This window comes from Scomber japonicus, chromosome 17, assembly GCF_027409825.1.
Source record: "Scomber japonicus isolate fScoJap1 chromosome 17, fScoJap1.pri, whole genome shotgun sequence".
Lineage (NCBI taxonomy): Eukaryota > Metazoa > Chordata > Actinopteri > Scombriformes > Scombridae > Scomber > Scomber japonicus.
In genome coordinates, this window is record NC_070594.1 from 28,440,314 (window position 1) to 28,512,402 (window position 72,089).

At 39.0% G+C, this 72,089-nt stretch overlaps 1 protein-coding gene across 1 annotated transcript; it reads right to left on the reverse strand.

Annotated features, from left to right (window-relative positions):
- Positions 1 to 19,527: 19,527 nt before the first annotated feature.
- On the reverse strand, positions 19,528 to 58,545 carry kcnk10a (potassium channel, subfamily K, member 10a). Its single transcript, XM_053336748.1, has 7 exons — positions 58,491 to 58,545; positions 52,466 to 52,851; positions 25,385 to 25,502; positions 24,930 to 25,090; positions 23,538 to 23,730; positions 21,366 to 21,508; positions 19,528 to 20,205 (listed from the first exon to the last, which is right to left on the reverse strand). Exons 1-7 carry the CDS (start codon positions 58,543 to 58,545, stop codon positions 19,528 to 19,530), a joined length of 1,734 nt encoding a protein of 577 aa, XP_053192723.1.
- Positions 58,546 to 72,089: the final 13,544 nt, after the last annotated feature.

Below are 72,089 nucleotides of genomic sequence, written 5' to 3' on the forward strand. Positions count from 1 at the left end.
AGGGTCATCATAAAACACATTACAAGCAGCATTTATACAGGGTATTTAAAGGTAAAAGGTAAAAAATATATATTCAAAATGTAACCAATAATGTACATCAAAGATGGGTTGAGAGATATGGTGTCACCATGTAATTTATTGGATACCCCCGTTGCCTTTCTGCCTGTGTGGGACAATGATATGCCTGAAGTTTCATGACAATGTACCCAACCCACATTGGTCAAGATACAGCGTAGTTAAACAGTTACAATAAAATAAAACAAGGTCTGATATAAGGCTTTTGAACAACTGTATTGTTGGTCTGATTTTAAGACCTTTTGCAGATTATTTCATGTGTAAGGTGCATTATAAGAGAAAGACATTTTCCCCATTTCGGTTCTGACTAATGGAATATAGAGCAACAACCAATTCCAACCTATTAATAAAGTTCTCCTATACTACAAGTGTTGCTGGAGCTTTGACTTTCTGCAAGTTGGGCAGTGTAGCCCATCTTGGCTGATACGTCTCAGCAGTGTAGCTGTGTTGAAATTGGATATCTGCCTCCTTGCACAGAGGAGTATTACTGCACAAACTGTGAGGTAAGCTGGCCTACAGAATGTTCCAGAGCAGCCTAAAACAACTTGACTCCTCAGATAAGACAAAACAAAATTCACTTCAGTCACTATCTCTGAATACTTCATACCATCTTGTTTCATAAGTTATAAAACCATTCAGAAAAACAGCTAATCAGTATACATGTTGTTGTTACACATGTTCTGATGTGTAGACTTCCTTTCTCAGACATTCTCTCTACATTGAAATAAAAGTTTGAATACTGTAGTGAAATGAAATAAAGTTAAGCAATGGTTATGTGATTAGTTATGTTATTTATTCATAACATAAAAAACATTCTATATAACTATTATTTCATAATAAAAAAGTTAAACCTAAAATTGTTCACATATTATAATTTTACATTTGTATTACTTCAGAAACTTCATTCATTCAATATAACTACTTATCTAATTTAACTATTCAAATATGATTGTCAATTGTTAATGGATCAAAGGTAAAATATTGTTGTATCACTAGAGGGCAGTAGTGTCACATTACCAAACTGTAGATACTGTAAAACATTCTAAAATGAATATCTGATTACCAATCAATCACATGACTACTAAAGTTATACCATGATTCCTGTATTTACATGACAGATAAAATTACATAACTTGCATAATGATTAGACATTCAATCTACTGTATGTGGAATTCAGGTTTGACTCAGATTTGCAGGGGAAGCTCCAGAAATGTGAGTTTAAAATGCATGGGTTGGTACGATCAGATAAGAGTACAGGGAGTTTTCTGATCATATGTTGAGAGATCAGTTTTTTTTTCCTGGTTCAAATAACCCCAGAGGTCATTTATGCTATTAGCTCAGGCCATAATTTTGTTATTGGCCAGAAATGGTTTGTCCATAGGTCTGTTCAATCTCATTAAGTCTCAGTGTTTATTCTGCTAGTAGACATCCACATTGCACAGAGGTCAGTTGGGGGTCCAGTTCACTGATGAATTCACTCACACCACTCAATTAGATTGATAGAGACTAAAGAAAGGCTGTTTTATCTATGGAATTAAAGACAAGTCTGTAGCGTCCTATAAAACATTGACAATTCAACAGAAATTTGCTGGTATGTGTATGTCTATTGTCTGTTGGTCCACAGACACATGATCTGTACGTCTATGTATTGATTCTGGTGACATCCCTAATTTTATCCACTTTGTAATGTGGTTATCGAGTTGTTTAGAAGAATGGTTTCCAAACTGGGATCTGAAGACCACTAGGGCTCCTGAAGTGGTCTGCAAGGGGTTCCCAGAAAAAGGAAAAATATATTAATTTCACTAACTTCCAGAGATCTTCCTAGAGAGGATTATTTCAAACAAAAAACAGACATCAGATTATGTTATGTTGAATGTTGAAGCTGAAGGTGAAGCCCTCAAATTACCAGACACTCTACGTTCCAATCTATGTAACATTGTGGATACAAGCGGCCGAAATTAGTTTAGATAGATATAGGGTCAGGAGTTCAGAATCCGGGGGAGGCTAGAAGTAGAGCCACTACTCCTTCACATGGAAAGGAGCCAGCTGAGGTGGTTTGGGCACCTGGTCAAGATGCCTCCTGGATGCCTCCCTTTAGAGGTGTTCCGGGCACGTCCAACTGGGAGGTAGACCCAGAACACGCTGGACTGATTACATATCTCTCCTGGCCTGGGAACATCTTGGGATCTACCAGGAGGAGCTGGAGGGCATTGCTGGGCAAGATGTTTTCCTGGTGTCATTAAGGTATTTGATAATATGTTAATTGCCTTCAATCCAAAATGCTGCTGCACACTGATACTGCAATGGAATAACCAGTTAGCTTTCACTTCTTCTCAATATTTGTTCCTTTTTTTTTCAAAGTTCTTTGGAGAAACAGAGCTACAGAGGATTGATGACTCTACACACACCTCCCTCAGCTGTTGGTAGATCAGGAGGAGAACTTGGGAGACATGAATGAATTAGACCTCAGCAGCCACATTATTTAAAAATGAAAACAAAGTTGTTGCTCACTGGTATGCAAATACACAATTTTTCCTATCTCTCTCCATATTGCTCTGTTAGCTACTGCAGCCCCACAAATAGTGACGTGTGGTTTGATATGACTATATAATTACTTAAAAATTACTTACTTATTACTTAAATGACTTTTGACATATATTAGTGATAAATGAGTAATACAATCACAGGAATACAATATTAAAACTTCAGTGGGTTAAATGATATAAAATCACACTATATTGTACATTATACATGCAGGTGACCAGTGGGAATTGAAACTTTCAAAAACAACACAAAAAGAAAAACACCCATCAGTTCAATTGAAGAAAATGTACCCAACACATACAATAAAGCACAAGTTAAAGAAAAGGCAAGTACATGCATAGTTTAAGTTGTAGCACTGTAAAACAAAATGCATTGCCTCTTTAAAGCTCACTAACATCACATTTTGTTCACTGCAGTATGATGCTCAGGAGCTGACAGCTGCATTTCAGTTTTTCCAGCCTGCCTGATGAATTTCAAAGAATGATGCATTTCGGCCACTGCAGTTCATCAACCACCAGAGGGCAGTGTGTCACCATGTTATGCGTGTAGCTCCCTCGCATGAAAAACTAGTTTATAATGTGCAGATGCGTTTGCTTATTTGGGACCCTGTAATATTAATATTATAGCATGAGTCATGAACAGAGTACAGATAATAAGGATATATTATCTTTAGAGAATAAGAATGTGGCAGCAGATTATTTTGTTATGCTATAAACACAAGACTATCTCTATTACAATGTGACAGTTACTAGCTAACTGATGGATATGCACAGCAAGTATAAAAACCTTTACAAGCATTTGTACTAAATAATCACGGAACCATGGATAACCACACAGGTTATCATTTTACTTACCGACTATTGAGTGCTTTCATTGTAAATGATGGAGATGATGGAGGTCAAAACCCACAGTGTCCACACAGTCATTTAAAAGTAGATGATCAGCTTCTATTCAGCTTCAGCAGTGTGACTTAGTCATATCAAGTGATAGCTGACACATTTACTGTCTTTTTAGCATCACGTCACATCTCCCTCTCATGTGTTTCCTTGGATAGTATTTCCCTGTTGAGCTGTGGTTGAAGTATAGTAACATACCGAGGGAATTTGGCCCAAAAAAACTATAACACTGAAACATAGAAGATTTGATTTTACTCAATTTTTGGAGTAATCATATTAGCGTCAGATAAACTTTTTACACAGAAGGAGGACTGTGGATTTAGTTCTCCATCACTTCCATTATAAGTGCATTATGAAGAGATCTTCTAATGGCCAGTATGAACAGGAGGAATGATTACAGTAAGAAAAAAAGCATTGAAATGTTCATTACAATGAACTGAAATACTGAGAGGAAGTCAATGCAGACTATTAGTGAATAATAACACTGAATCATTGCTCTGCTCTCATCATACAAATAATGTAAAAAAACAAACAAAAATAAATAACACCACCAAAATATGCTCTAAAATATGTATGTTTCTAATATACTAAGTGCATCTAAACAATGAAGACAGACTCTGACCCTTCAGGTACTTGTTGCAGTGTGAGGAGAAACTGCCCTCTTGTGGTTAACTGTATTTAGACCCCCATCTCTACATTGTCTTACTCTTGCTAATGATAGACAGGCTATAAATGACACTATAATATAACGTCAAAACATTCTACAACTTAATCACTTTGGTCGTGAATGTTATGTGCTCTTATACTTATTCTATGCATGTTATTTTCTGATGTCCTTCTGTATAATATAAAGCATGGTGATTTATTGCTCACCTTTCTTACTGTTAATGCAACCATTTAATTCTGATATACTCTCAGAAGACAATCTGTATAAAATGAAGGTTAATAGGTAATCCACAGCATCTCATTCTATGATGCAGCCAAATCAAAGGCTGCTGTTGCCGTGGTGACAATACGCCAAAGTCTGGTGAATCTCTGTATGCAACTGTGAGCTGCAGACAGCTTTCAGACATGAGTTTCCCTTTGATTTTAACATGTATATCTCCCATCAGAGTGATATATTCCCCCTTTCCAGCATCTTTTCTAGAAGCTTTCTTACAGCCTGATCCACACTGTGTATGACAAAGTGTGACATCAGCTCCTCCCTGCAATGTCTCAGCCGCCTCAAGGCTAAAACCATCTTTAAACTGCCTCCTCCACTCTGTCTACAGAGCCTGTTAATCACTGAAGTGTAGAGAGAAGCTCAAAGTGCTACAGTGTTAAGAAGAGCACACAATATATATGTAGAATGTACACAATATGATTTCTACTTGATTAACCTAACCTCGCTATATAATGAGAAGAGTAGACTGTCTCATGTCAACTCTGAAGGCTCTCCCATGGTAAACACAGTGGAGCATGATACTCAAATAGAGAAACAGAGTGAGTTGCACTTTTACTTTATTATGGAGGAGCAGTATTGAAAGAAGATGACAATATACTGCTGACATTTTCAATCATGTCATTTAAAGAGCAGTCACAACTGTAAGGCTCAAGTGATCTCATAAAATTAGAGAACCATCTAGGAATCTCGTTTGAATCAGAAATTCCCTTTTTAGTCTTGATGAAGGTTAATTTGGCATCAAAAATACACAGTAATGATCAGAGATAGATGATTCAAGTACTGAAACACTATTAATGTTTAACCCTGTTGTTATTACTAAATCTAGAGTGTTACAATGTTGATAAGTGGCTTCATTTACATGTTGGGTAACTCTAAAGTTATCAAGTAAATTTACAAGCTCTATAGCTTTGGAGTCATGTGAAGTGATACCAAGATCAGCTCTGAGAATTCCTGTAGAAATAGTGGTGAATACTCTGGTGGACAAAAATAATGTCAATTCAAGTCAATGTCATCACATACACACTGTAAACACTTCTTTCTCCTCCTCTCCTGTTTTATCTGAGTGACTGATAGAAATTAGAGTTTGGTGTGTTGCTACACCAGTAGTGCTGTTTAGTCAGGTTTCAACTAAAAATATACACACTAACAACATACTTTTCCATTTAACAAGTCATTAACCAAAAAAAAGTATTTGAGAGTCAATGATTTGACATAAAAAAGGCTAATTTCAGCTGTTGGGATTCAGTGACAGGAAAGGAGACTGCTTCCAGCTAAACACTAACAAACCTCAGATGATTGTGACATGGAAACAGATGGTCTGTCATTGGTATACTGTGTTTGACCATGACACCAGCTGTTTAAGATCATTGGTACGTTTAAGGAAATGGCATGGGGTCTGTCTTATCTCTGGTAGATACCTGAGTGATGACGTGGTTATTGTTGTTTAATAGTTCATCACTTTAACCAAGCTTCAGTGTGGCACCTTTTGTGTGGTGAGTGTGGAAGAATGCCTTGGGTGATATGGAGCAGAGAGTCAGGTGAGAAGGGAGTGATACAGGCCTGGGCATGCTGTCCTTCACACTAGTATGGCATCCCAAGGGTTTACTATGATGAATAACTCTAAATACTGTAGTATGGTACTCAACAGCCTCTGTGACTGTTTTAAGTAACGACCAGACCTGCAAATCAGAGCTGTATTATATTCACAATACTTAAAGCTGGGAACAAAACACTATGTCAAATAGCAAATATGTTTCAACATATCCATAGTCTCCAATGAATGATCCTTAATGGATTTGTTGACCTTGGAGTCTTTCTGCTAACTTTTACATCAGGGCCTAAAATATTACATCAGGTGTTACTGTGTCCTATTCTTACCTCAGATCACATTTTTGTATAGTATTATATACAGTAGTTAAGTAGTTTTATTCCCTGAACATTATTATATAGTTAAGTAATATATAGTGTAAGTTGGAGGAGAATGAGTGCATTAGCCATTGTGTGGTTCAACAAATTTCAACCTCACACACCAGAAGTCCAGGATGAGCTGTGAGCTGAGCTGTTGCCAATGTTTGATCAGCTTGTTTCCCTGATAACTTAAGATCCAGATGTTCAGCAGGGTTTTACCAGGAGCCAAGTTATCTGTAGAGGTCTTCTCCTCTCGAAAACAAATGTATACATATAACTGGTAAACACACTGAATAAAGCAGTGTCATATAGAAAAGCAGTATTACTCTGAACTGAGGTGCCCTGGACATTGGCTCAGCTTGTTTCTCTGATAACTTAAGATTGTGTTAAAAGATATACTTAAAAATGACCAGGATCTGAAAGGTGTATTATACAAAATGTGGCTCAAAACTTAATAAAAGTCAATTTATGACAGAGGGGAAAGATGATAATGATTTTGTGTGTGTAACTCTTTGGTAGAGGGCATATGACAGACCGTTGACAGGCAACCAAATGAAACCGTTACCTGATTAAAATTACAGATTTCTCTGGGTTTGAAAGTTGTTGGTAACATTATCAAACAGCACCAGGTAAAAATGCAACAATTCCTGTAGTCTGTTAACTCAGGTCTCTTGTCCTCATTGCCTCTCATCCACAACATATGCTGCAGTCTCCTTCATTAAAACACAACAGCCTCACAGCAGGCAACACACTGGGGAACAGACTATGATTGGGTTATTAATATGGATGGGTTTGTCTGGGTTGTTTCGTTTTTGGTGTTTTTATTCCCACAGTGATGTGAGTCATGAGAGCTCATCCTCACCTCAGGTGGGGGAAGCAGCTGGCAGTGCATGAAGATGGGCTCTCATCCAGATACAATGCAGGAAGCCTGACACTGGAGCCACAAGATGACAGGACATCATAACCAATAGACACCAAGGCTGTCTCCCTTCTCTGCAGTGAGTCAGGTGGGTAATATTTATCAGGAGCAGCTCAAACTTAGATGTAGAGCAACAGGTGGGGTGACTCAGTCTCCTGCTGTTGTTTGCATTCAGTGCAGCTTATATTGTATTATATCAAAAATCAAGGTAGCACAGGGAATCTAGCAATGAATCCTATTTTGTACTGGTGTACTGGTGGATTGTCAGAAGTCTAGATCGGGGCAAGATGATATGCCTGGACTCTTCACCAACACTTTACTGAAACACAACTGAAATCAGTAATTGAAGTCTCAAAGTTACTCAATAGAAGTCACTGGAGAAGATCAGAGTTCAATGTAAAAAGAGCCTTACTCTCAAACAGGTACAAAGCCTGAGTGAGACTGAGGAAACCTTTTCACGCTCCAGATGTTTTATCCCTATATTAGTGGGTATCCCATCATAGCCCCATAATGATGGTGTCAAACTTTCCAAAGGTGATAATGCTGCCTCCCTTGACAGTCCTTATGCCCAGTTTTACTGATGCCAGCATTTTCCTTGCCAAGGCCAGGTAGCAAGACATCTTCCAGATAACACATTTAGCTGCTTAGATCTACTAGAGACTCACAAGGGAGTCATGGCCAGGTGGACAAGCAGTATGTCAACATCAAACTACAAGGGACACTCCACCAATTAGCGTGACTCTAAAAGAATGCTACATGGGGCTCTCCACCAATTAGTGTGACTCTACTAGAGAGCTACAGTACAAGGGGGTAAAGGCTAATGCTGCAGACTGCTGTCTTTTTTTTTTTTTTTTTACTTTACTTTCAGCCTACACTTCACCCAAAGGCTGCTTACACGGAATCATAGTAACAGGCCAAGAAACTAATTATAATATTGTTTGTGTACATAATTGATATTCTAAGTTTACCACAACAGTGCAAAACGTGAAGCACAGTGGCAAGCTGCTACTTTTTTTTGGAGATAATTTCCTTCATTGTGCCATTTTGATGATTTGGTGACTCCTGTTCACTACAGTAGGAGGACTGGTGTAGTAGAGGGTCTTTCCAGAAACACACTGCAATCTTGGACAGGGAGAGCAGTTGTGGAATGTGTCAGGATGTTTAGAAATGGGTGGTGTTTCTTTGTGTTTTGCTTGGCTTTTTTTTCTTGTAATGGTATAAATTCTTGTGAGAATTAATGATTCTTACTAGCATCTGTCATCCAGAGCAGCCAGCATCCTATACAGACAGCCTTCACCTTGGCAGGTATCTGCTCCATCTGTCGTGTGTATGGGAATGATGTTATGCATTGTGAAAGTACGCACACCACATTAAATTTCATCAGTCTGCTGCTTGTTGCAGCAGATTGAACTGAAGGTCCTGTGAAGCTTTTAAGAATGTTATAATAAGTATCAAGGCCATTCACAGACAAGCAGAAGAATTGGAAGAGGCAGCAGAAAGCAGCAAAGAAAAGAAAGAAAATTCATGCGTACAAGAGGCCAATGGTGTGATTTAAGGACTGATAGAATATGTTCTCTTTTCTTTTCAGTCCTCATTGCCTCATTCTGCTGAGGCAGACCAGAGAGAAAGCAGTGGTCAAAGTCTCTCTCGGTCTGGTTTTAATACACAGTAGAAAAAGTTAAAAAGTCTGGCAGCACAGTATGCTAAATGTTTACTGTAAGTTTGAAAGAATATAAAAGATCATAACCTGAAATACAGTCGAGTTACAAGTTTCTCAAGGTCTAGTGTTCATAAATAGCCTAGGTTTTCCCCTGGTATTTCAAGTTATAAACCAACTGAATTTGAAACAGTGTTGATGTGAAGTATCAAAGACACTGAGAGAGTTCTAACTTCATGTTGAGTTGGAATCAAGATTAGATCATAATGTTCCTGTCTGTTCATCTCACTTTCAACAGCTGTCACCTCTGTTTAGTCTTCAAGAGTACACAACATTATAACTCATCCGCTGGTATACTGAGACTGTATTTCCAAGAAAAACGTTTCTGCAGGTGTCCGAAAATGAGTATTAACATTTAAGAAGCCCTCCAGTGTCTGTAGTAATTATGATGAGAGCAACAGAAAGAAATGAGGTGATGTTATAATAGAGTCCCCTAACTTTAATAAAGTACTTATTTTAATCCAAACCATGATCATCTCGTAACCCTAACCCAGTGTTGATTATATTATTATGAAGCATAATTATTCAACCATGACTTATAAGGGTTTTAGAAGGCACAAGTGCTGCTCGTGTGGGAATGCTGGGTCTCTTTAAATTAAATCAAAGAATTCGTTCCAGACCTGCTCTATGTGTAAAGTGCCTTGAGATGACTTTTGTTGTGATTTGGTGCTATAAATAAAGATTGATTGATTTATTGATTGATTGATGATGTAGCTGATGATGACCCACAGGAGGTCCATGTAGCACTGCAACCCAAAACTGTCCATCCAATGAGCTGCCTGTCAGTCAATGTGACTGAAGTCTTAGTTCATTTGTAATAATTGAGAGCACGAAGGACTAAAAGTCATCAGTGGAGTTTCTTTGGTTGAATGAACCAAAAATCTTACAAGATCATTTTTCAAAACTATACCATACAAATAATCAGTTAACACTGCTTATGTTTATATATGAGTTTGGACTTACATTGCTTCAGAGAATTGGTATTACAAGTGCTGAATTGAAATTTCATTCAGTGATGTTTATGATATGTTTTATGTTAAGTCACGTGTTATGTTCCATTAGGTTGCGTTGCGTTCGGTTGCATTCGGTTGCATTGCATTGCTCCCTGTTGCGTTGTGTTATATGTCATGTCATGTCATGTCATGTCATGACACTTAGAGGAAAACTGAGAGGAGGAAAGACTGAGAGGAAGAAACACTGAGATGATGAAACACTATCAAGGAATCATTGCATTACGTTGCGTAACGTTACTTTACCTTACATTACCTTACGTTGTGTTACCTTACGTTGCGTTACCTTACGTTGCGTTACCTTACCTTACGTTATGTTATTCTTCTCTTTGCTGGTCTCTTATGGTCTCTTTGCTTGTCTCTCCATATCACTGTTAATGGCCAGTGGTTATTGAGTCATCCTAAACCTTCCCTCATCCCACCACGCCTGCATGCCTTTGAAAGTTTTTTAATGTCAATTGTCTGACAGCTCAAAAGCTTATAACTGAGAGGCCTCTGTTTATCCCCAGACCAGAATGAACTCTCTTCACTCCATTCATCACTATGCATGGAAAGTAAGTCACATGCTTCCACTTCATTCTGCAGTTTCCCAGATCAAAGGGTTGCTGTATATTTTAGATCTATATTTGCATCTTTTGTTGGGTTATTTGAGGGTATAAAGATGCTCTGTATGCAGATTGTTTACATGTGGGGCATAGAGGGGGCCACTGGAAACATTATACTGCTCAAGATGTCAGTTGATAAATTAGTTAATACAGTTAAAAGAACATTATGTATGGTTAGATACTATATGTCTTTCGTGGTGTAAAGTAGCTGTGTCAACTTTACATTTATGTGGTTACAGTGAGTGGAGCAGTTATCACAAGACATACAAAGCATCCAAAAATATCCGTAGAAATGTATGAAACTACAGTACCTGTCAGAGTTTGGACAAATCCAATGATTGTTCTTTATTTTTTAATATTTTTTTGCATAGTATAAAAAATGCTGAAAACATAAAAACATGCTACTATACTATAACGCACATGTAATAATATGATGGTTTGAAGAAAAAGTGGTATTAACTGACATCAATGCCATGATCCAGATGACCTTTTTCTTTACAATCCAGGCAGTTAGAAGAGTTTGTGATTCTTTGGAAATGTCTTTGGAATCAGTGTTAGTGTTGTGATACCTCCTCTTTGAATTGTCACCTCATGTACTATTTGGGAAAAGGCTGTGCTTAGCTCTGTGACTCCAATGTAATTTAACACAAGGGATAAACAAACTGGGGGATAACTCCAGTCTTCACAGTTACATTTTACAATGTTCAGGGGGGGGGGGGTCCTGGATTCATGCAAACCCAGCATGGACTGACACTCAGCGGATCCAATTGGCTGAGATTAACATGAGATATTACAGGGATAAATGTTTCCATGGAAACAACACAGTGCCTCATATCATGCGATTTGCTGCATCTTCTTAAAGGCTTGTTTGTGTGTCTGAATGTGCATGAATGTGAGTGTGTGTCAACAGGTTCCCTCATCACTTATGAACTGTAAGGATATTATATGTGAAATATGGCATGTTCTTTGTTTAATACTAGAAAAATAGGATGCTTTAAAGGCAATAAACCTTTTAAATACATCTTTTCTTCTTGTTTTAATTGGAGCTACAAGTTCCTCATCTGGCTCTGGCTCCCTGGGTCTAGTGCTGTAAACATGATGAATCATAGGTCCCTGTAAAAACCTGAAGCGTCAGTGGAATCCGAGTCCTGTGGTGACCATATGGCCGAGTAGCCAATCATAGTTGGTCATCAGTCTCGCTGGACGGCTCCAGTCAGTGAGGCGGATATAGGGAGCATGGGGCTGAAGGAAAAAGCCAAGGTTGGCCCCAACTCTTCATCTAACTGCAGCAGATCACACTGACAGTCTGTGATTTCCTCTTTCGTCGCAGCACAGCGGAACAGTCTGGGTGTTTCATCACATCTGATGTTGTTAATTATGAGGCACACTGAACAACCTTACAGGTACCTGTCAAAACTGAAACTAATCTGTTAATTTTATTCCCCTGCTTTTACCCTTACAAGGCTTCTCTTGTCAAACTTCAATCAAATTACAAATATTTGACATCTGTAATACACCTGTAATACATGGATACGCATTTATACTATTTGATGTTAAATTCAAGAGGAATCACGCCTTCTATTTCTGCCACACATGGTGCTATATGTGGTGTGATGACTTAGAGGGTTTGGAGACACTGGCTCAGTGGTTATATTACGTGGGCACCTGTGTTGTAGCCAGGTGAGTGTCAGAGGCTCTTGTGGTGTGTGTTTTGTTTTACTTCTACACAGGGGCACCGTCAGGGATTTCGTGCCCCAGGAAAAGATATCACATTGGGCCCCATCACTACACATATGCCACACCAACCATGCACAATTGCTGCAATCTAACCTCTACCTGTGAAGGTTTGCAACTCTCTTGTAGTCCAATACTAACTGTACAATATTTACTGACATTGAGCCGTGAAAATAGGAGACAGAACTGAACCATTGCATGTAAATTAACTGGGTTTATGGGCAATACAGAGGCTTTGGATGGTTAATTTTTAGGTTAAGTCTTAGTGTAAAGAGTACGTTTTAAATAAAATTAGTTATCAATGTCTATCAATCAATGACAAATAGAAGTTAATTAAAAAAAACAAGGCCCCTTATCAATCCCATTATAGAGTTCCTGCTTCCATATACAGTTTTCACCAGGTGTCTTTGTATGACTTAACAGCTATCAGCTCCATTTTCCCAAATTTGCAGTATGCAATTTGCAACATGAGCTCATTCTCTGTTGCTGATGTTAGAGCCATGTATAAGCACACAAGAGCTCTACTGGACTCGCAATTTTTCTGCAATTTGCAATCATAGCAATCATTTGTGAAATGTGATGCTCAGGCAGTATTCATTGAATGTTGAGTGATGATAAGAGCTGGGCTGTCCACAGTGGCTGCTGCTGATCCATTCTGTGTTCTTCATGTCATGCAGTGCTTGAATTCATGCACATATTAAGCATATTTTTGCATCTGACAGCTCCCTTCCTTTTTTCCAAGAATTGACCCATCATATGCAGATTGCTTTTATGAAACTGGTCCTAGGCTATTACCAGTCAGGCAAACTAAATGACCTTATAAGTAATTGTCCTCCTCATCAATCTGCTTTAACACAGAGCATATCTTTTGTTTTCTTTAATGTTTTAGCTAAGTAACATCATGTAGTACTCAGAAGCATCCCAAAATGAACTCCTGCTTCTTTCATTCCTTGGTTGGAACACTGACCCAGATTTTGTTGAAGGGAACATTTCTAAAAAGCGCTGCTAACTCAGCGGCTAGCTCGGTGGCTAACTCAGCTAACTGGCTAACTGTAGTAGTAGTGTGCACGGAATATATTTGTACCTCTACAGCAGCAGGGGCGGGTTTATGCTAATTACCGCGGTCAGACCCGCCCACTAAATCCTGAATACAGAAATCTTGAAACACAGTTTGTGAAGCCTAGCTCCACAATTCAAATCTAAATGGTTGAAATGCTTTTTACACCTTTTTTAGAAATACATTTATGACCTATTTAATGTGTTTAGAAGAAAATGGTACTTTTTTCCTAAATATACATATGAACTAGAACATTTCTGATTAACCATTTTAGTAGGCAGTCTTAAAGCTTGTAGGCTATATGTGTAACTTTTTGACATTTCTCTTAACAAAAGAAGTAGTTCATTAATCCTGTTCTAAATCGGCTTCATTCAAGCAGTAAATTCTCTTCCTATTCTCCTGAGGAGAGATAATGCACTCTAATCTTGATCTATATCTCATTCAGTTTTAATAGAGTGCAGTAGTTGTATGCTTCACACAGTTCAATAACTAAAGCTGCTGCCAGCACAGATATTTGTTGTGGCCATGTCACTGCATTGAAGACACCTGTCCCAATGACAACTGATAAGTGACATTTAATGACGATCAAACATTGGCTCCACGCCTCTTTAATTAACTTGAGACTGTTGTGCATCAGATGTGGTGTCAATACACTGCTCTGCTAAACACTGGCAGCAAAGACCATCCAATAGATTCAACAGTTTTATAGCAGTTTTATCTTTTCTGCTTTTATTCACAGTGAGACAGTCAGCTATTGCTCTGTTCTCAGCTGAGCTATGGTTTAAAGTTTAAGCTTGGTTTAAACCCTCTTTCGTCTGGAACAAAATCACATGACCTCTGAAATCAGAGTGCTGTTATGTCTAAGTCATGCCATAGACTTCTTTATAAAGCTTAGGTTATTTAACCTTCCTGTTGGGAGATGAGGTATAATCTCATTTAAATGAAGCCTATTAACCATAATTGACCCAAGAAGATGATTGCATGGTTGACAGGAAGACAACAGGAAGGTTAATTCAGTTTTTAATTGTTTAAATATTTCAACATGCATGATCTTTAGAATAACTTTAACTATGTTTAAGAGGGACTCAGTTCTCTTTTCAACTAATGTTATACTGTATTTTATGCTTTATAAGGTAACTTCATGCATTTAGTTCAGCTGCAGTTCAGCTCATCCTGTGCTCATTTTGAGTAGCAGTAAGGATTGATTGATTGATTTGAGCTGTGTTTAAAAGCTCTAAAAATTACAGTTCAGTTAAAGTCATTCTAAACTAGAGCCAGTGAAGAAATAGAGTTGGAATGTGTTCTTTTAGTTTCTAATTGCACTCTGCTGTCTGTAGAGTGTACAGTAGGAGCAAATGCTGGTTTTGGCTCTCAAAAGAAAAATGGCTAAAATCAAACACATAGCTTTCTTATTATTTCTATCACATGTGGATATTTGTTTCATAGTAAAGCACCTGTTATTATTTATTAAGCTCTCTGCTCTGCTCTGCTATTTGTGTCAAATCTTTTTATATCCATGCTGTAAGCTGGAGGCAGTGGTAGTATAATGGTGTAAAATGTGGGTGTGAATAATCTATTGCCAGCTTCCTTTTAAGAGACAATCTGTGATAAGAGTCAAAATGATAGCCGTAACAAAAAATGTAGAACACAAAACAGCAGCTATCACTCCCATATAATCTGACTCACACCAGACAACAACTACATCTATATTAACACTATTTCCTGATGATCTTAATGGCTTACATTATTTTTCTTTAGTAGCTTAACATTTGCAAAAACTGCTGCTTCTTAGAAATAGTACATCTTTATTGAGCCCCAAAGTTCATTGTCGGCCTCGAAAGCAGCAGTTTAAAAACAATCTCACCTCAGGCTTAGCAGCTGTTCTGGAACTTCCAACTTTTAACTTTAATCTACTACTTTAGTGAGTCACCAAGGTAATATTCAATCAAAGTTCAAAGTTCAAGCTGAATTCTGATACAATTTGGTTTCATAACTTTTCTCATCTAAACTCAAGTGTAGAACTGCTCCAAACATAGAGGTTTCTTAATCTGACACCATCAGGAAGTGCATCTGAAGGTGATTCAGTTCTCCAACTTTTATCCCAGTTTTCAAAGGCAGAAACATGAAAGAAAACCCAAAAATCTGGAGATTATTTCACTGTTGGAGAGGTCACAGGCAGTCGCTGTGAAACTGATCCATCCTGTCTCCTTCCTGATAGCAGCAGCTGATAATAGGGGTAAATGAGACTGAAAACCACCCAGAGGACCTTGGAATGCAATGCAACACACTCAGAAATAGCACTTCATTCAGTGATATTTATTTCTAAAAGGCAATCACTACATTTAATGTAATGGTTGCACAAGAGATACTGTGAGCAACGTCCAAGTACAGAGCACGGCTTGTGCCTCTTAACACAAGCTGTTAAAAAAAAAAAAAAAAAAAAAAAAAAAAAAAAGCCATGATAAGCATCATCCTCTTGAAGCATGTGGTGGTATACAATCAACACCATATACTGTACATCTTAATATAATTTTGCAATATAGCATGCCTTTTTTGTCTTGTCTTGGTTTTCTTTGTAAGCTTTGACATTTTTGTATTTCTTAGAAGCGTTTTTAAAACACATGTAGGCCTTTGCTTTGCTGCATTCACACTAGCCTAGAGCTTCACTTAGTTATGTGAACAGTAAAATCAGACCAATAGTGTGCATACACAGTAGGTGAGTGTGTTCAAATAAGGCTGGGGAGTGTGTGTGAAAAAGACAATGTGAGCGTCATAACATTACTGTAGTACAGTCAGTGGCACAGTTCACATTTTGTATACATGTGGTGTCATTGCTCTCAATGGTGCAACAGCGAGTGTGAAAATTAACATAATAATGTAGACTCAAGTGGCCACCACTACGACTGACAGCTGCTGCAGGCGATGCGTGATGTTTTTAAATGCAGTTCCACTAATGGCCACTACATGGCTCTTGCAAAATATATCCAACTGAATTCCATAGAAGTCTCCACTTCTCTGTAGAAAAGCAGTTCTTTTCACATGGAGTTTGGTTTTCCATAGCTAAATTCACTTCCTGTCACTTTACATCATTGGGTTTGAGTTTGAGAATCCATCATGGTATTAATGTTTTGGAGCATGTTTGCTTGACTGACAGCTGTCTCAGCCTACCAAGCATGTCAGCCGTGGTGGTCGCCGCTTCCTTGTCCCAACTCAGCTCCATTTAGCATCCTTTGTTTAAATTTGAATTTTCCAAGCTGTAGCTGCGACCTAGTAAGTAAGCCCAAATCCAAGCTTCAATATGTCCAGTCAGTTAACTGATGGGTGAGATCATGAACCAGTCTGTGGATATGCTTGAGTCAAATACCACAAAAAGAACACAATGCACTCTCATGGTAAAAAGCAGTGCACTTTAGAACCTCAACCCCGCCCAATCACTTCCCAGTGCTCTGTGTACATTATGAGTCAGTCCCCTCCTCTTGCAGTATGGCTTTATCTTCCATTCTGGTGTCATTCATTTTCAAAGAGCACAGGTGCAGTCAATGTCCCTCATCTTTTCCAAAGTGTGAATGCAGCACATGTCAGACAATGTCAACAACAAACATTAGGACAACAAGCCCTGAGATAGTGTTCAAAGAGGTCATGATTTAGGTAGCATTTTTGAACATTGTACTGAGACAACAGCTTAGCTCGGGGACCATGCACAGACAACATGTGGCATGTTCTGAATCGTTTCCATTCACATTTAAATGCACATTTTTCATTATTTAGTTTCAATAGGCAACATGAAAAACAGCATGACAACAAACACGTAGTGTAGTGTTACATGTAAATCAAGCTTCTCTGATGTGTTGTCCACAGAAGCTTTTTTGGCTGATTTTTTTTTTTTCATCATTGTTATTTTTGTGTATTCAGTGTTCTAACTTGAGCCACAAAATTGAGTCACAGCACCTTGCTGGAGGTCCATGTGTACATGTCAGACCTCATTAAAACACTTCAAATCATCTTAAAGCTGACACATTAGGGAGTAGGATTTGATGCCATATCTGCAGCGTCACCATCTGATTTCAATTAACTTTTTTAAATGGCTTTGCACATTTATTGTATGCAGCATTGTCTGCTATATTCAAGCCCTAAACCTCACACCAGTGTAAATCTAGCTGATAGCTATACAGTTAAATCATCTGATTTAGACTTGAACGTAGGGCCCGACTGATAGTGTATTTTTGGGGCAGATGTAAATACTGATATTAGGGAGTAAAAACATTCTGATATTGATATATATTGGCCGATGATACCTCCATTACATATCTTTGTGTAACCATATCGTTTGAAAACCATATTTGGGGGATCATTGCAAAAAATTAGATTTTTATGTATATATCCTGTATTTAAAGTAAACACACATTATTTTGTAATGATCCCTCAAATGTGGTTTTAAAATGCTCGAGACAAAGATATGTAAAGAAGGCCATGATATTTTACAGTTTAACACATTTTAACAAACAAAAACTAAATTTAAACAATCAGAACAAAAAACATGTTCATATATTAAACTTGAAATTAAAAAAGGGTCACATTTACATAAAACATGCCTATAAAAGTAAAAATATCTGTCATTAGGTCAATATCAGCTGATTATATCGACTGACCAATATATTGGTCGGGCTCTACTTGAATGTGACCATCCACTTTCTTTCCCATGTTTAAAGGATAATTGTGTTATGATTACAAGTCGGGTCTTTATCGTCATAGTCATCATTCCTGTTAGTAATCGCAACATTGTACTCACCAAGTTCATTTGTGAGATCTTAAAACACAGTGATATTGCTACAAAAGCAGGCCAGCTTGACATCTTTTTAAGACAGTGTGACATCATCTGAAAGAAACCTGTTGCCTCGTCGCTTGGTCATGCTCCTGTTTGCATCCCAAAGTGCAAATATTTTGTCTGTAAGTTCAGCAAAACTGCTAATATGAACAAGTTACTCATCTGGCAGTTGTCAAACAGCTTCAGGTGCATTACCACCACCATTCTGAGATGCATATATGTGGCCAAGTATTAAAAAAAAGTGTATTAAGAATTGTATTCTGATAGAAATGTATACCTGAAATGATGGTGTAAATGGGGCCTTGAACATGAACAGCAGACAAACATGCAGCTCTGCTGATACTACATTGTTCGTAAATGTTCATCAGCACGCATCAGCATTTTGGGCTACATTTAAGCAGTACCCGCAGACTCTCACAGATGGTGTTACATGATTTTAGGTCATGCAGATTCTACTGGCAATGCTGACCTGGAGAGTATATGTGCTAAAATTAAGAATAGCAGTCACATTGGCAGGTTGATCGAGTAATACATGGGTGACTCACTGGGTAGTGTGATTCAAGCAGACACTCTCTTACTTGTGAATCACAGGTAAGTTCATGGGGTGCAGAGAATACAGAGCTGACCCAAAACTTTAGAGAGGGTTCGTGAGCCACCCACAACTGTTATGTTCTTGGTACCTTGACATGTATGCTAATATGAAGCAAGAGGTGTTCAGTCAATGCTACACATCCAGTATGGTTCAGGACTGGTGTTACTGAGTACTGAGTGAATACTGAATATTAAATATTGAAGCAATAAAGTGGCTTTCAGCAGTTGGAGAGATCTATTTATGTGCCTGCTCGATTACACTTTATTTAGGGGGACAAATATACATGTTTTTGTATATTTGGCGAGAAATAACTAGTGTAGATTATGTGTTGCAAGTGCTTTGGTTGAGTACAATGTTATCATAACTCATAGAAACAATGGCTAACGCTACAAAAACAGACCCATGCTGTCATCCTTTAACCACTTATTAGAAGACAACTTTATTTTAATGTGACTATCATTTGGCATAGCAGAATCACACCCTAACCCTAACAGGTCTTGCATCCATACAGTGGACAATGATGAAGCCAACACAATGTGAGCCCATCAGATCCATAGGGCACAGTGAATACTATATGTGATCATTACAGTATATAGCACAGAGGGACAGGTGTTGCCCCAGCTTAAGCACACACAGGAAAAAGGGAGACCTAAGGCACTAATGGTGGTTTTTAAAAGCTCCTGCTTTAGGAGCATGGTCTGTCTATGGGCCCATCTCGGTTTGCTGCTCTTTTGTTTCATGTGTTTTCTCGCTCTCATTCTCTTTGGTTTTCTCTGGAATGAACCCATTTTGTTGCTTGCAAGCTTCTACGAACAATGGAAAATCAGACAAGCTAGTGTTGCATTCCTTGTCCTCATTCTCATTCTCTCCATCATCCTTACTCTTCCCTTCATCCATAATGGGTATGCTACAGTCAAAAGGGGGTGTGCTGCAGCCGTAGGCTTCACTGTGAGGCCGCCGAGCCTCATCCGGGATATTCTTCTTCAGGTCCCGATTCCTGTTGCGCTTGGCCAGCTTGGTGACTGAGCCTAGGCGGTTGAAAATGTTGTCCTCGGACGTGGTTTGATGGTTTGAGCGACGCTCACACTGTTCGGCCCCCCGCACTCGAAGGTTGTTCAGCTTTGTGTCGATGCTCTCCTGGGAGGAGGTTTTGTAGCTGTTGGTGTCCAGGCTGTTGAACATGGCACGGCGTTCTGGGGAAAGCATATCTAGGGACACAGCACGCTGATCCAGGCCCAGCTGGCGTCTTTCCATGCTGCGGATGGTGGCAGCTCGCTGCAGCTTGTCATGGACCTCCACACTCATACGCCGACGCGTCTCTCGGAATTCTGCTCGTACGTTAGCTTTCCACTCTGCAGCATGGGCCTTGATCTCTCCAACCTTCGCAAAACACAGTTATTACTTTAGTACACATCAGTGTGTGTAAAATACTGCTTCAGCACAAAGATATGGTCCATTTCAAGATATGATGGAGGAACACTGAGTCATCTATAAAGTTTTCATTAACCAACAGTCACTGTACAACTGATATTAAATTCAAATTTATAAAAAAAAAGGTGGCTTTCATAATAGTAAAGTGCCTTACACAGTTAATAGTGCTGAGACTATCTACATATACAAAGACATGTTGTTACTACTTGGATTATTAAGCCACTGGTTAGAACAGGAGAGCATTTCTAAATCAACACACAGCATTTCTGTATCCTAACTGGTTGTGTATCTACTTTACATTATTTCAGTATCAACCCAGGAAGTATGTCTTCAGCCCAGTTCATAAGGACACATTAATGTTCTCTTAGACCCCATCTCCATTAACATTCAATCTGTATTGAGTTGTGTTATCTGGATAAACATATCTGATTCTACACCTTTGCATTAACACCTACAATTAATACACATTGTCATTATTATCACTCTACCTGCATTATAATTGGCAGACTGGTCAACAAACATGGCACATCTCGAAGCGATGTGCCATGCGTCAACTCCCGGTGTGAGTTGACGCTGGGCAGAGGACGGAGCTAAACCGTAGCACAGCCGTTCCGCGCTGCTGACGGACCCAGTGGAAATCCCCAGTTACTGACATCTCTGTAAATAGAGTGCTCTCCCTGTCTAGCCAATGGAATCCAGATGTAAGAAAATCTAAAGAGTTGATGAATAAAATTATACATCGTAGTTGCCTTCAATTATTACCATGTGCCCTCAGAGAGAAATTTAACAAGCAGCAGCAAGTCCACAGCTAACATTAGGCTGATTATCTGTTACCAAGGTAACAGCAGGTCATGTGTACTGCTGTAAAAACACCTTTGCTGCTTCCACCATTGCGATTTAATGTTGAGAACCTACAGACAGATTTGCTCATTCAAGGTATCAAAACTTTGTACTAAATGATGAGATGTTTTTTGATACTCAACAATGTCAAAGCATTTCGGTCGTGTGACATAAAAGTATCGAGGTTTGATACCAAGTAGGCTACATCAAATTATTCATGATCACTATTTAATGAGAATTCACCCTGCTCTATGCATATAGGAGCATACCTCTTCTTTGGTCTTTTTCGACAGAACCCTCAACCAGTCGCCAATCATGTTCAGCACTGCAGCAAAGTATGCCAGACCACCCAGGATCCAGAACCACACAAGTGGTCTGTACCACTGACGGTACTCAATCCTCCGATCTCCCCCTGATTGGATAACAAGACACAAATGAATAAATGACAGAAATGTACATAACTTGTATTGCTGCTGGCATCTCCGCCTCATTTAAAAGAATGAAGTTGGAGAGATTACACTGCGAGATGAGAGATTGTTTGTTGCTCTGAAGTCACAATCAGAAATCATCTTCAATGTGAAGATGCTGTCAGAAAGTTATGGGATAAACAAAGAGTGCTTTACACATTAACTGACTGTCACAGCACTATCATCTATCACACATAAACCTGTCCTCCATGGAGACATCATCTAATGAGAATGAAAGAGAATACACACCAGGCCTGAGATCAGCTGGTTTACATAATATAAGCATTGCTATTATGTTGTTATCTAAGCATGAGCTTTGGAACAAACTTGAGCCAAATCTACAAAAGAATTGGGGCTTTTGCAGCCATTAAAATAAGAAAAAAAAACAGTGTGTAATTCACAAAGCGTCCGCGAAGAGTGAAATTCAACCTGCACTGCTAAGTAATTAGTGTCATGGTGCGCCTCTGCCATTTCCATGTATGTAAATGAGATCAAATTGGCCACTTTCTATGCAAATGAGCATTGTTGCAAAGACCAGCACTAACTGCTACATGCAGTAAGGGTGGTGCACTCACTCACTCACTCTCTCTAGTTCATATCTCTATCTATATCATAGCTTGTGAGGCTTGAATGTTATTGAATTGATGTTTGATGATATCAAGGGCAAAATCTTAAAACAGACATTGGGGCTGGGAGAGGAGGGTGAGATTATCTTGGACTTTCTATTGAATTTGCAACATATGTTCATAGACATCTGAGGATGAATCTTAAGGCTTTAGTTTGTTTCAGGTAGACATGCTCACTCATCAGTCACACCCATTGAAGCTCGATATGAGTGGGCAACATGGGCAAAATCCTCAATTCATTAAATGTCATCTTACATCATCATTTTTATAACTTTTAAGAATAAAGTCTTCACACTCATACAATGTGCTGGACAGCCTTTATAAACTGCTTTCATTGTTACTCTGCTGGTCCCTTACACCCACTCCATCCTTTCAGCTAACCCTATCGCACCACAACTTAATCACCCCAGGACTTTAGCCCCAGCTAAATTCTTCAGCACTGCCCATTAAAAATAGTTGCCGTTGGCAACTTGGTGACGCATCATCTACTTGGACTCTTATTTAGTGTTTGTATTATTCATTCTTATCTCATTGCTGCAGACCATGTCTCTTTAATGCCATGGTTTATACTCAGGCAGAATAGGGTTACAGTATATAAAGCTGGATGGGGTAAAGGCTAATATGAGAGATTTTTGGTCACACTTTAAACTCACGTATCTAGTATCTAGCTTAAAAGTAAACATATAGAAACATTTAATAAACATTATTTGGTTCCTTTTTTATATGGACTATTCTAAAAGTGTATTATAATCAACAACTGCAACTTCTATGACACAGTGTTTTAGTAAATTGTGGCGGCTGTGGCTCAGGTGTTAGAGCAGTCGTCCACCAATTGGAAGATTGGCAGTTCGATTCACGGCTCATCCAGTCCACATGTCCATATGTCTTTGGGCAAGATAACCCAAAATTGTTCCTGTTGCTGTGCCAATTGTGTACGAATGTGTGTGAATGGTTAGTTTCGTCCTGATGAGGAGGTTGGTACCCTGCGTGCTATCTGCGTGGTAGCCCCATCTTCTACTACATTATAAATCCAATTAAAAAGTGTTTTTGTATTCCCTTAATTAGCAGCACTTTACGGCTTATAATGGGTTCACCAAAAGTTCACCAAACTTCATCTCTGCTGGTGAATTAAGCCACTGATCATAATTCCATTAAAACTGAACTGAACACTTAATAACTCATTCAGTCCAACACTTTCATATTATTGGGAAAAAAAGGTTTTTATGTATAATCTTTGACTTTTTGTTTTTTATGCTTTATTAATTAGTCAATTATGCGTTAGAAACCAGTCTGATCAGTCATTTCTGTTTATTGTTGAATAGTTTTACTATGGGAGATAAGTTCTCACCTGCCACATAGTCGCCTATTCCAACAGTTGTCAGAGTAATGACGACAAAATACGTTGACTCCAAAGCCGTCCAGCCTTCAATGTGTTTGAAGATCACAGCTGGGATGGTGACAAACAAGATGCAGCCAGCCAGGATGAAGAGGAGGGTGGAGGCCACACGGATTTTAGTTTGACTGATCTGGTTGTGTTTATTCTGTGAGAGCACACACACACACACACACACACACACACACACACACACACAAACACACACACACACACACACACACACACAGTGTTAGCTGTGATTCCTGGTGGTTTGAACAGAATGCTGATTGTGTTTGGGGTTGTTGGCAGCACCCCACAGAGTGTGAGAGGAGTTTGATGACTCAGTCATAGAGGGTTTATTATCCCATCAGCATGACCACTAATTGTGATGAGCACAGAATAATCTTTTCACTATATGTGGCCATAAAGAGAGAGTAAAGTTGACCTGGAAGTTCATTAGTTCAACAGGGTGCAGCCCCCCCTGCAGTGTGCTTCCTTCTGTTGGTACCCCAGAGGAAAATATACTGTGTTCTCTGTTCAGATTGTAGTTTGTGTTGTGAAATATAATAACAATAGCTACTGATTTGGCACTAGTATCAAAATGGATTTATTGGTGGCAGGTGTGAAATGGATTGTCACAGTAGTGTACATTTTTTGTGTCCATGTGGTTTAAAGGGGTTGAGAATAAACATTTGAATAATTGCACACATTCTTTTTTTGTGGACCCAGCATTACATGTTTTACTTTTAATCCATTTTGAGAGAATATATAAGAGGATTATGGCAAAAATGTCTAAGTGGTGTAACCATAAAAACGTTAAATAACGTTACATTTACATTATAACTTTTTATATTAAATAAAGGTAATGGAATACAATTGTTCTAAGTATTAAAATTAATCTTTACATTTTTAAATGAAGTAATTATTTTAATAAGTCCACTTAAATACACTGTGGATGGATAAAATATTTAATATTCATAATTTTTTGTGGTTATACCATTTGACATTTTCAGGTATGAAAAATGGTGCAAATTCACTTCAAATGACATAAAACCAACAAAAATACAAAATGTATATTTTTAACAAACCTGATTTCTGTAAGATATTTTGAATTGCTCATTTTGCCAACCTTTATTTGTCTCTGAACGTGAACAACTGAACTGCAGGAGCTCTGCAGGATCACCTACAGTAAATAATACACAGTTTGCCTATTGTGTCAGTTTGTTGAATATTAAAGGGGAATCGGATCTTGTTGTCTATTACTGTCCCTGTTTTTTAACATTATTTCCAAAAACAATGATTCATAGAGATACTATAATATTAACTGGAAAATTAAATTTAAAAAATCATAACTTTATGACTCACCCGAAACATCTTCTCCACCTTGGCAATGCTTTTGACAAAAATGGTACCAAGCTGGTCCCCAACACCTGCTAAGAGGAATCCAAACAGCGGGATGCCAAATATTGCATACAGGATGCAGAAAATCTTCCCTCCCTCAGTGCTCGGGGCGATGTTGCCGTATCCTGGAAGAGATAAAAAGAGACAAAAAGGATATTTAAAAGGCAGATTTAGTTATGCAATGTAATGGGTAAAGAAAATACATATCAGACATTGTTTTTCATTCTGAGCAATGAAATGTCTGTTCCTCCATCAAATCTCATAAGATAACATGCTGTGATGTTATCTTGCTCTTATTTTGAAGTGTGTTTTCTTAACATGTGGCATAACTTGTTTGTTTTTTTCAGTAACAGATCAATATGCACTCTTTTAAATGTTATTTACCTGTTTGGTGTTCACTCATGAAATAATCACAGTACCTATGGTTGTGATGACAGTTCCAGCAAAGAAGAAGGCACTTCCCAGATCCCAGTGGCTGGAGTTATAGGAGGTATCACCAACGGGATTCACACCAGCATTCACAGCCTCCACAGAGTGCTGGGCAGAGAAAAAGAGAGAAAGAGGAATGTGAGAAAAAAAAAAGATCTCCAGTATCCAATCACCAACTCTCCCTGCAGTGTCTCTTACAACTCGAGGAGCTAGTTTATTCTCTTATCTGCCATCAAGTGCCATCTTTTTGCTGATGATGATGTGATGTTCATAGCGCTGTAGCTGTTATGCCTGCCACCTTGGTGTGGGTGTGCACAGACAGTGTTAACTACTATGCACATGATCTGTGATCACACGTATGATGCCAGGCTGTAGACTGTATATAAAGATTGAGAGTGTGGTCACCTGTTGGTTTGCATTAGGCCCATAATTGCAATTTATCAGTCAGTGCCATCTTTTCCATTTAGAGCCAGGGCCTTCCAAATAAGGAGTACATGGTGTTGCATTGCATTTTAGAAACATACCCCACTACCTTGAACCCAAGGTAACGAAAGGTACTTTAGCTACATTTTGCTAACAGGGCAGGTGTCATAATCATGTGACATCAAATTTAGTGGAATATTGCGATTGATTGATTGATTGATAGATATTTATTTTCGAACATGTGTAAATATATATATATATATGTATATATATGTAAAAAAAAAAAAAAAAAAAAATATATATATATATATATATATATATATATATATATATATATGTAACAATTTGTACATACAACAGAAAGAAGAAAAAAAAAGAATCATATAGGTTCATAGGTTCGGTTCCTCTTTTTCGTCGGAAGCTCAGCAGGGCCATAAGCCGGTCACACTCACACTTCGAAGAACACTTCGGAGGCTTCCTGAAAAGCAACTTTAAAACAGCACACTTGTACATTCTTATAGAAAAGATTAGTTGCAATATAAAAGGTAAATATGAGATAACTTATGTACAATTATTCCAACACTTAGATTTAATGATAATTTATTTTTGTCAAACCATAGTTTTAGTTTATTTACTGCTGCAAATTCTCACCGGAACAAAAAATATTAGTGTTGTCTGCAAACAAAACAAATTTCAGTACCTGCGAAACTCTACATATGTCGATAATAGCCTATTAAGGCCCATTTATGCTCAATGTTAAATATGGATCTGGATACTGACGGAGCCTTCTGTCCATGCTCTCCATCATTTCGTCCGTATTTCTGCACATTTCCATAAAGCTTACGGATACGGACCAAACGGAGCAGTACCACCGGAAACCGTGGGTGGCAGTGTTACTGTCACTACCCGATACGTAGCTCTAGTGAGACACGAAGAAGAAATAACAATGGTGGAACTTTTTGAGGAAGGTTGTGTGAGTTGGTTAGAAACTTTAAACATTTTGTTTTTGTCTTTTATGCAAGAGAAATATTATCAATATCTCCTCCACAGTCACCATGTTTGTTTTTAAGTTTGTTGTTGTCATAAACTTTTGACTCGGTGCTGCCCCCTGGTGGATGTATTGGTTAACATCCATGCCAACGTAAAGGACGCATGGAATGTGAGCAGTGATGGTAACATCGTTTGAAAAGGACGGATACATTTTCATACGTACGTTGAGCATAAATGGGCCTCTAGTGGGAGTTCCGGTGCCAGGGAGAACAACAGGTGAACCAAATGTCAATCAACATCCCAAAATGATCACCAGCACACTTATTGGTGAGACCAAACTTAAAGATTGAGACTTTAATAACTGATATTAGATCTTCTACGATATAGAAGTTGAGTTTTTTGGAATGGGAGTCATCTGGAGCACCTCACAGTTGTTGCTGGCACTTTAAGGTGCTCCCTCATATGATTCAGCCTCAAGTCATGGTTGTCGCTGCTTGTGCCAGACACATTAGTCACTGCAGCTACACATGGGGGTCAAAACACAACCTCTCATACAGTTTAGCTCAAAGATGTCTAGTCACTGACCTAGTTGCTCTTTTTATCTAAGGTGCGTGCTTCTGACTGTCTTCAACACAGTTGTATATTCCATCTGTTGGGAATACACAGCTGTTTGTAACAGGATTGTTTCTGTAGCTTTTGCAGTCTTGTGTATATAACAGCTGAGCAGATAATGGTATTTGGCATCGAATAATTAGTAAGTACAAAAGCAATAAAAAACAATAATATATAAAAAATAGTAAAAAAGTAACAGTACAAGAGTAATAAGTAAGTTACGTCATGTTGCTTTGAACACTTGAAGCTGCTTATTGCAACCTTCATGTTCAACCACTACCTTAAATGTCACGCTAGACTTTACATGAAGTCACTCAGAAGTTACTCAGAATGAAATGAAATGTGTGGTCGTCAGACATGCAACTGTTCAATAATGCATGTAATGGCTTTGAACAGTTTCTACACTCACCGTGACTCACAGTTCCTCATTCTGTAGATAAACAACCAGCAACCTCAAAGCACCTTCAAGCTAAAATAATCCTGTACTCTTATTATAGCACCTCTCCGCTGTGCAATAAAAATAAACGTGCAAATATATTGATTGTTGCACTGTGTAAGAGGGGTCTAATAACATTTTGGTTCTATTCTGTGTCAGACTGTATGATACTATGGGGCATATGATATCTATGACATCTAAAATGTTGTCAGTTTGAATCAGTCATCAGTCATGTGCACCGTTCTTGTGTTTTGACAATGCTGGTACTTCTGTGCAATGAAAAGAATGCAATGAAAAGAAGCACAGAAGCCGCCTGAATGTGCACTTACACCTTCAGGATGGAGGTATGCATGCTCAGGATGTGGACCAGAAGAGGCATCACATCCTTTGTTCCATGCAACATTCAGCTGCTTAACAAGCTTTGATCTCACGGTCTGAGTTTGGCCCTTTCTTGAACTTGCACTTCTTTCATCAATTTCCCCAAACTATGCTTTATGTGATGGTTTTACGATATTTTTATGTAGTATTATGTGCTGAGATCTATTATTGTTGGTTATTTTTTGATATTCTTTCATGCTCTGTGCAAAGTTAATTTCCCTAGGGACAATAAAGGTTTCATTCATTCATGAGTAAGAAAGCGGTATGGCCCCGGGAAACCTGGGAACTACATGAAATGCCGATTCTGCAAAGTGACTCTTGAGGTCAAATGTTTTACAGCAGGAACATTATGCTAAATCAGGGTTTTTTTAAAGTCTGAGACTGTGGAGCCTCCCCTAAGACAACTTGTTTCACTCAATTCTTGGATGCCTATGTTATCATGATTATGTTATTTGATCCCATAGACTCTCAACAATTGATCTAAGACTGATATTGTTGTTTGATCTAACTTAAGACTAGAACAAATAAATACAAGGTCTATCTGAAGGAATTATTAGTTTCTGACTCTAGGGAAAAATCCCCCAAAACTACTGTATCTCTGAACTATCTCTAACCAAATCACACATATTCAGGCTATTCTATGTGATCTCCTTCTGATAACTTCATCGAGCTACCCCTCCAACTGTTTGGAGCCCCCCTGAGGAGGCCTGCCTCTGTGCTTAATCATTATTCTGCATCATTTCATGTTATGTGTGACTGGTTGATTTATAGACGTGACACTTGTCTCAGTATGTTCTATCTATACCAAAGATTTCAGCATCTCTAGATTCTCGATTTTCCTCTGCGAGAGACCCACTGTTCAGGGTCTTAAAGATCAGCTTACCCAAAAGATTGCTGCAGGTCCACCTGTATGAATTTATCTCTATCATATCTTCCTAGTGACACAAACACATGTACCAATATTTCACTCTGAATGAAATACTAGTATTATCTGCGCCAGGCATGAACCTGCAGGGGATCATGTGTTTGGTTATGTGTGTGAGGAGTAGTAGGAGGTGGACTCAAATGTAGGCCAAAACCAGCCAATATAATCTGAAAAATATCTGTTTAATAAAGTCAGGTGTGCAGGCACAGCAAAATGGAACAAACAACCAAACAAGACTGAACAAACAGAACAGAGAGGTTCCAACAAAACTCCACTGAAATCAGTGACGTGCGGTGAGGTTCATGTCTGGTGAGGCACTGACTTCATCACAATCAGATTTACAAACATATGAACCCTACAGAGTGGCTTATTCACCATTTGATTGGCAGCAGTTAACAGGTTATGTTTAACCTGTAGTTGTAGCTTACTGTCACTTATTCTGCAGCTAATGAGTCGTAATAAGAATCACTGGGATCAGGAGCGCCCCCTGCCATGAGGCCGGAGAACTGCGTGCCTCACTTAGTGACTTTTTGCAGCCGTTTTATGCTGCTCAGCACACGAAACACGCTACAAACACTGTACATTATATCATCAGCTAAACTATGGAAATTTAGTTCATATAGTAAAATTGTTTGAACATGTTAATAGCGACATACAGAGAGACAGCTGTACAGCTGTACTGTCTCACTGCATAGCATGCCAGCGCAGTAAGCCGAGTCATTGCGCAATCCATGGTGAGGCTCGTCTCGCTGCTGCCTCACTGCGCGTCTCTTTTCAGTGTTTGATCAGTACATGTGAAAATTCAGCGATTTTGAATTAAAAATAATCAGAAACTGGTAAAGTTAGATAGAAAATAACGTTATAGTGCAAATCACTGGACAAATATAACCATTTATTATTTTTTTCATTTTTAAGTCTTTTTCCATGATAACAGGTGAGGCACGGCCTCACTTGCCTCCCCTGACCGCACGTCACTGACTGAAATCCAGGACTGAAACCGGATAAGGTGCAGGTGGAACAAGAGAACACAAAACATTTATGACTGTATACTCAAGGACTTCTTGTGGTTGTGATGATTAAAGATGTTACTGTCTACAACTGATCCAAAACGCTGCTGCCCGGTTATTAGCCAGGTCCAAGAAACGAGACCGCATCGCCCCCATCCTTGCGTCCTTACATTGGCTTCCTGTTCATTACAGGATAGCATTCAGAATTCTCCTGATTGTCTATAAATCCCTCTATAGTCTCACCCCCACATATATTTCAGAACTTCTCAGACCCCTCATATCCAGCATGTTGGCAGCACCCTGTTCATGGAATAAAAAGGCTGGGGGGCTTTTCTAAGGTGGACCCTTGGCTCTGTGTTTAATCTGGTTTATGTGTTATCTGATATCCTTGGGTTTTTAATTTGGTGCTTAAATTTTGTTCTATTTCATGCCTGCCTTTGGGAAGCACTTTGGTACAAAATCTGTTTTAAAAGTGTTTTATAAATAAAATAAACTTGGAACTTTAGACTTTGGTCTTTTCAGCAGTCCTCGCCATTTTACAATATGGAAAATGGTAAATGGACTGTACTTATATAGAGTTTTTCTAGTCTTCTTGACCACTCAATGCACTTTTACACATTCACCCGTTCTCACACATTCATACACTGATGGCAGGGGGTTCCACACAGGGTGCCAACCTGCTCATCAGGAGGGAAACTAACCATTCACACATATTCACACACCATTGGCACATCCATAGAGAGAAATTTGGAGTTAAGTATCTTGCCCAAGTACACACTGACATGTCGACTGGAGGAGCCAGGGATTGAACCACTAATCTTCCAATTGGTGGACAACCACTGCACCTCCTGAGCCACAGCCACCCATGTGATATGCGTTTTGATATAACAAAAGGCATTTCCAGAAATTAGCAAAGCCAGAAACAAGGATTAATAGTCTGTTAGCTTATTTGACTCAAAAGCCGATACACATAGTAAAGTTTGGTCTCATCTTGAACCAGAGCGTCTGCTGAATAATTTTATATGCAATATGTTTTGATCTATAAGATAAATAAATTCCTGTTTCTGTTATCTTCGCCACCATCTTGACTGTACCAGTGTTTCCCTTATATCCATTCTGCGGTGGTGCTGCTGCAGTATTATGAGTGTTGGTGCTAAAATTTCACACAATCAATATCAATAAGCTTCTAATGATGACTATATGCACTATAGCAGCATGTGTTATAATGTTAAGTAGTGCATCAAACCCCTAAAATCCTTCTCCTCATTCTTCAAAGGCCATCCATATGAAAGGTACTATTCTAAAGGTAGTGTAGCTCCTTCAGGCTGCACGTAATGTGTGTGTAGTGAGTGTGTGCTTGAGCTAGTGGATAGCGTGAGTGGCAGAAGAAAAAGAAAAAGATGAAAGAGGTTAGAAACAAGTTGTCAATCTGGCAGTAGAATAACTCCCCCCCCGCCCCCCATCTAGACCTGGCAGAGATCTGCACTCCTCTAGTTGCATATGTGATTAGGAAATCTGAATACACTGCAGATTAGCTAAACAGCTGTGTCATCATCACTTTGCCAGGTCTGTAACACACTCTCACTTCTCAAAGACTAAATACCTCAGACTTCTGTAATCTATCACCCTGTGTTTTCTGTTACATAACACTGTGGCCGATCCTCTGCAGTGTGTGCCTCCTTACAGCAGATGAGTTTGGCTGAGGTGCAGGGTAAGGGCATGGAGACCAGGCAGGCATCACACTCAGCGCCAGTCTGCCCTGCAAGAGCCTATCCTGGCAGATGGAGTCTGAGTGTAATAAGCCACACACTCGGGGTGTGACAGATAGCTGTGTGGACGGCTGAAGGGCAAAGACACAAGGACTGATCCGCTCTCATCCACAGAGAGTACAACTCCAATGGAAAGTTAAAGTTTGTCACATACTTCAGTCAGTAATGTGAAACTTTTTCAGAGTAAATATCTTAAAATAGCAGATAGTTAAGCTTGATTTATACTTCTGCGTTACGTCGATGGCATAGCTATGTGTAAGCCCTCTGTGTCGACGCAGACCCCTACACCGTAGCCTGACGTGCACCTCCAAAAAATCCTAACTATGCGTCACGGCAACTCGGACCGCAAGGGCTGATTGGTCCGCTCAAAATGTCAGTTCCTCTAGCAGTTGCTTTTTCCATTTTTTTCTACAGACCACCTCCACAAACTTCTTTTCTGTGGACTGCGCCTCAACATTTGCAATAAAATAATAATAATATCGATGAGCTCCAACTCCAAACACACCCGCTCTACCTCGGTTGCCATTGTCTACTGTGACCGGAAGATAAACAAGGACACGGATGCTACACACACACACACACAGTCACACCCCCTAGTGGCATGGTGGTGAAAAGCAACGCGTTCCCTCGAAGCAGAACTTCGAAAGCTCAACAAGCATAAATCAGGCTTTAGAAATGATCTGTTTTTGGTACATTTCACTGCTGGAACAGTAAATTATGACATGTCAAACAAACTTCCTCTTGACTGCATAGAAAGTAACAATGAAAGTTACTATAGCAACCTCTGTTACAAACTGAGAGTGCAGAGATTGTAAAATGCAGGTGTTAACCACACTATGATGGTCTATATATATATATGATACTAATGTGTTGCATCATAAAAAATCCTAATTCATTAAATACAGCAGTTTGGTCAGTGGTCCAACACTTCAAACTACTGTATGAGAAAAATAGACAAGAGAGAGGTAGAATAATATCAAAATGAAATATACATTTTGAAATCTATTTATAGAATGAAATAGTAAAGTTTTGAAATGTGATATAAAACTTGAAATGAAATATTAACTGTACAAAGGAATTGTGGACTGTGCTATGGACACAGAAATAAAGTGTAGGAACATATGAAGGTGACACGAGCAACAATTAGGGATTCGATTCAGGGATTTAATGAGGGGTGTAAAATGTAAAGTCTAGTTTGATAGCCCCATTCATCCTGTTTATATGGCCATGGTGCATGGCAGAGTAAAAGTCTTCTCTTCTGCTTCACAACAGCAACATTCAGCCAGTCTTGCTTCTATCTTTCAGTGAACTTCTCCTCAAGCTTCAAGAGACATGAACTTCCTCAGGAAACAAAACAAGTCTTTCTGAATGAAATATTATATCAGCTGATGACATTAGTTCCTTCTGTGTTGGACAGTCATACGTATTCATGTAGTTTTGACATGAATGAACATCTGTGTAACCACCATTACCAAACAACTGTACATCACTGACATTTGGTATGGACCAATACAGTGAAAAGTGCATTTTAATGCTTTTAAACTTTTAAACTAACCCTTAACATGGTTTGTAAGGTAATGTCTGTTATGCACAAACAGCAGGAACTATCATTACTCACTGCTCTGTATCTGTAGCAATCTGTCTGGGCTTGATGACCCAGCTGTTTGTTGGCTTTCCCTCAAGTCAAACTCACTCAACCTTTTTTTTTATTCTTAGCTGTGCAAGTAATGTGTTATTGGATGGATTGTCATGAAATTGCACATAAACATTCATATTCCCAACAGGATGACTTGTAAAAACTTTGATGATCCCCTGATGTTTCATCTAGCGCCATCATCAGGTTGAATCTTTTGTATGTCCAATACCATTTGTTTATATGTTTCTGACCACATACCTGCAAAACCCCATCAACCTCTGCTATACTTTGTGTCAATGCCAATTTATTAATTAGTTAAGATGTCACCATATGCTAAGAATATAAACTATGAGGTTCTTGATACTAAATATTATTCCTTCTACATATTAGCATGTTATCATTATGAGCACAACGACTACCACACCACAGTTTGGTATTTTCCTGATCTTGAAACTGGCTCAGCTCGTCTCTGTGTTATTTTAGTGCAAAGTGGAGTGGAGTGCATTTTTAGCATAAGTGGTGTTTATTGCTTCTAATGCATTATGGCAAAAATGCTGCAGTGTCACTTCAGTTATGATATGATGTGACTGATTACAGTATGACAACATGATTTCCGTCTTCATTTGTTGAGCCGTTCAGTACTACGAGACAAATGATGTGACTGGTTAAGAGAGTATTTAACAATCGCTACCATCCTCTGATCAATATTCACCTTCACCCAGCCCTTGTGCTCTTTGCACTGCAGTACATACATGGCAGTTATTCCATTAGCACCCCTTGAAAACCCTCAAATGGGACAAACTGCACCAAAACATATGTTACCGTTTCCCCATGAGCTGTGCAGATCAAGAGAGTGATTTGGAGGCACAGAGTTTGGCGTGTCCTCTCTTCTTCCAAATAGATCAAAGGAAAGGAAGGAGTGGAAATATCACCAGATGAAGCTGTCACCTGCTTCCTCCAGGAACAGACAGAGAGGCCTTAGGTGATGCTCATCTGGTGGTGGAACTTTGAATGTGGCAGCGGCCTACCTGTCTTATGGCTAAACCTCTGGGCTGAGATGATGGAGCAGCTGGCACTTTTCAGAGCTGTGCTTATCAGCTACCCCACCCCCACCCCCCCACCCCCCCCCCACCGCTAAATCACTTTCATGTTCCATCTGAGCACGATTCTGCAGTTCTCTGGGTAAAAAGGTAGCAAGTCCATAGCTCAGGCTCCTTCAGTGTGGGATGCTGCTAGTAACATCTGCATAGAAGCTGCAGATATTACATATTTACATGTTTGTGTACTGTATGTGTATATAGTGTGACATTTCCTGCCAAAAAAAAATATATTTTGAAAATATTTAGATTATATGATACTAAACTCATTAAAACAAACAATCATGATTCCTTTTGGGTTAAGAACCCTAACCCTAACCCCTAATCCTTTATGACATATGTCCACTATAGAGCCCGACCAATATATCAGTCAGCAAATATTGGCCTATCACAGTCACAGGTATCGGCGTATATGTTGTCCAATATGTGTTGATGTTTTTTAAAGTTATACAGCTTCCCTTTTTCTTAATTCAATTGAAATACATATCCACATAAGGTTTTTGTTTTGCTATTTAGTTAGTTTTAGTTATTTATCATTATTAAATTACTGTACCAGTGTAGTTTGCTGTGTCATAGCACTAATGTAATTTTATACAATTAGTTTTATTCTCAACCTGTAAAATGTCATGCCTTCATTACATATCTTTGTCACAAGTGTACATTTAAGGGATCAATGCAAACAATTTATGTTTATGTATATATTCTTTATGTTTAAACTCATCATGTGACATATCAATATCAAATGTTTTTACTGCTCAAAAACTCCAGTATCGGTCGGACAATAACATTACTGAACAAAAAAATTGTAATGCACAAAAGTCAGTGTTTATATACATAAATGTATTCATCAAAATTAGCAGGTTCTACATATTGTGGTCATTGTACCTTTTAAAGTTATTTTTTCCATTAAGAAAGCAGATATTTTAACACTTTTTTTTCTAAAAGTTTTGATTGTAGATGGTTTTGTCAAATATGTTTCAGAGGAAATGTAATTCCTGCCTGGATGTGTTCACTAGCCACAATTCCACTCTATCAGAAAGTCCATACAGAAGTTGTAGCAAGATGTTCATGGTGGATGGTGGATTACAAAGAGCTTCCTTCCTGCCCACTGCAATGCAGTCTGAGCAGCTTCAGTCTCCAGCCTGGGATTCATATTATTAGTTATATCATAGTATGCAGACTCCATATTTTTGGTTTCTTACAGTACAGGTGGACTCTTTCCTAAACTAATCCCCTGAACTCTCACTCATCCCTCACAACCAAAACTCACTGTGTATGAAGTTACAAGTGCAGCTGTGTGTGGTGTTAATGAAGGTGTAGATCAGTGGTCTGCAACCCTGGTCCTAGAGAGCTATGCCCTGCATGTTTTAGAATAGCTCCCCACTCTAACACACCTAATTCTAATAATTAATTCCTTATTAAGCCTTTTGACAAGCTTCAGCTGCTTGATAACGAGTTCATTAGAGTGGGGAGATACCTGTAGGGTAGTAGCTCTCCAGAAGCAGGATTGGAGATCACTGCTGTAGATTAACTGCTACATTAATGAGACACTCAACACTTTATACCTCGAGAAGGAAACCGTGCTGTAAATATCAACTGTGTTGTGTGTTAGGTATATTTAAAGTTGAGTTGAGGAAATCATGTTGTCTGGATGAAGCTTACTACAATGAACTTCAGAGGTGGACGAAATACTGAGATCTTAAATATTTAACAGCAACATCCTAGGTGCTTAGGTGTCATTATGGCCTGGTTTCTTCCCTTAATGACAGAAAAAGTTTCCAAAGTAAAAGTACTCATTATGCATAACACCACAGCTCCCAGTACCTCCCACTGACTACAACTCGGATTAAGCCTCAAATCACACACCACTCACTCACTGTTAAAAAAGACTGATGCTGCACATGAACAACAGTATGCATGAGTGTATACTATACTATGATTTACTACACATGTCTCTCTTTATTTTCATCTGTATGAGGTTATATTCTGTATGTATATCTCAGGAACATTCACATGTATATAATCTCAGGAACTTCTGCACATTCCACATTTATGTATTGCAGATTATTAACACAAAGATCCAGTGTACTCTATATAGTATTTATACTATAATTTATTGTATCCTATTTTGTCTGACTTATTGCTGATTCTATTGATGCTGCTACATTTTTTTAACTATATTGTTGTTTCAATTTGAGTTTCTTGCCAGGAGGATCAATAAATCCAAATCTTATCTTATATACCTTATATGCATGGTTCCATTAAGTTTTACATTCATCTTATTGTTGGAATATTAACACTACTTCATTGATGTCTGCTATCTACATTGTTGCCTTGTACTCCATGCACCAAAAGAAAGGGCAATGCTAGCAGATCTGCTACTGACAGGTTTTCTGACACACCAGGAATAGACCCAAACACATGACTCACAGATCGTTCAGTGCTTCGAAAAGTCAGTCTTGAAAATCTGAGTAGGCAGGTTCGGTACACAGACAGTCAGGGGAAGCAAACAGAACATAAAGGGCAAGGCAAAGGTTGAATCAAAAATCAGACAAGGAGGCTATCACTGAGAATACAAAGGCTAGAACGCTTGTAACAAAAGGCTAAGATGAAGTGACACAGGGGGCAGAGAGCACACTAAGAAAGTGACACTCATTAGGGGATAATGACAGTGACAGCAACGGAAAAGACAAGAGCAGAAAGTGGATCTGAAATGAGACGCCAAAGTAAAACAGGAAATGCTGAACTAAATAATGGGTAAAAAATTCATCTTAAAATAGGGCGAGATATGACACTAACCAAGTAGTTTACATCAGTTTTTACTATACCTGCACATATAATAATGCTTTGCTAAACTCACAGTCCAGGTCTGATTCACCATCTGTCTCTGAAGTGAAGGTTCCTGGAAGACTGGAGTCACTGTCACTGATGAGTCCTGTTTCGAATCTGTTTTTTCTTTGTGTTTATTGTGATACACCTTCTCATACATTCATATGACATCACTGCAGCATGTATATTATGTTAACCCAACTTGTCCTGAAAAAAAACAAGTCATATCACTTCATTGTGGCTCACAGCATTCAGTTTTCATAAGCATTTTAACACAAGAAGGCCAGTAAATGAGGAGAAATGGCTTAGGTTCTGTAGGGTTAAGGTGAAATTTAGGAGACGGGAACCTCCTCTCATTCGGCCCTCTCAGCCATTGCAGAGTAGAACCTTGATAGGACCCACCGGACTCTGGAGGTGATGCAACAGTTTCAATCGTCGTGTAATTGTTATGAGGCAGTCTTGACCGTGATGTCACTGAGACTGTCTGTCTGTCCATCGTTGCTTCTGTCTGTCCTTCCTACCTTTCTTCTTCCTTTCTTCCTTCCATCTGTCCTTCCTTCCATTCTTCCTTTCTTTCTTCCTTCCATCTGTCCTTCCTCCCTTTCTTCCATCCGTCCTTCCTTCTTTCTTCCTTTCATTCTTCCTTCCATCTGTCCTTCCTCCCTTTCTTCCATCTGTCCTTCCTCCCTTCCTTCCATCTGTCCTTCCTCCCTTTCTTCCGTCCATCCTTCCTTCTGTCTGTCATTCCTACCTTTCTTCCCCCTTCCTTTTGTCTGTCTTTCCTTCCTTCCCTTCTTATTTCCTTCCTTCCTTCCCTCCATCTTTTTAATGGTTCAGCCCACATGAGATCTAATTGGGCTGTATGTGGCCCTTGAATGAAAATGAGTTTGACCCCCCTGCTCTAAGTCATGCAAGAATCTCATCTCCTGTAAACACCATTCTAAATCCATGAAATCTATGTTTTGGTAAGAATTAATGGTAGCACCATCTCCACACACCTCCTCCCTTGTACATTTTCTACTCCAATGGTCTACAACATTTTCCATATTTATACCCCAGTGCCAGTGCCTACAAGTGCCTGGAGTGAATATCGTTCAGGATAGATATCCTGGAATAGAAAAGCATTCGTTTTAGAAACCTTGTGTAACAACAGCTCACATTGTGTTATGCAGGAACACACACAGCAATCCACTTGTGTCTCTCTGTTGTTATTGCCTACAGCGTGAAAGCAGCTAAAAGTCACCACAACAGTGAGTCAGAGGGATTCGGCTGGAGGTTGCATCACATCAGCATCTATTGTAAATCTTTGTAATAAAGGCTGATAAGCAGGTCTCAAGAGATATAAATATAACCATCAACCTGATTACTTGGAACTTTTATGGTCTCAAAGGAAACTGTAGATTATAACCAAGCAGCAATAATCAACATAGGGAGTGTGACCCCTTTTTAAGTCCATTAGCCCTTTTCCAACCACATGAACCTTTTATGAACTCAAGAACTTCCATGCATAGTGGCCAATCATTAATTAAACAAATAGTTTCTTCATACAAATACTTGGGTGATAGAATCCACCCTATCATGGACTCATAATAGAGAATTTATTTCTTAGAAGATACAGCAGCACATTAGCTTCTCAGCTGTTTTGGAGTCAGATTATGGCCTAGATCAGCAGTTTATCTTTGAAATGTATAACTAAACATTCAAATCCAAATTAGTTTGAAGACTATTGTCCAACCTGTGGCACACTCCTTTTTTAAGTAGCTCACAATAAGAGCTGCTCAGACTCGCTAACAGTGTCTCTTCTGACTCTTCTCATGTTTTAAACAGGGAATACCAATTTGAGGGCCTCAAACAGGCGATAGCTTCCCTCCAACAGACCAAAAACATGAAGCTTAGATTAATTAGTGACAATAAATTGCTCGTAGGTGTGAATGTGAGAGTGAATTTTTTTCTGTCTACTATATGTTAGACCTGTGATGGACTGGGAACCTGTACAGCTGGGATAGGCTCCAGTCCTCTCTCAACCCTCTGTAGAACAAGTGGTATGGAGAATGAATGAATTTAAATGCACCAGGATGAAGAATTATTTTACACATCAGTCTATCCTGTTGCTTAACCAAAGGAGGGTGCTGCTGATTGAAATCTGAATCCAGATGTGATATGTCAAGTATGATTATTATGACTGTTTGATGTGAGATGTACATCAATGAAAAATGTCATAATTGTAACTGTGTGATTAATATGTCCGTTTAATCAGCCTCTTAAAAGGAGCTGCCCAATGACCAATACCAGGATGTGGTGGGTTTATAACATAGACTGTATAAAAGAAATGGACGTAACATCCGTGACGTCACCCATTGGTTTGTGGACTGCTGCTCGGAAGCCAATAGTTTCGGATCTGGGCAGCGCCATCTTGAAAATTTCAGCTGCATGCCGGGAAAAACCATAAACACAGAGACCATAAATACATTTTGAAAACGTTTACTGAGGTTATAAATCAAGTGAGAAGTTGGTGAATTCTCTATTGACCTGTATAGAGACGAAAGTTCTTTTGACACCAAAACGGTCGCCCCGTGGTGGCCTTTTGATAGAATGCAGTTCTAAGTTACTTCGGCATTGGCCTCATTTCAGAGGACCGGAACTCCCCGCCTGGTTTATAACAGTGAATAAATAATGACAAAGAACTTTAGTAAATCTGTTTGATCACATCAATCGGATGTTATTGCAGTCATAATTTTGATGTATCATGTTGTAAATGGTCCCAACATACTGTAAAATAAGACACAACCGTGTGTGCACTGAATGCATCTCATGAATAAAAAATGAAATGCCAGTTTTGATTAGAAATGAAGTTGGGAAAGAGATGCAACGGGATCAATGAGACCCAGTTATTAGTCATTTCCCACATAAGCAGTCAGGATACAGAATCTGATGTGTGTAGAAGTGTGTGTGATTTATACAAGGTAAACACAGTAGACAGCTGTTCGTGATTGCACGGAGACTCACTCAAATCAGACGCTGATTTATCAAAATATCTGTACTGCTGCCTTAGATACTGCAGGGATTTAACCCTTTGCACCCAAGGGAGGCAGGCTACATCAAAATATGTATTCTTTAATCTCAATTTCATTACTTTCTTAAACCAGAACCCCCAAAAACATACTACGACAGTGACAAGCTTAGGATCTGTTATGGATCAGAATCAGTAAATCCACTTTTAACAACACAAAGGGCTTTTATCTACTGATCCGAGTGCTCATGCTTTTAGAGACTGTCTCTGCTGCTGTAACCACTGCTGGACCAAAGAATGAATAAATCATTAATAGCCAGAAGCTTTTAAGACCTGAAGACTTTAACCTTGTTCGCTAAAATGTGTGCTATTACAACTGTGTATATCAGCTGTACTGTGAGCAAACCCAAGGATAGACAGCAACTGGAATTACTCTTTGTAAATGTGCAACCTCTGTACTGCAGCACTGCGCAGCCTCTAACGGACATTGGAGATGTCTACTTTTCTTCTGTGAAAGCCTTTAAAGTAAGTGTGCAGCTGCTTATTTTACCATCTTCTCAAGCACTGCATGAGAATGTGATGTAGCAGCATCACAGCTCCCAGCATGATCATATGAAGTCAGTGAGCCTTAGCAGCTACACAGCCTGTCTCTCTTCTACTGCACATCTTTTCCAGAGCAGGAATTGATCTGATACCTTATCGCTCGCTCTTCTTTTAGCCGATTTCCCTACTTTACCTTAAACAAGATTAATGACCAGCTGAGTGTTTGCTTTAAGGAAGCCCCTTCAAACATGCTTCTAACTACTGTATGTGTACAGATGCAGCATCCTGTACACGTGTATGAAATGATAGGGGAATGAAAAGAAAGGAGAAAACTGAGTCAGTTAAATGATATTAGATGGCTTGCACCATAAATCAAACATTCATGTGGCTGCAGGTTTTTATTCCAACCAATCAGGAGCACACCAGGCTCCACTCATTTAATCAACTGATCTGAGGAAGACATTTCTCAGATCCTAGTTTTTTGGGACAGTGCCATTTAGTCAATTGGATGACCGCAAAAAGACAAACAAGGCAGTATTCGATATCTGTCTTACAATTCAACATGGTTGCAAAGAGTTGCATGTTTAATGATGGTAATAAGCATGATTAGCTCTTTAGCAGGTAAAATAAGGGTGGATTCATTAGCTGTAGCCTTCGTGGTCAGTAGATCTCCAAATTATATTTGAAAGATTGGAAAGATACACAAGGAGTACTATGAGACAGATTTTATAGTACTGTGCAAAATTCTTAAACTAATATTAGATATAATGATCATATAGAATTATTTCTCAGAGTCTTTATTAGAATATAACCAGAAAATACAGGAGATGTGTATGCTGTATTAAAAAACAGCTTCTATTGGCTAAAGTGGCAGGTATTTAGTGTGACCTCCCCTTACACTTGAGCGATAGCAGGAACCTGGCTCTCTTAAACCTAAATGGAATGAAACCTTGAAACCTTAATTAATAATGACATTTAATAATTAATGTTACATTTTGTGTACATATTTCCTGTCATTTCTGTTTATGTGGTAGTGGTGGCCTAAGACTTTTTCACAGTACTGTATATGTGTGTGTGTGTGTGTGTGTGTGTGTGTGTGTGTGTGTGTGTGTGTGTGTTTGTGTGTGTGTGTGTGTACATATCTAGAAACATTTAGTCAATTCTAATTTTTGAATCCATTTTTTTTATTAAGAATACAGTTTTATTTAAAGTCTGTGTAAAGTAACAATAAATATGTGTTCTGAGTTTGACATACCACAGAAAAGTGTGTTGTTAACCACCCTGCCAAATTTACATGATTAAAAAAATTGCCAAATATATGAAATTAGGCTTCCAAGTTGTGTAAAACTCAGCCTCTTTCTCTGCTACCAAACGCTATGGGAGTGCCCGCCGAGTCCGCTGAAACCCCGCCCCCTACCAAGTGTCAGCTGTCAATCAAAGTCACCACCTCTACCCGAAACATGGACGCTACGTCTGAGAGCTTTCTGCTGCTAACTTAGCTGCTAGCTCGGCGGCTAACTCGGCTGCTAGCCCGGCGGCTAACTCAGCTAACAGGCTAACTGTAGACTGTAGTAGTAGTAGTGTGCGCTGAATGTATTTCTCTACAGCAGCAGGGGCGGGTTTATGCTAATCACTGTAATTGTTTAGACCCGCCCACTAAATCCTGAACACAGAAATCTTGAAACACAGTTTGTGAAGCCTAGCTCCACAATACAAATCTAAATGGTTGAAATGCTTTTACACCTTTTTTAGGAATACATTCACATACCTATTTAACCACTTAATACACGCCCCTATTTTTTATGTTGTTAGCCTAAACGGCATGCTCAAGTTGTGAGCAGCACAGATCCCACATAGTTTGAGACTCAGAGATGTGTCTGGTATCATTGGAAAGGAAACACTCTCAGGATTCTTGTAAAAGTGTCTGTGTGATTCTGTGACTTACTGAACAAGAGTGGCAGAGGTTACAATGATGGGGTTGTTTACTCGCCCATATCTATCTGTTTATTTTGCTATAAGTCATATGTCAAGTCGAAGAAGAACCAACCGTGTACCAAAATGCAGAGTGCGTAATGATATATGGTTCAACTCTTTTACGCACCGGGCGCACGCCAGTTACGCTTGGAGTTTGTTTATGGACAGCCAAACTTCATAGCTTAGTGTCATACACCGTTGGAAACCTCAGACTATTGGCTAACAGGTTATCAACTTCATTTCACCGAATATGTCCATAGGCTGGAACAGCTGTCAATCAAAGCCATGTCATCATTGTCGTCAGTCATATGTCCTCATTGGCTTTGGAGACATGTACTGCCTAATCCTAAGCACCGATTGGCTTGTGTGTGGTGTCGTCAGAAGCAGAAGAGGCTCACGGTTGTAAACATCTAGTCACGTGTACTCTGAGATGGACGTGCAGGTCAGGAAATGACGTAAACGGACCGTATATGGTTTGTTATTTGTGTTATTACGTTACGTGTTGGACTAAATACATGGACATATTGAGGAAAGTATTTAGGTTAGAAGGAAACGGATTTCATATTTCACAAGAATGGATATTTGGCGAGCTGTACAGAAAGTCCTGTGTCATAAGATGATCGTTGTGGATAAAGGGAAGACTTTGAAGGTATGTAGGCATTATAGCTTTTCTCACTTAACTGAGTGGCTAGCCGAGCTAATCGCTAATACTATTACGGCTGTGAGCAACCATATAAGTCGTGAGTGGTCTTGAATGAATCAGGAGAATCTAAGCTTTCCAACAATGTAGGGCATGTTTAAGGGTTGGTGTTTAAAACATTCAGAAGAACGTGTGGCTACCTCCTAACATCCGTCCCGTCCCATAGACGGAACAGTCACAACTGCGTTAAGAGGTGTTTAGAAGAAAATGTCTGAATTCACTTTACACGTTTTTAATCATTTTTTGGGCTTTATTGCCTTTATTGGACAGTTGGTGGCAGAGAGGCCAACAGGGAACAATGGGAGAGAGGAAGGGGCATGCAACAAAGGTCCCTTCCCCACTTCAAACTAGGGACATTGAGGGTATATGGCATACGCTGTCACCACTTGACTACCTGGGTGCTCCAAGAGTACTTTTTTTTTTTTTTTTTAAAGCTGTTTTAGAAACAAAAAAACTGCCAATAAAACAATCAATAAAGAATCAAACTGATAAAGAATAAAAGATAAGAGATAAAAGAGGTAGTATTGATAAAACCCCATCGTTTCAAGCAGTTACATCACTGATATCCCATTGTGGCGTATGTGAGAGGAGGGATTTACTATGCAGCTCTGGGTTTATTTGTATCTCTTGTGTAGCTACAGTTGGATGTGTTAGGCAGTGAAATAGCACTGGCACTGATCCATAGCAGCTTTTTCAGGCTCAGCTGCAGCGGCTGTGCTTTCCATTATCCTGTCCATTATCATACAGAGTTTCACTGCTGCTGAGGTCAATAACCATCCAAGCCAAACAACCGGTGTTACTACGATGCTTTACGAGTGGCAGCGAGCATTGTGCCGTGAAAAGCCCTGGTGTTAGCAAAAGTCAGAGTGCTGCGGTACAAGTCAAATTAAGATCTGTTTTATTGGATGGGATTTTTCATGCCAAGCCTTGATTCATGTGTTTTGGCATTAATCATCAATGTGTGCTCTGTGGTAGTTTGTCCAAATGTTTCTAAGTCATTTCCTAAAATTATATATGAGAGGATTAGTACCTTGTGTTCTGCTTTTGTGTCCACTGTTCTCAGACTGTTTTCCAGTAGCTAAATCTGGACACTGCTGAAGAGGTGATACATCAATAAGCAAGGGTGGATTTAGTGATTTGGGGGGCCCTGGGCACACTCAGTCATGGTTGCCTCCTTTATGCCTTATGTTCATCCTTTGTTTAATTAAAAATGTTGGCTTTGTCTTAAGAAAACTTTAAACTATTGATACAATATCAGGTCTGACTGTCTATCTATCTATCTATCTATCTATCTATCTATCTATCTATACTGGCTTTATTTCCATTTTTAAAAGTCATCACATATATTAACATACATTTTCATTTCAGAATAGAAAATCAATTGAGTCAAAGATATAAGGATTTAACAATCTGCCTTGTAAATTCTGCATAATGTTTGATAAATGTCTGACAATATATCAGGCCTAGACTTGGATTTGATTCCTCTTATTATAAGTAGTTAAAGCTGCTGCTGATTCACTGCATATTTCTTGTTTATTGCTCTCTACCCAACCAAAGTGTCCCGAATATTGCCAGGATCTCTGCTGTGAATACTGATATCTAATCCTACATTTCTTTCCTCTGTTCTATTCATTCTTAATTCAGGAATGGTTACTCCAAATGCCAGAGTCACACACATTCATACTCTATGCATGGCAAAGGCTGCCATGCATAGTGCCACCCTGCTCATCAGGAGGTTGTCTAAAGCTCATTCATTCGAGATGGAGCTGGTCAACCCAAAGTGAAGAATGTGGCAGGAGACCAAGATGAACATTTATTAAAGTTCAATCGAGGGGAACAGTGTTACAGTACAAGTGAAAACAATGTGGAATGTCTTTCAGTTCTGCTGTTTACTTCTGGTCACCAAATCATTAACTCACCTACCTCCAAAATAGGGTTACTCTTCACACTTATATGTCTCTGTTGGTTATTCAACTATAAACAAGACACTATGCTGATTAACTCTAACTAAAGTCACATGGCTGTACACAGATCACTTGCTATCCATTTTAATAGGAGACCACTATGACCGTCAACATATCTCCAGCTATATCAAGACCATAGACTGTATAAAAGAAATGGACGTAACATCCGTGACATCACCCATTGGTTTGTGGACTGCTGCTCAGAAGCCAATAGTTTCGAATCTAGGCAGCGCCACCTTGAAAATTTCAGGTGCACGCCAGGAAAAAAGTACATGGATTCTACTTATATGGGCATGAGGCGGAGTCATGGGCGAAAGTATGGGTGGAGCCAACGGCGGAGCGGGGAGGTTGCGAGGGCTGGATCTCGAGGCATTGGTCAATCAACCTGTCAATCACGACGTAGCCACGCCCCAATGCATACCCTGCTTTATCATCAAATATAAAATCAGGGAGGCCAAAATTTCACAAATGAACATCATACTGCATTGAAGAAGGCTTTAAACTAGCGATTGAGACCATAAACACATTTTGAAAACGTTTGCTGAGGTTAGAAATCAAGTGAGAAGTTGGTGAATTCTCCATTGACTTGTATAGAGACAGAAGTCCTTTTGAACACAAAACGGTCGCCCCCTGGTGGCCTTTTGATAGAATGCAGCTCTAAGTTACTTCCGCGTTGGCCTCATTTCAGAGGACCGGAACTCCCCGCCTGATCAAGACAGATGCTTACCTCAGCCAAGCTCAGTAGACAGAGAGTTAAACCACTCTGAAATAGACAGGTCAGTCTGCTGCTCTTCCAAAAAACTGGCTGAGCCACAGCCATTTCTACAGTGGAATGGAAGTATGCAGTTGCATTAAATGGGAATATTAAATGAGGCTTTTCCCCAGAATTGAGAATTTAGAAAATGATGTAACACAGACTCTATAATTCAGTGCTAAAAGTTACCTGACTGAGGTGGTGCAGTGGTGTGGTGGTTAGTGCTGTGGCCTCACAGTAAGATGGTTCTCGGTTCAAACCCACTAGCCACCTAAGCCCCTTCTGTGCTAGTTCTCTCTGGCTTCTTCTCACAGACCAAAAACAGGCAGGTAAGGTTGATGACTTATGAATGGCTGTCTCTCTCTATACATGTTAGTCCTGTGAGTGATTGGCTACCTGTCCAAATTGGATCCAACTCCAAACTTAAGGCATGTAAAATATTTTGGAATTTTTATACTCAAAAAATTCCTTACCTAGGATAAAATGTCTGGGCATTAATATCTTGAATTGTATTCTTCCTAGCCTCACCAAACTTTGTGGTAAGGAAGACAAACATGTTCTCAGTATGACTGAACTATTAAGGTTTGTACTGCATGCATATTGATTTTCTGTAAGGCCATAGATTTGTAAAAAAAAGTGTAAAATTCCTAAATGAGAGTGACATTGATGATATAAACACACGTTTGCACCCGTGTGGTATCAAACATAATTTTTTCATTATGTTTTTATTAATTTTGTGTTAATATTTCAGCTCTCTACCATTAATGGGCTTTAAGCTATGAATAAAGCAAGGCATGGTAGCACTTTTTGGTCATTTTCTTAGGACCAAAATGGTAATGGTAACCGACAGGAACATGAAAATGTATGTGGATACCACTGATTCCTCCTCATATTAGAGGTTTTATCACAATATTTCACTTATTTTTAACACCCAGAGACACAATTCCCATCTCAAATGCCTTCTATTCCAATGAACATACTAAAAACATCACTGACCTCTGTAAAATTCAGATTATGGGAAGCCCTAGATTTCAGGCTAATAGACTCATATTTGACTAAAGTTCACTTCACTTCATCTCAGCTGAATAAGAAAACTTGTAATTTTGCAGACAATATGAAGAAAGCGTGAAAAGCTCTCTTTAGCTGAAATGATTCAATTAGTTTTGATATTCAAATTCCTGATATCTCCCTCTCGGAATTACAACTTGGAGGTTGACTGCCTTGTAACTAATTTCCTACTTTGCTTGTAATTAAGGTTTGAACATGATGATGGCAATGAAGCAAAAAGCCTGTGACTCACAAGGCCGAACACTTCCACTGCACTACTTGAAACACATGCTATGGTCTGTTTTCAGTGCTCCTCAACATGTGTGGCAATATGAGATAAACTCAAAATATTCAACAGACATTCAGCCTACCTCTCTAAATGTTCAACTTCTTACAATATGAAAATCCAGCAGGAAAAAAAGGGAATTTAGTGAGTCACAACCTTTTTCTTGGAACTTTAAATAGTCTTGTCACAGTAGATAAAAGAGGCAACAGAAATCTATATTCAGTCTTATCAATTATGAAACAAATGAGGACATTCATTAGGAGATCCTCAAGTCTTCATCCCTTATGCTCACAATGGGTATTAATTAAGGTTTTAGCTACGAAATAAGCTTTAAAATCCATCAGTGTTGCAGGGAGGGAACAGAGAACACTTTGCTTTGTTGTGATTGCAGTTATATGTATCTATAATGGTCCTGCCATGTCTGAATAGAAGCCTAGACTAGAGCCATCATAAAAATTTACATAACCTATATCTCTGAATGGCAGAAAGCCATTACTGTAATAGATAGAAGCAAGCCATGTTAGATCTGGAAGACGTTTACTGTGTGAATCCATAAAAAGATGCAAAAAGAAGGATCACAGTACCCTGGAGGACAGGAAGTTAGATCAGTGGGACATTACATAAATATTGTTATTTTTTCTTTTTTTAGCTGATGATTACAAAGCTATGACTCATTGGACATAAAACTGAATAGCTTTTTTTCTACAGTGACAATCCTGGATAGATTATGAGACGGTGAGCCCCTGGGTGAGGCTTTAATTCAACACACGTTTGCACTGACAACGAGTGATAATGTCTGTCATTTAACATCACCGCAGGGGGGGGCACCTGGTGGCAACAACCAGGACCTGATGGATGTCATCCTGGCACGTATACTAAAGGACAGAGCCGACACACAACAAGCACCCAGGTTCTTATCAATCAGACAGAACGCTACAACACATAGGCTGCAGTGACAGACACCCACAGGGAAACACAGTGGCAACGCCCACACAACACTTCACACTCTACTCAAGGACTTTTCAATAACTTTTGACTTCTTCTCCACTCAGATGTAAAAATATTGAAGAGTAGACTTTGTAAAATGCTGCTACAGTGTAAACTCTACACAGTAGCAGTAACAGCACTATAAAGGTTATAATCTGATCTGAGCTCAGTGCTGAATATTAGAAAGATTAAACACTAAAACATTCACAGATCTAAAAGTTTAAGTTCACATCTAAAAGAGTTAATGCAGGTATCAAATACATGACTTAGACACTCTTATCTATACGCACAACCAGGGCCGGCCCAAGGCATAAGCGAACTAAGCAGCTGCTTAGGGTCCCGTAACCACTAGGGGCCCCCCAAGAGCAACTAACTTAAAAAATAAAAAAGCAATTAATTATTTTTTTCCATGTGTGCGTGATGATGATTCATACATTATCAAATGTATGTTCTTGTACAACCCCCCCCCCCCCCCAAAAAAAAAAAAACAATAACAACATCATGTTAACAGAGTATGTTAACATGATATCAAGCGAGTGTAGTTTCCTACTGCCTCACTGCTTGAAATTTGACCTCTGCTAGTAACGTGTGCAGTGCACCCAACCGTGCGGTGCGCACTCAGCATCTAGGAACTAGGAGCAGATGAAGGATGTCGCAAAAAAGGACTTACCCCTCAGGGGCAGAAAAGAGAAAAAGGAAGAAAGATGAAGAGGAGAAAAAACGACAAGATAAAGGTATGTCTCGGTAATGTAACATTTGGTGTCAAGGAGATTTTGAAAAGTTCCCTGAAATTAGGAAAGTCCCTAATTATTGTTGACATTTTGTTTCAAATACATTAGCCTATAATAGCAAATTTGCTAGCTATGTCTTACTACTTCTCTCTTGTGGGTAGGTTAGATTGCTTAGCTTACTATTCAAGCTAACGTTTGTGTGTTTGTGTAATACTATGAAAAGTTAATTCTCAGTGTATATATATTATTCTGGGTCGCTTTTTGGCATCAAAACAACGTTTCTGATAACAATGTTTGATAGCAAATGTTTAATAACTAACGTTAGTTACAAACGCGGTGGCGTGCAAATATTTTGCACCTTTTTACATAGTTTTCAGACCTAATTCAACTTAATATTTTATTTATCAACCACTTGTGTTACCTTGTTTTAGGTGCCTGTTGATTTTCATCATTATTTAAGTATTTGTTGTTGTATTTTTATTTTATTTAATACTGTCTGTTTTTGTATATATGGTGTTGCAGTTTATTTAAAATAATAACAATAAAGCAGATTGTGTTTACAGTAAATGATTAGTTTATTTTGTTACTTTGAATTGACCTAGATGACATTCAGTATCCCACTTACTACTATATCACTTTGAATATTAAGTGTTAATCAACCCCAGGCTGCTCTTGTAGCTGAATTTGCTACCATTCCAGATTAAAAACCATAGATGGGTAAAACATGCCGGGCTGCTCTTTGAGGTTTTATGTATTGATTCTCTGTGTGGCCAGTAAGGGGAGTTGCTGACTTTGCCAAATATTAATTGAAAGATTTTTCTGTAAGTTTGCAAATGTGGTGTCTGCTTCCATTGCATTAATCACTGTTGATTACAATCTAACTACAACAAAAAGTTTTCACATTTAGTTTTACAAGTGTATTCGTAATGACGGAGTAGAATAAGTAGAATACGTTTATAGTAGGTGTGTGAATGATCAATAATCATTATTATTGGCAGTAATAGAGGGCCCCAAAATCAAATTTTGCTTAAGGCCCCATGGAGGCTTGGGCCGGCCCTGCGCACAACTTACAAAAATAACCTTTTTCTAGTTGCTTTTACCAAGTCTTAATTCTGCTTACTTTAAATTTCTCACTCAATATACAGCTTAACAATGAAGACATTCTCACAAGCAAACAGCCAGACCTCATGCTCACTCATTCGCAAATCACACAAGATCAACAGGTGACTGAACAACAACTCAATTCTAAATTGGATGTCTTCTTTTGCATCATTTTATGTGTTTTGGCCAATAACAGATAGCATGAAAAAAGCACATTAAATTGATATTAGAGATTCCACCATAACCCTCCATCCTACAGCCCAACTGGAAGCATTTCACAAGCCTGACGTAGCCCTGAGCAAGCCATCTGCCTTTTAAATTAAGCTGTACTGTTAATACAGTGATTACAGCAGCCCAATCAAATCCAAAGAAGTGTCTTTAGGCTACTGTAATAACTGCAGTAGCAGCACAACTGCCTGATTTTGTTAACTTGCTCAAATTTAGTTAATTTGGTAATTTTCCTTCATTTTTGTGCTATGCAGTTCAATAGTCTCTTTATTTGTCTGTTTTATTTGTGTTTGTTACTGAAATACGATTGGGAGTCTGCACAGGTTGTTTTATTTTGAAATTTGACCAAATGCTCTGTGCTGTTTCTGTGTCTGGCTTCATGCCCAGCTTGATCTGCTCTGTGGAGCTTAATGTGACTTTAAAGCCAGATTTGAATATTGACTCAGAGCACAGTGGAACAGAAAGAGATGTGAGATGTTTCTGAAACATGGATGGTATGGTCACAATCATTGAGTAGAGTGGCAGCGATCAGCTCCAAAGGCTGTGTCGGAGCCCAAACACTGCACTTCCACGCCTGGTGAAATCAAGCCTTAAGGAGGACAGCATGAGCCTGTCCTCTTCTGCTCTCCTCTCATCGATTTACACACACTGCCCTCTCCCTTCTTACCTGCCCTGCAGGTGTTGTTGTTGAAGCACTTTTTCCAAAGAGAGAAAAAATATTTTATAAATGATACTGAGAGTGACTCTTTTTTATATTTTGATCTTCCTCTGGACCAACCTCCTCTGCCTCTATGGACAAATATCTGTTTCTTACTAGCTAGTGTCAAACTAGTGATTTATTTCATCTGTTTGCAACATTCAACTTAGTAAAGTAAAAACCTTTTCATGGTGCAACTAGTTTTAGATAATCAAAGTGTACATCTCCACTTTGTAAACACTGTATGGTAAAATAAGACTAAGTGTGAATTACAAAACAGCTGTTGCATCTGGCAGGTTTGAACTACCTTGGGTTACAGCTACACAACATTATCATTATTATTCACTTATCTAACTTAATAATTCGTTGGAAATGTCAAAACAAAAACCCGAAGAGATTCAATGTCTAATTATATAAAACAGAGAAAAGCAGTAAATCCTCACATTTGAGGAGCTGGAAATGTATATATTTCCAGCTAATATGTGTTGTTTGCTTGATAAATGGCAAATAATTCCATTATTCATATTGTTACTGATTAGTTTTCTTTCAATTGACAAATATCTAAACTAATCATGTCAGTCCTAGTCTCAGCACTGTTGTAGTTTAAGCCTTCCACTCACATGAAGTTATCTCAGTGAAATACTGTTATCAGATCCATATAGCTTCAATTTATGTGAATAACAACAAAAGTTATGTGAATCTGAAGTTCAACTTTACAGTTTCAAGGATGTATGTTAGCCCTTCAGACATCTACAGTCGTGTACGGACTAGACAGTTTAGTGTGGTTGTATTCAGTTTCAGGGTGGCTGGCAGAGTCTGGAGTATGTGTAGAGCTTGAATGGCATCAGATCGATATGAAGCTCAGGTTTCAGTAGACCTGAGGCCCCACTGGGGACCACAGCCAGGGCTGAAGTAAAGCTGGAGTATCGACCAGCGGCTAGTCTTACCTTGATGAGAGCCTCTAGCTCATACGGGGACACGCACGGGTGTTTCTGCAGGAAGGCTGCCTTCTCCGCCGTGATGGTGATCTTCTGGTTGTTTTCAAAGGGCTGCTCCAACGCCTGGAACACCAGACCTCCCGCCACCAGATAAGCCACAACCACCACAAACACTGCCAGCACAGTCTTCAGTTTCATCATGGTGAAGGGGGCTGAGCCGTCGGCCACTGCCTCCATGCTGGCCACCATACTGGCGGGGCGGGTGGAGACAGAGAGGCGCGGCACAGAGCAGCCCATGGGGTTCTGCATGGTGGCCACGCTGGCCTGCACCAGGCTGGACTGAAGCATGCCTGGCTGAACTTTCTTGGGGGGGACCAGGTTGGTCTGGACTGCCACTGAAACAAAAGACAAGTAAATAACGGTTGTGTGTTATTTATCTGAAGAAAAGAAACACCACCACTGCAATCGTACAACAAAAAAGGAGAATTAAATGTGGACTCTCTGTCATCTAAGCTGTAATAAACAATCTAATGTCACAATAACATATTTATTTATTTTGTCTTACTGAAACCTGGCAGTGTCATGAAGACTATGACAGCCTAAATAAATCCACTCCCCTAGTCATACTAATAATTACATTCCTCAAGACACCAGCTAAATAGAAGCAGTTCCAGATTATCAGACAATACATAGATATATTTTACTCCCTAATATCAGTATTGGCATTGGCCAGAGAAATCCAGTATCAACCAGGACCTAATATTTAGACTGTTTTTGCCAGTTAACGAAACCATCAAGACCCCATCCCAACTAGGGTAATTAAGGAAGTTTTACCCTTAGTTAGCATTTCTTTGCTAGATGTGATCAATCTGTCTTTAGTAATAGGTTACATAACACAGTCCTTGTGAAGTAGCTGTGATTAAACCCCTTCTTAAAAAGCCTACTCTTGATTTCAGCATTTTGCCAACTTGCAACAGAGACAGCACTGGTGAAAGTTACAAATGACCTCCTAATTGCATTGGCCATCACATCATATCACAGACACTGGAATATTTTATTTGCATTAAATGAACTGCATTAAGCTGGTTTCAGTTTTATCAGGTTGATTCCAGTTTGTACATGTTAATGATGAATCCTCCATGCATGCACATGGAGTTCCTCAAGATTCTTTTGTTGGACCAATACTGTTCAGCTTATACTTGCTTCCTTTAGGTAATAACATAAGTAACACTTTATACATTTCCATTTAATGCAGATCATATCCAGTGAAGCCAAATGAAACCAATCCAATCCAAACCACCTAATGTCAGGGTCTGTCATGTGTCTGTTTCCTGTTTTATTTTGACACCCTAGTCTCTTTGCTCACTTCCTGCTCCCCGTGTGATTACCTGTCCCCACCCTTATGTGTTTCACCTGTGTCTCGTTATCCCTTCCCTCCTGTGTGTATATAACCAGTGCTCCCCTGTGTGTCAGTGCCAGATTATCTTGTCAGTTTCCTGTAAGAGTTCCAGCGTTATCCCTAGTTTAGATTCCTAGTGTTATTGACCGGTTTTTTGCCTTTTGGATTCTGAGTTTTTGCCTAGAGATTTTGTACTTCTGCCCTGTGATTTTGGACTTCCTGGTTTCTGACTCTTGGACTGAATAAACATACTTGAGAACTGATTCTGCCTGCCTGCATTTGTGTCCGCCAGTCTCTGTGTTCTGACACCTCAGCTCTAAACACATAAAGACCTGGATGACCTGCAATGTTCTGCTTGGCCCTAATCACCTAAGGAACACATTATCTAATGATATAGTTACTCTGGATGGAATTACTCTGGCCTTCAGCACCAATATAATTAATCTCTTTGTTAATTTAATTCCTACATAAAACAAATTTCAAGGATTGCCTATTTTCACCTACGTAACATTGCAAAATACTGCACATTAACTAGTCTATGCGTTTATTATTCATAGGTTGGATTATTACAATTCATTATTATCAGGCTGCCTAGCAAGTCTCAAAAGACTCTCGACAGCAGCAGCTGGTCCAACAGCAGCAGGTGTACTGACAAAAAATAGGGAAAGAGATCACATTTCATCCATTTTAGCTTTGTTGCATTGGCTTTCTGTAAAATCCAGAATAGAATTTAAAATCCTTGTCCTCACCTAAAAAAACCCTTAATGGTCAGGACCATCATATATTAAAGAGCTCTTAGTACCCTACTACCCCACTAGAACACTGTGTTCTCAGAGTACAGGCTTACTTGTGGTTGTTAGGGTCCCTAAAAGTAGCATCAAACTATCACGCTCTACCAGTTCTAGTCTGAGAGGCACTGTGCATCTACAGAGTCCACACCACTGCAGTGTGTGGAAGTTTCAGTGATGACAACCCATGACTCCAGGAAAGGTAAAAAACCCCAGCAAAACATGACAGACACAACACATGACAAGCTATAACAAATGCTATGCATCTACAAATGGAGATACTGACCAACATCAAGAACTGATGTCAGATTCTGAAGCAATTGGACTAAAAACCTTTGAATACACTGATCATAAAGGACATGACATGGAAAACGATATTGATCCGGAGAACAATTTCTATATTAACCCTGTGTTGCCAAGGTCCTGCTTAATGCCCATGCCCATTATGATTGATATCAGTCATATTTCTATAATTATTATCGTATTTATTGTTCTTATTGTTGTTTTTTTCTTTTCCTCTCTCCTTTCTCTTTCAACCCAGCCTATCAAGCCAGATGGTCGCCCACCTACAGCCTGATTCGGTTTGTCCTTGTCATTGTTGCCAAGTTCCTTCTCATGGGGAACTGTTGGGTCACTGTAAATTAAAGAGTACAGTCTACATCTGCTCTGGGTGAAAAGTGCCCCGACATAACCTCTGTTGTGATTTGGCGCAATATAAATAAAACTGACTTGACTTGACTTTCCCGATTAAGTGATGTCTCCTGCTGGTGAGCACTCTGATATGCAACAGGTAAACAGCATGAATGACTTTTAATATAAGAACTGGCAAGGACAATTTGTTTTGCTTTCAAAATGTCTGTTAATATCTCTATGAAAAAAAGAGCTGGAGGAGGAAGAGAAGACAGAAAGTAAGAAACTCCTCAGGTCAAATAAATTATAGTCCATATGGTGACTGTAAAGAAATCAGAATCAAAGACAGGCTGGATTCTTTCTAAACGCCATGATATACTGGGGTAAACACAAACTCAGAGACCATAAAAGAAAGAAAAATGACCATTACACTCATTCCATTTTATCTCCAGAAGCCATTTCTCCACATGATGCATATGTGCCGGTTTGAAGGGATACAAAGGAGGACTGATGTACCTTCAGGGCAGATAGGCAGACTACTATTAGTAAAGTCTCTCTGATATGAGATTTCTAAAAGCATCTTTCTCTAACCATTTTCCTTTACTCTTTATCTTATATAATCATTCTCCTTATGGCGAGTTTTACTCAGCATGTAAAAACAGATTTCTAATGGTTATAATGATGAGTAGTGGTGATGTAATCAGAGCCATATCAGCTTCTAGACTACACATTTATAACTGAAAGCCTGCTTTACAAACTGGACGTGGCATTTCAAATGTGTGGGGTTTACCCAGGACGGAGGGTTCAATGAGTTGTGTTATGGGAAAGGTAGGATGCAGTGTTTTTGGACCCTGTTTATTGATTGATATGATATAAGTTAAAACACCTGTACCCAATGGAAGACAATATATCGGCCATGCCTTCACTTAAATCCTCATGGCTTGGTGCTGGTCTGAAAAGCTATATGTGCATGTGATGTGTTCATTGTGTGCTGGCTGTGATCAGAGCAGCGCTACACTATAACACAAATAAAGATGGAATGATGTGACATGAAGTTAAATGCTAAAAAAACAGCTTTCTAAAGCAAAAGATGTAACAGTAACAGAGATATTAGAGGATGGAATAGTACAGCATAGTAGGTGATGTCACATTGTCAGCTTCTACATAAGTTAATACGGTACACAATATGGCCATAAAAAATCCTCAAAAGTTTATTTTACTTATATATAATTTTTGTTAATTTTGGTATCATATTTAAACTCCAAATTCATTCAGATTAAGATATTATAAGTCATTGTAAGTCAAATCAGTGTTTGTCTCCTGTGAAGAAAGGTAGAGCTGGTCTGATCTTGACACGTACAACAGATCTGGACCATTTAATTTAATTTCTATGTCAGAGGAAACTGTAAACACTAGAATATTGATGGAATCACTCATACATGTATTATAAGAACAATCTATTCATACGAGTGCTTCTTGCTCTTAACAATATACATGTATTTCAAATTCTAGACAAGCTGTCATGCCTTCAAAGATATCCAAAAAGGAAGGCTGATTTTTGGAGAAATATCTAAAAATTTAAAAAAAAGCATAAAACACAGATTGTTTCAGCCAGAAGAATCTAGAGATGAAATAATTTGGTTGAGAAACTGATGAACAGAAAATTAATATGCAAGTATTTTACAATCATTTTAATGTTTAAAGACAAATTATTGACTAGTTTCAGCTTTTTAATGTGGTAATAAATGTAACGTTTAAGTTTTGGACTGCTGGGTGGACAAAAGAAGCAACCTGATTTTCTGAAGACAATTTTTTTTGGCATTTTATAGACAAATGGATCAATAAACTGAAAACAAGAGTCCATTCTTGACCCTAGAGTTAGTAATTTAACAAGAAAATCTTACCTCAAGGTCGTCTTACAAGCTTTCTCTAAAGCTTTCAACTTCATATCACAATCAGCATCAGTACTGTACATGAGGCTGCTGATGCGGTGGATGAATGATTACCAGGGTAGAAGTGAAGATGACTGTGAGATGTAGATGAAAGCTCTGGTAAAATGACAGCTTCATCTGGTTTCACCTGTTTAAAGGTGTTCTGTCTCAGTATAGACACAACTTGTTGCTAAATGTCACACCAACTATATGTTCGAGAAACACAGGAAAGCTGTTGATGGTGGTTGGAGTGTTGATTACCTTTGAGTGTGATAGATAACAAAAGAAGAAGATCTGTACATTTCATCATCTATTCAGTAAATAATGTTATGTAACAGTGGTTTGGGGAATCGTGACCACTGTGCCACATCTCACCGACACTGAGCACACATGTGAAAACCAATAGAATTCGACTGCTTTGATTTATACAGCCAATCAGCTGCAATGTGTTGAGGAATGGCTTTTCCATGCACTTGCTCACATGCAGGTGCACTGATGAACGGACAGCATGCCTCACAAATCACATAGATTGATGATGTGTGACAATCACTTAGAAATGAAAGGAAGCAGTCATATCTCTAGAAGGTTATGTGCTGAGCAGATAAATCACATGTTCAGGCTGTAACAGCTGGAGAAATGTGCTGATACTGTGTAAGGACGTGACACACATGCAGGATTTGGTGTGATCTGCCCAGCAGTGGATGAGGTAATGTTTCAATCAAGACCCTATGTACATGTCTCCAAACTGCATCACACTGGAGCTTTTCTTCTGTCACATTTTCCTACTTAGAATAATTAACTCATCTCTAACTGAATCTCTTCCTTTCCTCCCTCTCTGACTCATTCCTTCCCAAGTATCAACACATGTCTCCCCTCCTGTTTTGAGCTGCCACGGTGAAGTGAAGAAGCAGCTGCAGTATTTTCCCATAGTAAACTTCAGCATGCAGCAGCAGCCTCTCCTGCTGTATTTCTCTCTCTGGAAAGTCATATTCTGGTCACCATGAATCTTTAATTGATAAAGCCAACTGGGGCTGCATGGTAAAAAAACAACCAGAGTGGGCTGCAGGTTGTGGAAACCAGATAAAGGCAGTAAAAGACTATTAAACAAAAGAACCAGCCCTATATTCTGCAGTCATTTTAAACAGCTTGTAGTGAGGTGAACTTCTCACGAACTTTCCCCAATTTGGGAATTTGTGGGAAAATAAAGTTTGAATCCCATTTATTTCTACTTAAAACACCATGCAGCCAAAATAATAATAATAAAAAAGACTAATTGGAAGTCTAACCTGGTGGAGGGTTCACGTTCCCTGGTTTTCTTGGATTCTCAGTCGGAAATTTCATCTTGATTCTCTTTGCTCCTGGTTCTGCTGTTGGGGGGAAATAAATGTCTTCAATCTATCGGCGTCCTTTCGGTCGATTCCGTCGATTTTAACCGAGAGAGGATGGAGAACGGCAGGGAGTAAAAACACATCATCCGCGGTGTTTCGGTTCTGCTTTAGTGGCTTAGAGGCTGGCTGGTTGGTTGGTTGGTTGATTGGATGGATGTAGCTCCTCTTCTTCTCTTCGTCCACGGCGGTCCTCAGGAGCGCACACCCACTGCTCACTGCATCACCGTCTGCATTATATTAGTATAGTGGCAAAACACCATAGACGCCCGCAGCAGGGAGACGATGCTCCTTTGAGGAATGTAACGATTACATTGTGATGTTTTGGAGGTGTTTTTTTCCTTCTTCCTACAATGTGTTTACGTCAGGATGCAGCGGGACTCTGCACTGCGAGTTGTCAGCACACACCTCGCACCGACGCAAAGCTGTCTATGGTGCGTTGTGGCTGTCTCTCCATGCCGTGGCGCACCGGCGTGCCAGGCGGCTGCGTAGCCTACCGCAAGACACGACGTCAGTTACTGAACGATAACAGTTTGCCTGGAGGAGAGGAGGAGAGGAGAGAAAGAGTGGGAGGGAAAGAGGGAGAGGGGGAGAGGGGTGGGGGGTATAAAAAGGCAAACGGGGAGGAGAAAAATGTAAGAGGTGATCAATAAAGAGAAGAGCTGAAGGTGAGAGGACGGGGGGAGGAAAATGAGAAAGGGAAGAGATAGAAAGGAAAGGGGTGTAATGAATAGGAAGACAGGGAAGGAAAAGAAGAGGAGAGGACATGATGAAAGAGGGATGAGATGAAAGGGGAGGGGGAAATGAGGGAAGGAAAGGGATGATGGAAAGTGAGGAAAAGGGTGGTATAGAAAGAAAGGGTAGTTAGGGATAGGGGAAGATAATTAATGGAGAGAAAATGGCAATAAAGGAAAGAGGTAAAAGTGGAGGGGCACAATAGGAGATGGAAAGGAGGTGTAGAGTAGGGAAGCTGGGTGGAAAGAGAAGGAGAGGGCAGAAAGAAGAGAATAAAAGGAGGTGTATGGGATTTGAGAGTGGATATGGGATAAAGGTATGAAAGGAAGAGGGTCAGAGGAGAAATGTTTTAGATAAGCAGCTGAATCCAGTTAACATCAATCATAATGGCATCATTCAGCCTATTAGCATTACACCAGTGGTAGAAGAGATAATACAGACACACAAAGAGAACCAAAAACTATTTTGTACCATTATACTGTTTTTGGACTCTGTTTTTTATTGTTTTACATAATTATTGTTAAAACGGATTGTCAGGAATACATAGGTGTGTTTAAATGACTTAAAACTATAGTTTTAAAAAAAGTATATGTTGTGTATATATATGAATCACGTGATTTAATTTCTATGACATTAATTCATCAATCAATAAATGCCTGTTTAGCCTACACAGTTTTGAGAGCTTTTATTTTAAGTAGCAAAACCACAGAACATGCAAGTAAAAGTCATTTTGTAATTATTGTTGCAACTGCTTTATTGATGCATTAATAACCCATAGATTTTAATGTACCTGACTCATTATGGGTATTATGTAAGGTAAGATACTGGTGAATAGTATTTGGTGTTTTGCATGATGAGACTGAAAAGGTAAGACCAGTAGACAGTGTGCACTCAGTTTTTGTATTGCAGTTATAGCACCATCTTGTGGGCTATCTTAGTCATGACAAGGTCGTCAATGCTGCAGGGAGAGATCGTGACGCTGCTGCATCAATCAACATAAAGACAAACACAGACCTGAGGTATAAAAAATATTGTGAATTAACATACTATGGCATTCACAGTCAACAGATCTCTACCAAACTGTACTCCTTTTGGAAGGATGTTGTTTATCCTCCGAGTAGAGTTCATCACACATATAGAATCTCTGGCAAGGAACATGCAGCAGTATAATATCTGATGGTACACAATCCCAATCCCCAGGCTTTATCCGCAGACACTCTTTTGAGGGCTACACCGCCTTCCACAAAAACTGACAACAACCCCTCATATTTACTGTGATGGAGTAATTACAGACCTGGAGACAAGCATGAGCGGCCCCAGCAGAGCTGCTCATTCAAATCTGGCTTCCTCCTGTATAATGTGCTTCATAAAGGACCAACTTGCCAAAACTGTAGCTTGCCTCCATGCTGACATACAGCATCAGTACAAAAGCCTTGACCACAATTAGTAAAGTGCTTTTGGTGATTTTTAGGTCTGTGGTTAAGGGTTAGGTTTAGGCTAGTGGCTGGGGTTAGGGTGACCCCAAAAGTGACTCAAGTAAACCTGATATGTGATATGTGCTCACATAATATTGGAGCAATTTGGACTGTAAGACAGATCTAACTGTGCTTTCAGGTGATTTATTCAAAAACTATTAGTCCTGTTTGAATGGAAATGACACTGGATGAGAGAGGACACATTTGTCTATATTTTGATGTATAAATTGTGCATCAAGAGTCAGAGTAAGGTGATGAGAAGAATCTGAGTCGAAGAATCTGCGAAGAGCTGAAAATTGAATGAAACTTGAATTGTGACTGTGTGTGAATGTTATGAAAATGTTCCATCTGTTGTGACCTTGGCGTGGTTGTTTCTATGTGAACACATACAATTTGGAAGATATTGAAGATGAGTGGGTTTTTTGTAATAGACCAATATAACTAAAGTTCAAACAAAGTTACATTTTGAAAGTTGAATAATAGACTGAATGTATGAAAGATGTGGAACATTTCAAGTGTGAATGTAGTTTGTTACTGAAAGTCAATCAATCAATCTTTATTTGTATAGCGCCAAATCACAACAAAGTTATCTCAAGGCACTTTACACATAGAGCAGGTTCTAAACCGAACTCTTCAGGTTTTAACTTTAAAGAGACCCAACATTCCCACATGAGCAACAGTGGCGAGAAAAAACTCCCTTTTAACAGGAAGGAACCTCAGGCAGAACCAGACTCAGAAGTGGGCGGCCATCTGCCTTGACCGGTTGGGGTACAGAGGAGAGAAAGGAAGGATAGAGGAGAGAAGCACAATGAAAATCAACAATGAAGCTAGAAGGTCCGGGACTGGAGTCTGTCATCCGGACGTATACAGGCCCAGATTATCTGTGAGAAGAGAAAGCACAGACAACTCTGGGGAAGAAGTTTAGGTTATTGAATGCATTAATAGAACATGAATGTTAATGGATATAGATGGATGGATAGAGAGAGAGAGAGAGAGGGAGGAGGAGAGACAAGCTCAGTGCATCATGGGGGTCCCCCGGCAGTCTAAGTCTATGGCAGCATAAATCAAGAGCTCAAAGAGCCCTAACGATAAGCTTTATCAAAAAGGAAAGTTTTAAGCCTACTCTTAAATGTAGGGAGGGTGTCTGCCCCCCGGACCAAATCTGGAAGATGGTTCCACAGGAGAGGAGCCTGATAGCTGAAGGCTCTGCCTCCTGTTCTACTTTTGGAGATACTAGGAACCACAAGTAGACCTGCATGCTGGGAGCGCAGTGTTCTAGTAGGTACATAAGGTACTATCAGTTCTTTAAGATATGATGGAGCCTGACCATTAAGAGCTTTGAAGGTAAGGAGGAGGATTTTGAATTCTATTCTGAATTTTACGGGAAGCCAATGAAGCTCTAGTTTTTGTCAGAACACGAGCAGCTGCATTCTGGACCAGCTGGAGAGTCTTTAGAGACTTATTAGGACAGCCTGATAATAATGAATTACAGTAGTCCAGCCTAGAAGTAACAAATGCATGGACTAGTTTTTCAGCATCATTTTGAGACAGGATATGTCTAATTCTTGCAATATTACGCAGATGAAAGAAGGCAGTCCTTGAAATATGTTTTATGTGGGAATTAAAGGACAGATCCTGATCAAACATAACTCCTAGGTTACTTACAGTGGTGCTGGAGGCCAGAGTAATACCATCCAGAGTAGTTATTTCATTTGATAATGAATTTCTAAGGTGTTTAGGGCCAAGCACAATAACTTCAGTTTTTTCTGAGTTTAATAACAGGAAGTTGCAGGTCATCCAGACCTTTATGTCCTTAATGCATGTTTGTAGTTTAGATAATTGGTTAGTTTCATTTGGCTTTATTGATAGATATAATTGAGTATCATCTGCATAACAATGAAAATTTAACTAAATTTAACTAAAATGAATGAAGAACTGTGAAAATGTATAAACTACATTTTGAACATTCCATTCATTTATTTGAATGGAGCAACATTTCCAGATAATGTTTAATATTTTGAAAGTGTGAAGTGTATAAATGTAAAAAAAAAGATTGATTAGTAAAGTGCCAAAAAATATGAGTAATAATAATAATATACTGTAGAATGCAGAATATAATATGTTGTGAATGCTTCCAAGAATTAACACCAACTAAGTAGATTAACTCAAATACAAAAAATGAAATAAAATAAATAAAAGTAGGATAGAGACTAGAGATGTAACTATTACTAGAATACAGTATGTGCTGAGGATACACTGAGGTACACTGTACATTAGTGCAAGTGGTGTACAGAGTGAAGAGGGAAAGTTAAAGATGCAGGGTTTGCACTTCTCTTTCTATGAGCTTTACACAAACACTTCTTTCACTTTTCGAGCCTCTGTCATTGTTTGCATTTGAATAAGTAGCAAATTCAAACTCTCATTGTAGTAATAGCTTCACAACTTCAGTAGAGCATCACTTTAAATTCAGAAGTGTCCTTGGTGGTTTGCTACCAATTGAGCTGAACACTGACAAAAACATTTATACATTTTGGATTTCAACACTGTGTACAGCTCTGTGCCAAAGAATGCTTTGTTTGTCTGTTGGTGTATTCAAGAATAAGACAAATTCTTCATCAAGCCCTCATAGTGTGGAGGATTTATGTAAAGTGTTAATATATCCTGTGTCAAGCATTTTTCTCTCCATCAGCCCTACAGATAAACCAAAAATACTACTGTATCCAATACAGTTATTACTTATTTGACTTTTTGTCTTTCTATTTTTCTGTACTTTGTTTTTATAATGGGGGGGGGTTAATTGTATGTTTTAATGTTTCTCAAATTACATGTTTTTCTGTTTTATGTAAAGCACATTGAGTTGGCATTGTGTATGAAATGCGCTATATAAATAAAACTGCCTTGCCTTGCCTTGCCTTGCCTTGCCTTGCCTTGCCTTGCCTTGCCTTGCCTTACTCTGTGCCTTAACAAAGAACCAACGTCTCAGAATGACAGAATAGTGTTCGTAGCAACGGTATCAGTGTGACATTTTCAGTGACGGGACAAAAGCAGTGGGTGGATTTGGTTTAGTGAGGGTACCACAACCCTAATACAATCTCATCTTCATGTTATTGCTCCACCGACCTAACCCTAACCCTAACCCTAACCCTTCATCCTCCAGCCCTATGCTGGAGAATCATGTAGAATAGTAAGTTGCATTACATGAAACTACTAAACTACTAAAAATATCATGTTTTTGAAGTCAGAGTGTGTAAAATTGAATTTAATTCTCTCACCTCTCTTCTCAATAGTGTCTGAAAAAGTAAAATAAGATTAGACTGATTTGATGGACTTTATTGCTCTCCTACACATAGCACAAGAGAGTGAAGAAGAAAAAAAATCATACAATATACAGTACAGTAGTGCAGGTAGCAGCAGATACTAGAGAGCAACTCTTTAATTAAAACAAGTGTTTGCTGAGGCAGTCATTCTGTGTTTCGTGCCTGTATGGCATAGGGATTATAACACTTCTTGTACATGTTCGGGCTGGCCCTTGGGACCCTGAATCGACAGCCAGATGGGAGCAGTTTAAACCCTGAGTGCCGTGGGTGTGAGGTATCTGCAGTTGTGAATAAATATGTTTAGCCTTCCTATGAACAGCACTGTGAAATATATTGAAGAGTTGGTTATAGGACTTCCCAATCACCTCTGAGTTCTCATTAAAAGTTAGGATCTGGTTAATGATTGTATCAAAGTACTTCAAATGTTGTACCTAATCTACAGGATGGTTATTGAATATGACAGAAATGATGTCACTTGTGTGGCTGAAGAACAGGATTTTCAATTAAGCATCTTTTCATGAGGTTTAAAATTTAAAACTTCACAATGAGTATAATCAGTAAGATTTGAATTTTCTACAAAATTGTTGAGGCTCATTTTTCTGTGCTGGGCTATTAGTCAACTCATTACCACTATCTAGTGGTCAGATAGTAGGACTGCATCATGTGATTTTCAGTGGCAGGTTAGGTGATGATCAAACGTACACAGGCACTCATTATTTATTTAGATGTTTCCTATACAGACCTAATTTGACATGGAAGATAGATCAGCTTATATTACTCTGTGTTATATACAGTAAATGCTGTTGGCTGAACAGTACAAATGCTTGGTAGTTTAACTTGCTTTGGACCCCCAGGACATGAACTACTGGGCCCCTATAAATTCTCTGATCCCCCATATGTCTGTGTATTCTCCAAACATGTTCTAAGCTAGAATACTACATTTCTGTGTGGTAATCTGATTAGACACAAACAAATATAAGAATATGTATGTAAATACAGTACCAGCTAAAATAATGGCTAACCCTTCCTTTTACAGTCCCCTAATTGAAGTTTTCACCTGATAAATTGTAGCATATTATTGGGTAATTACTACTGGTAAATAAGCAGGGACATACAGAGAAACTACAGCTGAGAAACCACCATTATTACCATCAACTCAACTAAGTACAGTATCGCTGTAACCAGTTAAAGTTAGTCATAACTCAGATATAATTGCATACATAAGAAGTAGGTAACCAAATCTTAGAAACATGTCTAAGAGAGCTGGCATGCTTGACTCAGTCTTTTCAGAATATCGGGTGCCAACCCCAAAAAATTAAGTAAATTTTAAGTAAATAAATAGAGATGTCAGCACTCACAAATAACGGTATATCATAAGTGTTATGATATACACAGCAGCACAAACAAACAGACATGTTTTAGCCCTAGGGTTTCCTCAGCAATGCAACACCAGTTATGATATACAGTCATTTGTACACAGCTGACATCTCTATTTTATTACCATGTTCTCACCATATCCTTTGTAATAGATGATTCCATTGTCAATGAAGTTAACATGAACTTGTACCATAAGGTCTGCAATATTACTAAGTAAAACATGACAATTTACTCTGTAAGTTGAAACTGTACTGTAAAAGGAAGCCTTGTTTCTATGGTATTACCAGGCTCACACCATATCCTTTGTAATTGTTTTTTCCCTTTTTATGCGATAAACACAAACTTTTACCATGTGTATTCTGCAATGTTACTAAGATATTACAATATATAGAGTAAGTAAACTGAAACTTTATTGTAACAGAAAGCAATGTTTAATCCTTTTGACTGTGAACACTATGACGGTATGCAATGGAAGATTGAGGCCTTGAGGAATCAACTACTAGCCATCGGTTTACAAGACCTCTGTGTCTTGTGGCATTGCGCTGGATCACCAGAAGACATTTTATTTTACACCAGGTAAGACAGATAAACTACAAGCAGTGCAGTAATCCACCTCCCTATGACTGATTTTAAAAAACTAATTTTATTAGCTATAGAAATGACTGGTTATAGCCAGAGCTGGCTGCCAGAGGAGGAGAGACTGTGCAAACAAAACTATATATATCCTAGATTTGAATCCAAAACAGACATGCCAAAACTCCCCCATTTACTGGGAGAAATCAGATGGGATATGATTGAAGTAAAATTCACCTCTTCGTGCCATGACTTGAGAACAACCACTGGAAACTCAAGTGAAAAATCAATATTTTTTGTAGCCAGGTGGTATATCTGCTCAGCTGGTATAGCTATCAAAATTATTTAAATATTAATATGTGTATTCTTTGTTGTTTTCTTTTTTTGAGTGTGACATTGTTTAAATCAAAGTAAAATGTGAGGTAGATTGTACAGTAAGTGGGCTGTCACAATTCAATTTGCTATTGCTGATTTTGGTCACAAGGTGTCAGCATTGAGTTATAATTATATGATTGTGTCTCGGCTAAGTGCATCTTGGTCTTTCATACTATTTATGTACATACAACTTCAACCTGGAGATTTTCTGAGTGGACAGTGCAGTGACTCTGTCATGTAAAGTAGTAGGTACATGCATATGTTGTTAAATATTCCAGTACAAATACTTAAAACGATAGTTTAATGGGATGGTTTGATAATGGTTTGATAACGACATTATTAGAATCAGGTGTGTTAGAGTGGGGTGATACCTAAAACATGTAGGGCAGTAGCTCTCTAGGAGCAGGGATGGAGACCACTGCTCTAGAGGGTCACAAGGGGAAAACTGGTTCCTATAGAGGAGTTCATCTTGTTTCTGAACTACACAACTGGATACAGCAAGAGGAAGCTCGGCCATCATTTTAACATCCACTGCACAACAGTCAACAGAATCATTCAACCATGGGCCGACCTCCTCTATGCTTGAATCTGTGTGCATCTTCTTCCCTGCTACTTCAGATGAAGTTTTTTCTTCATAGACCCACTGAACCTGTAAGGCCATGGTAGGCATGGCACCACATGGTGCTCCAACATTTGTGGGGGTATGTTCCCTAACTCCACCTCTGAATGTAGATCCCTCATGGTTTTTCTCGCAGCTAAACATCGCAGGACAGTGACACTGTGCTTTCTATTTACCTAATTAGGCCATGTGTCACTACAGTGAGCAGTGAGGCAGCAGCTTCACCCTGTGGGCCTGCTGTTCATACACTGGCACCTCAGTTACATCTGAAATTGTCCCACTGGTATCAGCAGGGACATAGATCCTTCAATGAAACATATATCGGAGTTGAGAACAAAGACATACTGGAGTTTTATTTTTAATTTCTTTTTCTATTTCTAATCAATTCTGGTAACTAAAAAATGGGTTTACACTCCTACATTATGATGACTATGTGAGAAATCACAGGTATTTATGTTTTCTATTATTGTTATAGATTTGTTCACCTCATAATGTCAGTGCTTACAATTATAGTCAGAACAGGTAATGATCAGATTGAGTATGATGTTTGATTGATGTTTTTGTGCTTTTGTTATGAGCATGTGTACATGATAAAGCTGTTTAGAGGTGGCAGAGAAAGCCAACTATAGTAACCAGGTTTCTTTATATTATGATTACATTACTTAAGAAATCAGCTTCCTGGAGAAAATGGATGAAACCCAGATACTTTAGTCAAAAAAAAAAAGAAAAAAAAAGAAAAAAGAATCAGTTGCAATAAAATAGAAAGTTAACCCTATGTAACTTTCTCTTTCTATCTGTCTACCCCAATGACTGCATTAACATTCCAACACACAATGACAGAGCCAGGAAACAGGACTACATAGACTTCTTCAGGCAGTATAATGTTTTTTGCATGGTCTATTTTTAATCTAATCACTGCATATGTAGAATTTTAAACTTGTAACAGCCCATTTGTTGATCATCCTTTTAACTTGTCACACACCCTCACTTACAAAATAAAACACCTGGATTTTAAGCTACCACAGAAACAGCTGCAGTCAAGTGAACCCACATATTTGTGAGCAAGACAAACTGCTTGTTGGACTTAAATTGAATGCTGTTGTTGACAGCTTCTCCACCATTGCCACCTCCCGAGATGGACTGTGTAGGATGCCTTTGCCTCGTGCTGGGAATCAGTCCATTGGAAGAAACTCTAGCTGAGCTTTGCGGGGGCAAAACTGACATAAGAGACAAGGACTTTGAAAACACAACTCCCTATCATGATGGGCCTGCAATGCAGGTATGGCAGTAGCAGGGCACAAGGACTAATAATACATCCACAATACTTTGCTCAAAGCCATGGAAGAAAGTAAGAAGATGTGATACAGTATCCTGAGTATGGAGGATTTTCCATCGCTGTCTGATATCAAGATGTTAACACAAAGCCAGTCAGGTCAGCCAGCTGCTCTATCGTCTCTTGTTGCTGCTTCTGGCTCTGACCCGTGCACCACTATTGGAGCTGCTGCCAATGCCTGTGCTGCTGCTGAGGGTGGAAATGTTTTGGGCCCTGGTTCTGCTATTGCTGCTTTATCACTGCTGTACCTGGTGTCAGGCACGTGCACACAGGGCCCTAGGGGTGCTTGAGCCCCTGCCCGTTTTGCCTCGTATTAAAAAGTGCCCTGGATAACTGAGGAGATGTGACAGTGGAGCAACGTGAACCTGTGAGTTATGGTCTAACTAGTCTCCGTCCACTTATTCAACGTGCTTAAATATGGGTCATATTTAGTCAAGTGTCAGCTTCTTTTTTTGCCGGACGTCAGCACAGAGCAGATCGTGTGGGACAGGAAATCGTGTACAAAATACAAAATAAAACACCAGGTTAACTTTCAAAATAAAATGCACCGTGTTTACGGCGGATCATTTTTCCCAAACTACAGAGGCCTGTACTACGAAGCTGGATTAAATACCCGGGATATCTCTCTGTTACCTGGGTTGATTTACCCAGACATTCGCAATCTGGGATAAACTGTACGAAACTGGTTATCAATTTGGTAATTGAACCCAGGGTTTTCCAATCTGGATCTCTGCGCGCTCACATAAAGGGGAGGTGTTTGCAGCGTCTGACCAATCACAAACATGGAGAAACCCTGCAGAGCAGACTACTTTACCATGGAGGAGCAGACAATTATTCTTCATAAATATGAAGAATTCAAACATCATCCAGGCCAAAAGCAACACTGTTGATGCAGCAAAAGCCAGGAAGGAATGCTGGCAGAAAATGACTCTGTTAATGTGTAAATTCATGAGATCATACAATATTAATTTATCAGACAATTTTAACGGACAGCACTCTGATCATTCAATGTCACTTTATCACGGCACAGACGTTTCAGGCAGAGCGCTTCCTCAGTGCCCTTCCTTTCATAGCGACATTAAGTTAGTTTAATATTCAACATTCAAAATACAAACCTATTATACATCAACCATTTGAGTGAATGATGTCAAACCAACTGTATAACAGACTAATAACACTCATGTGCCACAAGGCTTATTTTACAAATATTTCTTTTCGTCATTTTTTTTACAATTACAATAAATAAATACAGTTATTATGCTCCCTGACCCTTTGATCTCAGGATGTCAAACCTACAGAATAATATCCCCCAAAATCCAGCTTCGTAGTACAGGCCTCAGGTCTGAAGTACAGGTCCGAGGTTTAGATATAAAGTTTATTGTGACTTTGATAATGTAAATGAACTCATGTTGACAATAATTTGTTGACACGAAAGAAAGAGCAAATGCATCACTTTCACCTACACAGGACACACAGCTAAGTAGTTAGCTTTCTATTAGCACTTTATTTTTTAATTTTACATTAATTTCCATATTGTGTAAAGGACCGGGAAAAAATTTTGGTGTGCGCTCTGCACGCACACATGCTGCCCCTTTTTGAGGAGCCCCTGCCCCTCTATAATCATGTGCACGTCCCTGCCTGGTGTTGATCTGGGAACTGCAGTTGTGCCTGCAGCTGACAAACCTCCCCTTGCTCCTATTCCTGCTGGTGTTGCCGTCACTATTCCTGTTGCTGCCACATTGTCTGAGGAACTTAACAGCATTAAAGCAGAACAGGGGACCTTGGAAAACGAGATCCACGAGTTCCTGGAGCTACAGACACACTCAATCCCAGAGTGGCCACATGGCCATTAATAGAGGAAAATAAAAACAACCTTAGGTTACTTTTCAGCACTTTGGCCAGGCAGACAAAGAGTCATAACTCTATTGATCCATGTATTCCTAAAGCTCTCAGTAGTTATCACTTCATGAGCTTTTTTAATGATAAAATTTGAACTATTAGAGACAAAATGCATCACCTCCTGTCCCCAATAGGCACCAGTTTATCCACAGACACAGAAACCTTAGAAATAGCAGTAAAACCATATTGAAACGTTTTTTCTCCATTCGACCTTCCTGAACTTACTTCATCAATTTTTTTTCATCTAATACCATCAACCTGTCTCTTAGACCTGATCCCAACTTGGCTGCTTAAGGAAGTCTTTCCCTCATTTAGCAGTTCTTTAATAGATATGATCAATCTGTAATTAGTAACAGGTTATGTACCAACGTCGCTGTAATTAAACCTCTTTAAAAATCACTATCTTCATTGAGGCATTTTAGTCAACTATAGACCTATATCTAATCTCCCCTTTCTCTCTAAGATCCTTGAGAAAGCAGTCGCCAATCAGTTGTGTTGCCTTCTACATGGCAATGGTTTATTTTAGGATTTTCAGTCTGGATTTAGAGCCCATGTAAACCCATGAAAGTTACAAACAACCTAATTGGATCAGACAAAGGACTTCTCTCTGTACTTGTCCTGTTAGATTTTTATGCTGCATTTGATACCATTGACCATCACATCCTATTACAGAGACTGGAACATTTAATTGACATTAAAAGAATCGCACTAAACTGGTTTAAATCCTATTTATCTTCTAGGTTGTATTATTGCAATTCATTATTATCAAGCTGCCCCAACAAGTCTCTAAAGACTCTCCAGCTGCTCCAAAATGCAGCAGCATGTGTACTGACAAAAAATAGAAAAAGAGATCATATTTCTCCCATTTTAGCTTTGCTGCACTGGCTTCCTGTAAAATCCAGAATAGAATTTAAAATCCCACTCCTCACCTACAAAGCCTTCAATGGTCAGGCACCATCATATCTTAAAGAGCTCATGGTACACCTTGGACTACCCCCTGTTGCTGTATCTTGTGGTAGGCCTAGAATGCTGGGGAAATTTCCCATGATGCACAGACTTCCTCTCCCCTCCTTTCCCTCGCCATCTGTATGCATTCATACTGCATTAATGCATTTTACTAACTTCTGACATCTCAACCCAAGAGTTTTGTGCTTTCTCATCTCACAGGTGATCAACGGTTGTGATCTTTCATCCTTTTTGAAGAGAATGTGATATATGACACAAACATGCAATAACCATTCAAGTTCAATAAACTTAATTGTATGTCAAATATAAACAGAAATTCCTCTTTTGTACTCCTTAATCAAAGACAGAGGTAGACAATAACATAGTAGAGGAGATGAAGGACATTTTAATGGTGCTCCTCTTTGTAAATGGAACCTTGTAGTGACAGCCTGATGGCAGTAGCTAGAAGAAATGGTGGAGGGAATGAAACATTTCTACATATATCTTGGTCCAGGATGTGAGATGCCCAAACAGAATGTTGAAAGGAGCCTGCTGTTCGGCAGGGTCAGAACTTCCCATACGGCTTGAGTTCTTGTCCCATCAGATGTCTTTTATATATCCAGTAGATGGTGCTGTTTAGCTGTACAGCCTGGAAATGTTGGTTACCAGCTGAGCCAGCAGGAGGCGTCTCCTCTCTACACTGGAGTTTCAGTCACACAATACAGCCATCCCATTAAGATGCAAAGCAGAGGTCACGTTGTGATGGCACAAAATTTATGCCCAGCTCTGTGCCAGGGGCTGCAAAATGATTGTGAGCTTTTAAGTATGTTTCTTTGAGCCAATGACATTTAC

Bases quoted from the DNA above. Each gene is read 5' to 3' on its own strand.
- kcnk10a (XM_053336748.1), bottom strand. From the start codon at position 58,545: ATGAAATTTCCGACTGAGAATCCAAGAAAACCAGGGAACGTGAACCCT. The intron at 25,091-25,384 runs GTACTGTGATTA...TATCTCTTCCAG, and splicing joins AACTGTCATCACAACCATAG to GATACGGCAACATCGCCCCG. The intron at 21,509-23,537 runs GTGAGAACTTAT...TTATCCAATCAG, and splicing joins AATAGGCGACTATGTGGCAG to GGGGAGATCGGAGGATTGAG.